This window comes from Xyrauchen texanus, chromosome 19 (assembly GCF_025860055.1).
Source record: "Xyrauchen texanus isolate HMW12.3.18 chromosome 19, RBS_HiC_50CHRs, whole genome shotgun sequence".
Lineage (NCBI taxonomy): Eukaryota > Metazoa > Chordata > Actinopteri > Cypriniformes > Catostomidae > Xyrauchen > Xyrauchen texanus.
The window spans coordinates 24,633,523-24,694,470 of NC_068294.1; the positions used below are offsets into that span (position 1 = coordinate 24,633,523).

Sequence of the window (60,948 nt, forward strand, 5' to 3'; positions counted from 1 at the left end):
ACACACAGATTAATTTGTTTATATTAATGATCTCTCAATGACTTCCATTGACTTCATATCAGGCTAAGGGTATTTTCAATTTCCAAACTCTACCCCTAAACTTTACCATCACACAAACAAGTGCACATCACTAGATTTGAAGATCATCTGACCCATTTAAGAGTTGTTGTTTTTTTGTGTTTTTTTTTAACTGATGTGGACAGTTGGCCCTCACAAGTGTAGACAAACCTATTAATATATACCGAACATACCACACATGTCGAAGTCTGAGTCTGACCCCTGAGTGACAAAGTTTATGGTGGAATTTTGATGTCCAAATAAATTACAGGTAACACAATAATTCGTCTTTTCTATGTAGCCCATTCAGATTTGAATGTGGCAGCATGGTCAGATTTGACAGCATATTGGAGCATCATTGCAAAATCTGACACTTCAACACAAGTGGATTCGAAAAATGTTTATATATATATATATATATATATATATATATACAGGTGAAACTCGAAAAATTAGAATATCGTGCAAAAGTTCATTAATTTCAGTAATTCAACTTAAAAGGTGAAACTAATATATTATATAGACTCATTACAAGCAAAGTAAGATATTTCAAGTCTTTATTTGATATAATTTTGATGATTATGGCTTACAGCTTATGAAAACCCCAAATTCAGAATCTCAGAAAATTAGAATATTACATGAAATCAATAAAAAAAGGATTTTAAATACAGAAATGTTGGCCCTCTGAAAAGTATAATCATGCATATGTACTCAGTACTTGGTTTGGGCCCCTTTTGCATTAATTACTGCCTCAATGTGGCGTGGCATGGATGCTATCAGCCTGTGGCACTGCTGAGGTGTTATGGAAGACCAAGATGATTCAATAGCGGCCTTCAGCTCTTCTGCATTGTTTGGTCTCATGTCTCTCATCTTTCTCTTAGCAATGCCCCATAGATTCTCTATGGGGTTCAGGTCAGGCGAGTTTGCTGGCCAATCAAGCACAGTAATACCATGGTCATTGAACCATGTTTTGATACTTTGGCAGTGTGGGCAGGTGCCAAGTCCTGCTGGAAAATGAAGTCAGCATCTCCATAAAGCTTGTCTGCTGAAGGAAGCATGAAGTGCTCTAAAATGTCCCGGTAGATGGCTGCGTTGACTCTGGACTTAATAAAGCACAGTGGACCAACACCAGCCGATGACATGGCTCCCCAAACCAACACAGACTGTGGAAACTTCACACTGGACTTCAAGCATCTTGGATTGTGTGCCTCTCCATTCTTCCTCCAGACTCTGGGACCTTGGTTTCCAAATGAGATGCAAAATTTGCTCTCATCAGAAAAGAGGACTTTGGACCACTGAGTAACAGACCTTTCTTTTTTCTTTAGCCCAGGTAAGACGTTTGACATTTGAAGCCCATGTCCAGGACCCGTCTGTGTGTGGTGGCTCTTGATGCAGTAACTCCAGCCTCAGTCCACTCCTTGTGAAGCTCCCCACACATTTGAATGGCCTTTTCCTGACAATCCTCTCCAGGCTACGGTCATCCCTGCTGCTTGTGCACCTTTTTCTTCCACACTTTTCCCTTCCACTTAACTTTCTATTAATGTGCTTTGATACAGCACTTTGAGAACATCCAACTTCTTTTGCAATTACCTTTTGAGGATTTCCCTCCTTGTGGAGGGTGTCAATGATGGTTTTCTGCACAACTGTCAGGTCAGCAATCTTCCCCATGATTGTGAATTCAACTGAACCAGACTGAGAGACCATTTAAAGGCTCAGGAAACCTTTGCAGGTGTTTAGCTGATAAGAGTGTGACACTTTGAGCCAAAAATACTGAACCTTTTCACAATATTCTAATTTTCTGAGATTCTGAATTTGGGGTTTTCATAAGCTGTAAGCCATAATCATCAAAATTTTATCAAATAAAGGCTTGAAATATCTTACTTTGCTTGTAATGAGTCTATATAATATATTAGTTTCACCTTTTAAGTTGAATTACTGAAATTAATGAACTTTTGCACGATATTCTAATTTTTCAAGTTTCACCTGTATATCTGTGGCAGGGCGGAGGGCAGGGCCGGTTCGTGATTCTACACACTCGGTCCCTTATCAGGCTAATCAAGCCTGGAAGAGGACGACAGCCGCTGACCGCGAGGGGAGAAGGGGCTCACCTACACACTGCTGAAACACGGTGGGGTCAGAGACCGCCGACCGCAAGCGGGGAGGGGCTCGCTGCCGACCGCCTGGAGCGGGAGAACCGCTGCCAGGGGCGGGGGAGACCCATTCTGTTACCCGAGAACGCGGCAGGGCATTCTGTCAGCCAGGGGTTGGAGGACTGCCTCAGATCCGCCCGGAGAGGCGCGGCTGTCCTCCGTTAGAGGGTGGAGGAGTGGCCGAGGATCAAGCTTTGGCGTATCTGAGAACTGGCAAGTAAGTTTTTTTTTTAAATCTCTCTCTCCTCTCTCTCTCTCACTGACGATCCGCGTTGGCCTTTTCCCTCTCGTTTAAATTTTACAGTGTTTTTTGGGGGTACTACACTGTTACAGGAAGTATCCCCCCTATATAATTATTTCTGTTTCCCTCCCCTTGTCCCTTCCCTCGTCCAGGTAGACTGGGATGACCTGCTGGCAGATGGGGCAAAATGATACGCCCCTCCCCAGGGAAAGGGGGGTGGTTGTACGTCATGCCGGGGGCTCCACTGCCTGAAAGAACGAGGGAGGAATGTGGCAGGGCGGAGCCAGGTCGTGATTCTACACACCCGGTCCCTTATCAGGCTAATCAAACCTCCGAGTTGGAGGATTGTGCGGGAGAGAGAGATAGTTTACGGACATGTCCGTCATGTGTGTGTGTTTGTCTGTTAAGTTTATCATTAAAACTATTATTTATATTGTAAAGCTGGTTCTCGCCTCCTCCTTGCCCATCTTAACCCCCTTATATTGGTGCCGAATCCCTGGAAGGAGGAGGGATGCCCGTCGCAGAGTCCTCGTCAATGCCGTCCACCCAGGGGAGCACTGCTGCCATCTGCCGGGTGACGGGGTAGCCCTACCGCCCGGACGCGGGGAACGGCCGCCGTCCGTGGGCTGAGTGGGGACTGGATTCTCCGACCGCCTGGAGTAAGGGAGCCGCTGCCAGGGGCGGAGGAGTGCCCTGCCGTCCCCAGAGACGTGGAGGGGTTGAGGGAAGACCGCCGTCCACGAGGGGAGGAGGGAAGCAACTCCCCGACCGCATGGAGCGGTAGGGCCTGAGGTAACGCCAGGAGGAGTGTGGAGCTGAGGGGGGCAGGGCTGTCGCACGCCCATCCCCAATCGGCCTGATGGGGCCCGTGAGGGATATAGGCGGCCGGTGACGACGGTTCGAGAGAGAGAGAGTATTACGGGCATGTCCATCATGTGTGTGTTTATGTTTGTGCTTTTTGTTTATAGTTTTCATTAAATTATTATTTATATTGACAAGCCGGTTCTCGCCTCCTCCCTGCCCATCTTAACCCCATTACAATATACTATGTGTATTTCTAGATATTCCATAGAAATAAAGTTACAATGATGGCTTATAGAGATCAACCAATGCATGGAGCTGGAGCCATCTACTGAACATAGTTGTTATTTCATGTAATTATAGTTTTTTATCCCAGCATATGTCACTAGAGACCCCCAATGCATGACACATTGTGGTGTTCCCTGTCAAAAAGCTACACTTTGATGCTGCGCTGATTTAGTGCTTTGGGAACAACTTTAGGTGTGACCAGCTGTGAATATGTGTGCAACACGTCAATGAAATTGACTAGAATTTATAGCCTCTGCTGGTGACATCATTGGATATAAATAGATTCACAGTTGCATCGTCAGATCTTTTGTCTTCAGATCATTCTGTGTGTGTTGTGCTTCTTGACTGTCAGAACTTTCTACTTTCCTCTGTTAGGTGTTAGAATTGTTAGGCAGTGCTCAGAAACTTTTCTCTATCTCTTCTCTTAAAAAAAAGGGAAGAAAAATAATGACTGATAAACAAAGCAAGCAGTGTGTTTTCCCATGTTTACGCTCTATGGCTGAGAGGGACACACACCAGTTTTGTTTTGTTTGTTTGGGGGAAGAGCATCTTTTCTCAGTCAAAATGCTTCGCACTCGTCTTGCTTACTTCTGAGAGACAGCACCCACTCTTACACCGTGGGGCTCTTGTATGGATCTGGCTGAGGAGCGAGAGACGGGTCTGTCCCTATCGCTCGCTATCTCCCGTGATCCTGAAGCGTGCTCCGGCGCCTCTTCAGTTCATGAGGGGGACCGTGAATCTCTTGAGTCAGCGGACTTCGAGCTTCCCACCTCTGAGCATTCCTTGTATGATAATAAATCATCGGAGGAATTACTCGAGGTGATTACTCATGCGGTGGGCAGGCTTCAAATAGACTGGCCACGTGAACAAGAGACCCCCCCAAACGCTCCAGACTGGAGGACAGATTTCTTTCTGGTGGCCAAGGGAGGGGAATCAGCCTCATCAGTCCCTTCCCTTCTTTGATAAACTCCATGACGAGCTTTCTCGTTCATGGAGGAAAACACAGGGGTATTCTGTGATTGCGGCAGTAAAAGAGACACTTGCGGGTTATCTCTCACCTGGCTCGGCATCGTCCCTAAAGAGACCCACTCTCCCCACAAAGCTGTGGGGGGGACCATCTCCACACTTGTGGGGAAGGCTTATCAGGCAGCTGGTCAGGCTGGTGCTGCCTTGCAATATGGCAGTGTTACAGGCGTACCAGGCTGATCTGTTGAAGGACCTGAGTGCGGGCACCACGGTCAACGAAGAGGCTTTCTCTGAGCTTCGTTGAGCCACGGATCTGTCTCTCCGCAAGACCAAACCGATGGCTCGTGCTTTAGTCCCGCCCAAGTCCTTCTAGACGGGAGGCTCAAAAACAAAGCGTGGCGAATTGTGATCCCCCTCGTAAAGGCTGGGGACCGGTTCGTTGCCCTCAGCAGCCCCCAAAACAAGACCTCAGGGCACTTATTTCTAAAAAGAAAAAACCCTGACGGTTTTGTGCCCAGCCTTGTGGGGTAGCCCCCTTGTGACGGGTCACATGAAATATCCACCTGTACCCTCCCGATACCCACACAAAACCGCCTCTGGTGTTTGGGGAGTTAGCAGTTTCCAGCAAAATGTTGGGTGTTCTGTTGCTTCCTGCCTTAGTCCAGGACACGGTGAAACCAGAACAACCATGTCTACTGTGGAAAGAACTGCAAAATCTCTTGGTCAAAGGGGCCACAGAACATGTTCCACTTCCAGAGAGAGAGTCAGGTTACTACAGCAGATACTTCCTGGTTCCCAAGAAGGATGGAGGGTTGCGTCCGATTTTAGACCTTTGAGGCTTGAATCGCTCAGAGGGCGTTCAAGGTCAAAATGCTAACTGTCAAGACGGTCATGTCTTAAATCCAACATCAGGATTGGTTGGTCACGATCGATCTCATGGACGCGTACTTTCATATAGAAAGTCTGCCACAACACAGAAGTTCCTGAGGTTCGCTTTCGGGGCAAAGCTTTCCAATATCGGGTTCTTCCATTCGGTCTAGCCTTATCACCCCGCACATTCACGGAATGCATGGATGCAGCACTGGCTCCTTTGCGACTCTGGAGCATCCGCATTCTGAATTACATAGACAACTGGCTGATACTAGCTGTCACAAGAACTGGCATTACAGCACGGGGATAACGTCTTAGCTCATCTGGTTTCTCTGGGGTTGAGGCTCAACGCCAAGTAAAGCATCCTCTCTCCCACTCAGAAAACTACCTATCTGGGAATTGCATGGAATTCGATCACAATGTGGGCACAATTGTCTCCCGCTTGAATCAAGTCCATTCAGAACACCCTGAGCAAAGTCAGGCAAGGCCAAGTTTGCACTGCTCGTCAGTATCAACGACTACTTGGTCTCATGGCAACTGCGTCCTCGGTGATCCCTTTGGGCCTTTTTGCACATAAGACCATTTCAGTTGTGGCTCAAAGCCAGGGGATTTCATCCAAGGGCCAATCCCCTATGCGGATAAGGGTTACGTGCCGCATGCTACGTACCCTTTCTATGTGGTTCAGACCACGGTTCCTCACTTTGGCTCCCACTCTAGGAGCGTCTTGCCGTCACAGGTTGCTAACGACAGATGCCTCCCTGACGGGCTGGGTAGTGGTCTTAAGTGGTCATCCAGCTCAAGGGGAATGGGAGGGTCGTCAGCTCAATTCTCACATTAACTGTCTCGAGTTGATGGCTGTATTTCTGACCCTGAAATACTTCCTCCAGAGGCTGCCATGTCTTGGTGCGGGTGGAAAACACAGCGGTAGTCTCTTACATAAACCATCAAGGAGGTCTACTTTCATGCCAGCTGAACAGACTGGCATGGCAGATTCTCCTTTGGGCCCAGGGCAAGCTCCTGTTAATCAGAGCAGCTTATATCCCTGGATGCCTGAATGGGAGCAGATTTACTATCCAGACAGAAAATACCAACGGGGGAGTGGAAACTCCACCCCGAGGTAGTGGAACAAATCTGGTTGAGATTTTACAGAGCAGAAGTGGACCTCTTTGCCTCCCAACAGACAGCGCAATGTCTCCTCTACTTCTCTCTGAGTCAAGAATGCGCCTGTATGCGTTTCCTACGGTTTCTCTGCTCCCGGGAGTCCTGGCCAGAGTTTGCCAGCAAGGGTCCTGCCTCTTACTGGTTCTCGGAGATAATGTCTCTCCTCGACGGCTCGCCTCGGCCGATTCTGGAGAGGAAGGACATTATGTCTCAAGTGCAGGGGACGATACCTCATCCCCAGCCCGAACTGTGTAACCTCCATGTTTGGCCCCTTAACCTCTTAAGAACCTTGCCATTTTTGGGGATTTCCGCCTGGATTTGGCCTACCCAAATTAAAAAGCTTCCCATTCCCACATACTTTGGCCTAAATACACAGTTTTGGTGTCATTTTACAGGAAACCCTTTGAAGTTGCATAAAACACTGCTAAAAATTAAAAAAAATTAAATATATGTTGTCTGAACAGTAATAACCCTCCTAAAAAAAGAGGCGCTTTTTGATTTTTTTTATATAAATTCATTTTTGAAAGTGTATAACTCAAGCCCTGTAAACCCTAGCAGCAAGCAGACAGTTTTGGCTGTTTCCACTAGATGTCAGCAAATACCTGAAAAAGGAATTTTGTCTGTATCATGTTTTATTTAATATCTATTTCACTTTATTTGAAGGGAGGAATATTACCTTTTTTGGTGTACTTTCCGCCTACCCAAATCTAAAGTCTCCCCATACCCATATACAGTGCTATAAATGCAAAATCCCAGTGTAATTTTACAGAAAACCCTTTGTCATTACATAAAACACTGTTGAAAGTGGTAAATATGCGCTCTGGTGTCTGGTGAGACGCGTCTGTGTGTTTTGGGCACGTAACCTACCCAGTGATCACTTCACAGTCTGGATGCAATATCACAGCCCCTGATTGGTCTATTTGATCTTGAGAGACATTGCCGGAAAGCGGAGGGTCTAAGCTTTACGGCAATATATGCTTTATCCGGATCGGATGTTTACATATTTTCCTGGATTGTTGAATATCATATAACATTACTTTGTGGTGTTTCTGCACTCGTGTGACATATCGAGGGATTACTTGGGCACACAACCACAGAAAACACTGAAAAACGGCTCATTTTGCAGAGAATAACCTAAGGTAAAGGATTATGTAGCATTTGTGGCTAACTGTGCTGTCTAGTGCGAGTAGCACGGCAAATATTCAATAATTTCACTTGTATGATTGTATACTTCATGATTCATTCGAAGTGTATTAGATATGTGATTATACCTCAATAAAAAGACTTATTGGAACTTCTTACTGGCAATGAGAGCTTTCATTTGATACATGGTTTGTACATGTGCATCATATTTGAGCGATATGAGACATATGTATTCAAAAACGCACATAATTATGACACGACTTTTGATGGGTGGAACTATGTAATTTATTGTAAATAAGTTACTTAGTGTAAAACAAATGCCAAAGTGATGCATATCTCAAGAAAGCAGACATTCTAAGCTTTCAAATGGTACCAGATATGAGCTCATAACTCCTCCGCATACATTTAAAATTGGAAGTACATTATTACTGATGTAATTTTAAATCCCGGAACCGGGATCGTGGATTTTAAGATTAGGGTACCAACTGAGGGACACTGGGCTTTCACCTGAATTCATTGAGGCCATTCTGAGCGCTAAGGCTCCCTCTACTAGAAGTTATGCCAATAAATGGGGTGTCTTTGAAGGATGGTGCAGTGCACATAATGCAGATCCAGTTAACTGCCAGATTGCTTCAGTTCTGAATTTCTGCAGGAAAACTATCAGCAGGCACATGCCCAGCCACTCTCAGGGTTTATGTGGCCGCCTTGACTAACAGGATGCCGTTGGGGAGACATCCTCTGCTCGCTCGCTTCAGCTGTGGAGCCATGCGATTGAGACCTCCTGCTAGGACCAGGATCCCTTCATGGGACTTAGCAATAGTCTTTGAGGGTCTGGTTGAGACCCCCTCTGAACCTCTAGAGTCAGCGTCTGAGAAACGTATGACTCTCAAGGAGTTTTTCTTATGGCAATTACTTCTCTAAAAAAAATTGGGGATCTGCAGGCTCTGTCTGTCTTGCCAGTCTGCTTAGGTTTTGCCCAGTTGCTAAAAGCAATATTGCACCCTCATCCTGACTACCTGCCTAAGGTTCCTTCTCGACCTTACATCCGGTTTCTCTCGAAGCCTTCTGCTCCCCACCGTTTACAATGCCGGAGCAGGAAAGACTTCACGGACTGTATCCAGTCTGTGCCCTTCAGACTTATATCCAACGCACTAGCCAGTGGCATAAGTCAGGGTAACTATCTGTTTGCCATGGGGACTGCAACAAGGGGCGGCCGCCACCAAGCAGACAATGTCGCATTGGGTTAGTGATGCTATTGCCCTGGCCTACAAGGCACGAAGTCAAGCTTCGCCAGTAGGGATCACGGCTCACTCTATCAGAGGGGTCGCCTCCTCTAAAGCCTTGGCTAGAGGTGTCCCTCGGCAACATGTTTGTAACACGGCGGGCTGGTCCTCTCTGCATACATTCATAAGATTCTATAGTTTGGATGTTCATGGCACTCTGGGCTCTTATGTCCTTGAGTCTACATCACAAGCTCATGTCTGAGACCTCTGGCGCTCTTGTGGGCACAACTACACAACCGTAAGGGGTCCGGACATCCACAGTACAGCTGCGTGGGTATTCTCATTCCCAAAGCTCTAAATCATCGCAGCATCAAAGTGTAGCTTTTTGACAGTGAACATCTCGGGTTACTTAACTGTAACCCCTGTTCCCTGATAAAAGCGGAACGAGATGCTGCGCTTCATTGCTGCACTGGGATGCCCCAGGACTGCTCTTCAGACAAAATACCTGACGATGCACCTGTGACGCATCTATTTATAGCCCTGCAAGAGGTGCATCCAATAATGTCACCAGCAGAGGCTATAAATTCTAGTCAATTTCATTGTCGTTTTGCATACATATTCACAGCTGGTCACACCTAAAGTTGTTCCCAAAGTGCTAAATCAGCGCAGCATCTCATTCTGCTTTTATCAGGGAACAGGAGTTACAGTTAAGTAACCCGAGACGTTTTGACACTTGAATTTACTTTCAAGGTTTTTATTCAAGTGAAGATTTTATAAAATATGCTTATTTTATTTGAAAATGAATGGTGTAATTTAATAATTTAGATCTATATAAGGTCTTACTACCGAAAAATCCCCCAAAAAATCTTTTCAAAAACATTCACAAAAAAGTTACACATGTATATTTGGGTTATTTTTGACCTATGAACACCAGTGTGACTCACACAAACACCGCACTAGTGTTAAGGGACCTGAAAAATGGAGGAAGAAAGAGATCTGAAGGCACAAGTTCATGAGGTCTGCTAAGACATTTGGCCATTTATTGGTGGATGTTTTCACAAGCACAGGAGATATTGTTTTCTCTGCTTTATGCACTTGCTTGTAATTGGAATGCTTGTAATAGGAACATCATTAATAGACTTATGGCAGTGTTTGTCAGTACAAATGTATCACCATCTTTACAGCTGATCAGTAAGTCAAAAATAATATTATATATATTTTAAATACAATATATTAATATGGATATATTCCATTTCCACATGCAAGATAATAATTTCTTTTAATAATCTTTTAATTTTGAGAATAAATTAAATATCAAAGCTGAAAACAAGTAAATCTTGTTGAGCGATGTTTCAAGCAATGCCTTCGCCCTTCCCATTTACAAAAAAGTTGCTTTTGTTCACCATTACAAAAGCTCCCAATAGCTTCTCTCTTTAGTCTTTAAATCAGTGGTTATGGAACTGTAATGTGTGATGCCTGAGGTACGGTACAAATTGTAGAGACAGAGACAAGATAAAGGTAGGAAAGGTTAGTTGAAGATCAGCAGGCTACATTTTACACAATCACAAATACACAGACCAGTAAATGACATTAAAGAAAAGGAAGGAGAAAGGGAAGAGTGCACGGGCATACAGATCAACGCGTTTGGCTGCTGAGGGGATGACAGGTTTAGGAGGTGGTGGTTTCTTGTTGTTCTTGGCTTGCAATTTGCCGAAAGCAGAGCCGACTTCAATGGGTTTCCCGTAGCAGTCAAAGTTTGAGAGTTCAAAGTCCCGTGGGAGAGAGCCTACAATGCTGAAGTCATTGGAGCGCAAATCCGACTTGGAGGTGCATACCTTTTTGCACCTTGTCTCTGTCACCTGAGAGATAAAGAGAAAGAGAGATGGCAAGACAGACTCATAAGCAGACTGAGCAATGTATCTCCTGATACTGCACATTCATTTCACACTTAGATACTTTTATTTCTAAAATCAGCAAATTAACAAACAATGGTTGGCAGCTGGAGTCTTAATTAGAACTAGAATTAGAGCTAGTTATCTACCAACTTCTGTGGAGAAGACCTCTTCCCAAATCTAATTTAATTTTCCCCTTATACAAAGGCACATATTCTCTATGTCTCTCTTTTTTCCCCTCTTTTTTTTAGCATTCCCCTTCCTCTCCAACTCTCTTGTGCTGCTGGGAGAGAGAGTACAAAGATAGGCAATTATTCTGGCTTCCTCCTTAATCCCTAGCCGGACAGTGCCAATGTTGAATGGCCTTTCCACAGAGGAACACCACGAGAAAAAGAAGTGGTTTGAAGATATCAGTACTTATCTACCTTGCATCAAAATAGAACAGTATCAACCCATTAATGCCCATGTTTTTTTCTCCCAGAGAGGTTTGCTCAATATTTCTTATAACATTATATACAGGTGAAACTCGAAAAATTAGAATATCGTGCAAAAGTTCATTAATTTCAGTAATTCAACTTAAAAGGTGAAACTAATATATTATATAGACTCATTACAAGCAAAGTAAGATATTTCAAGCCTTTATTTGATATAATTTTGATGATTATGGCTTACAGCTTATGAAAACCCCAAATTCAGAATCTCAGAAAATTAGAATATTGTGAAAAGGTTCAGTATTGTAGGCTCAAAGTGTCACACTCTAATCAGCTAAACACCTGCAAAGGGTTCCTGAGCCTTTAAATGGTCTCTCAGTCTGGTTCAGTTGAATTCACAATCATGGGGAAGACTGCTGACCTGACAGTTGTGCAGAAAACCATCATTGACACCCTCCACAAGGAGGGAAAGCCTCAAAAGGTAATTGCAAAAGAAGTTGGATGTTCTCAAAGTGCTGTATCAAAGCACATTAATAGAAAGTTAAGTGGAAGGGAAAAGTGTGGAAGAAAAAGGTGCACAAGCAGCAGGGATGACCGTAGCCTGGAGAGGATTGTCAGGAAAAGGCCATTCAAATGTGTGGGGAGCTTCACAAGGAGTGGACTGAGGCTTCAAATGTCGTATTCCTCTTGTCAAGCCGCTCCTGAACAACAAACAACGCCAGAAGCGCCTTACCTGGGCTAAAGAAAAAAGAACTGGTCTGTTGCTCAGTGGTCCAAAGTCCTCTTTTCTGATGAGAGCAAATTTTGCATCTCATTTGGAAACCAAGGTCCCAGAGTCTGGAGGAAGAATGGAGAGGCACAGAATCCAAGATGCTTGAAGTCCAGTGTGAAGTTTCCACAGTCTGTGTTGGTTTGGGGAGCCATGTCATCGGCTGGTGTTGGTCCACTGTGCTTTATTAAGTCCAGAGTCAACGCAGTCGCTCTACCGGACATTTTAGAGCACTTCATGCTTCCTTCAGCAGACAAGCTTTATGGAGATGCTGACTTCATTTTCCAGCAGGACTTGGCACCTGCCCACACTGCCAAAAGTACCAAAACCTGGTTCAATGACCATGGTATTACTGTGCTTGATTGGCCAGCAAACTCGCTTGACCTGAACCCCATAGAGAATCTATGGGGCATTGCCAAGAGAAAGATGAGAGACATGAGACCAAACAATGCAGAAGAGCTGAAGGCCGCTATTGAAGCATCTTGGTCTTCCATAACACCTCAGCAGTGCCACAGGTTGATAGCATCCATGCCACGCCGCATTGAGGCAGTAATTAATGCAAAAGGGGCCCAAACCAAGTACTGAGTACATATGCATGATTATACTTTTCAGAGGGCCGACACTTCTGTATTTAAAATCCTTTTTTTATTGATTTCATGTAATATTCTAATTTTCTGAGATTCTGAATTTGGGGTTTTCATAAGCTGTAAGCCATAATCATAAAAATTATATCAAATAAAGGCTTGAAATATCTTACTTTGCTTGTAATGAGTCTATATAATATATTAGTTTCACCTTTTAAGTTGAATTACTGAAATTAATGAACTTTTGCACGATATTCTAATTTTTCGAGTTTCACCTGTATTGTTCTTTTACAATTTTAAGTGTGGTTTTATTTCCAAATAACTTTTTTTTATGATTTTAACACAGAAACTTTAGTTAAGTGTGGGAATATATCTCTATACAGAAACTCCCATAGAAACACATGCAAATATATGTATTTTCTCAGACACTTACAGAGTCCAAATATACATTCAACTTATAGAATTTCAGCCAAATGACAAAAGCCATATTATACTGCTCATGTGTTGTACTTGCTCTAGTAGTCTTGCTCTAATTCTACGTTGCTTCTTTGTCAAATACCAATTTTAAATGTAAATCAAGTCAATCACTGAAACAACAGTGCCACCTTGAGTAATAAATAACATATATGATATATATGTGTACACGCATATGGGATACTGATAATTCACCATTGTTATGCAGAAAATAGACATTATAAGCTGTAATTTTGAATATAGTTCTCATTTGTTTTGTTTAAAACATAGAAATAGATATCCTGTTGTAGAGCGGAGGAGGGCGGACCAGGCTGGGATGATGCATGCCCGGTCCCCAATCAGCCTTATAGGGCGTGCAATGGATAATGGTGGCCTGTGACTACAGTTCGATCGAGAGAGAGAGAGAGAGAATTACGGACAGCTGCCCTGTATGTGTATGTTGTGTGGTTTTGGTGAAGTTTATCATTAAACATTATTTATATTTTCAAGCCGGTTCTCGCCTCCTCCTTTCCCTTTAACCCCCTTTTACACCTGTGATAGCATAACTTATATAGATAAGAAATATTAATAAAATAAATGATTTATGGAAGCAAAAATATATATTGGGAAAATATCATAGATCTTGGGACAATAACGACTCTATACGCTTTTGGTAATTATTGTTACCTTACTATTCATAAGAGAAAGGTAGAGAAATACTTAACAGGTAGGGGCATAATTACAAAATTGGTGAAGTAAAGAGGGTGGAATTAGATTCTGGGTCACTAAAGACCCGAGGTATGCATTTAAGGGCATGGCACATGACACATTAACCAGAAAGTTGTCAAAACCTCTTCCTTATGTTGTCTACTTGTATTCCAGTTGTTTAAGTCACTCACACACACACACACACACACACACACACACACACACACACACACACACACATACACAAACACACAAAATCTACAGATAGAAAAGGAGCGGTAGAGCATTCTGAAGCTTTTGTTGCCCACGGCTTTAAAAAGGTTAACAACTGATGTGACACTGCACTGTCTGTTTGCTCCTCTCTCTTTCACTCTGACTAACAGAGCAGAGTGATGTCTAATAGTGTAACTCCAATCTGTCTGATGCATTAGTTCCAGATGTGTGGATGGGTCAGTAGCCATGCAGGGTTGGGCTATGTTACTCCCCCTGGGCACACAACACTTCAATCCTCAAACAGCTTGATATCATTGCTAATATTTCGAGTGCACATGCACACATGTACAAAACTAACTGACACAAATTACAGGAATTGTATTTGAGATAAGATATAACCTTGGAGCTTCCATTTGTATCCCTCTGATATGATCTTAACCCCAAGAAATAAAAACTGGTGTTTTGTAGGTTTCAGTCCATTTATATTAGCTTTGAAACCATCTTTACGCTAGTGAACTTCTAAAGTTGGAAGAAAAAATACTTTTAACAGATATTAATAAATCATGTTTAGTAAAATTAATAAATAAATGTACTATTCTATTCCAGGAAACCTGACAAAAATGATTTATGTCTCATCTTGCACTATACAAGTTTTTGTAGAATCAAATGCTCTCTAGAATGAGAATGATCCTCCCCCATAATGTCCAGTAACTGGATAGTTTAGATATTTCTAATTATTATATAAATGCAGCTTTTATGACCTACATGGAATGTTTACACTTTTAAAATGAATGCATTTGTCATAAAGCAGGACCATTTCAATTCAACTAGTGTGAGCAAAAACAAAAAACAAACAAAACAAATAAGATTAAAATGAGTTTTAATCAAAAATCTCTATGTTGACTAAAAAAACAAAAGAAGTCAAGTCAATGGGCATGTTAGATGTCAACTTCCCTACCAACCAACTAACTAGGTAGCAAATCATGGTTCATGGCTGTGATATAACTCATGCCTATTGGGTATTTAAAAAAAGGATGAGCCATTAAATAGCTTCATTTTTTAATAGGAAATGCATATAAACAGGAAAGAAAAATAAGCGACCTTGGGTTTTAGAATGGCACTAAATAAATAACAAATATTATTATTATTATTATTAAAACTGCATCTTGGAACTCTTCCAAACGGCTTAAAATCAAAGCGATGAATGAGATTTTCATGGATTTCAGGAACTGTCAAATGTTGCCCAAAGAACATGTGGGTTAATTTAGGTTCAGATGTTCTAAAATTCTGTCAATGGTCCAGTCTGAGAGCAACTGTGTGAGAGCGCTTGAAAACACTCTGCATCCTTAATCCTCTTCAGTAGAACACATTATTCAGCCTATTTCTCTGGTCTGTCAGACTATCCCTGCCGCCAAGCTCCACTTCCACTTGTTGCTATAAAGCTGTCTGTTTTCTAAACAATATGAAGTGCTATGATTATCACACCTACACTTTTGCAGTGTATTATGTTAGATTATATAACTACAAGGAAGACAATACAGCTGCACAATGCAATACAACTGAATAAAAACCATGATCTATTGTGGAAGGATAATATCTCCCAAAGGTTAAATATAACATGTATATATGCTTATCTGATGTATATGATGTGTTTTTACATTGTATCATATCTTTGATTCACTTCATTCTCAGGAATCATGCTGGATTCAAAGTTATTGTGCTGTGTCTGACCTGAAGTGTACTGACATGTATCGGGGTGCTTCCCATGCCATTGATGGTGTTCTTGGCAGGGGTCTTTCCCTCCGCCTTCTCCTTGCTGGCAATCTTTGCCCTCTCCGCCTCCAGGCGTTTAGGACTGTTAAGCATCACCTGAACCACAGCATATTCAACCAGAGAGGCAAAGCCAAAGAGCAGGCAGGCAATCAGCCAGATGTCAATGGCCTTTACATATGAGACTTTAGGCAGTTCAGAGGCCAGAGATGTGCACTCAGAAGAGAGAGAGAGCACTGACAGGATCCCTGTAGAGAGAGTGAGAGAGAGTGCTCATTAGATCAAATGAGCTGAGAGGAGATTAGCTTAAACATTGATCTGAAACACTGTTTCCAAAGATGATAAATGAGTTTAACAGTATTTGATCATGAATAAATAAAATGCCATCCGCATTTTTTGTAATTAAAGGAATATTTCACCCAAGAATACAAATTCTGTCATCAAGCCTCATGTCTTTCAAAACCTGTATGACTTTCTTTCCTTTTTGGAAGACATAAGGAGTTGTTACTAGCAGCATGTGCAAGCTGCTCTAAATTCTATGATCCATACAATGAAAGTGAATGGTGACTAGTCATGTGACGGTATTCTGTCATATTGTATTTCAAGGTAATTTGTTATCGTGGGCACTTCAAAACAATTCAAGATAACCTTTTTTTTTAATTTTTTTTTTTATTCTGATCGGAAAGTAGTTTATTTTCAATCAACGAATCAAGACTCAAAACACTGTGTGTATGTGGCATAAATGATGTTAACAAAACAACATGGATGGGAAGCATGGCTGTAGGAGGAACACAGCTGACCCTTTATCCAACATATAAAAGGGTTAAGTTGGAAATGTGGAAGTATTTTTTGTTCCATAAAATGCAGAGAGATTGTTGGACGAAGATGGTTTTCCTTTGTGTACAACATGTGGCAGAAAAGTTGCAGCGAAACAGAGGAACATCTCAAACATGAACATCACTTCAAAACATCACTGCAGGGGCAATCATCTCGAGCAATTCAGTGAGATAAAGGTAAGTTGTGACTGTTTTTGAAAACTGAGAGACAACTGTCACGGAATTCTTAGCAGGAATAAGGACCCAAGCACAGGAATGAGTGAAAAATAAAATAACTTTCATTTAAACAGCAGAAAACAAACAGGCAACAGAAAAATCTCACAGGGGAGAGAAAACAAACCAAAGTGTAAACTAGAATAAAACAAATGACTTGGAAATTATTGTGATGTGAAAATGTGTCACATGTCTAATTGTGACCATGGCTTTTCCTCACACTATGCTATCATATACATTTAGAAGACTTACAATATAGCACACAAGTCAAATGGACTACTCTAATTGTGTTAATGGTGTTGATGTGTTTGATGATTTTTTTTCAGGCTTTATGCTAAAAGTTTCCTTTAGTGTTCCACAGAAGAAAAAAGTCATACAGGTTTTAACGACATGTGGGTCTGTAAGTTATGACAGAATTTCCTTTTTTTGATGAACTATCTATTTAATCTATGTTTATATTTAGTCTTTAAAGACACAGCGAAACATTATTTGATATTTCATGGTTATTATAAGCAATCAATTTAATGCAAATACACACACACACATACATAAAGCAAACTAATAACTCACAAACTGCATTAAAGACTGACCTGAAATGGTGTGAATCTGAGACCATGGCATGTGATGACACCTGATGTAATCACAGGCAGTGTGACACTTTATACTGTAACAATGTCAGGGAAAAGACAACAATGTGGACAGAATAATGGTGGTGTTGGTGCTAGAGGTAAACCGATATATCGGTTTTATAGATTAATCGGTGCCGATAGTTGCTTTTTGGAACTATCGTTATCAGCAAATATCTATGCCTATTTCTATACATAAAAAAAAATAATTATAGTTTGATTATAGTTAAAAGTCCCACATTATGCACCAAATCTTTTTCTGGTTATTATTGGGATTTTGGTACCACAATAAAATGCTTTTGGGATTCGTTTTGGCCTCTACAACTATTAGCCAGTTACCTGCCTTTTCCAACACCGTAGTTATCGTATCGGCAAAATCTTCTATCGGTTGACCTCTAGTTGGTGTCACAATGGAATTGCAGAAAAATCCCATTGTAATGAAATAACTGCCGTGGCTTTGCAGATATTTTGCAATGTACAGTAGTGTCCAAACCATGAGACGGCACTCAGCGCACCAGGAATCATTGCGTTGCATAAACTAGCAGTGACAGAAAGCATGCCTATCTCAACAACATCAGGGTATAATTGGGAAGCATGTGAAACACAATTGTCACATTTCACGGCATCTCAGGATCTTATCTCAAATAACCGTCTCTCACTGACCTCTGCAGTTTCCAAACTGAAAGAATACCTTTGGGCTACAGCTGAGGCTGATGAAAAAAGTATGATCGCAATTTCCTGGACATGCATTACAATTGATGAAAAGAAGCAATAGATTCCATCATGTGCTTTAGGGGATAAAATTATCATCCATAACCTCCTGGACTTCTGTGAAGTCAGTGGCATTGAAAAGACTCACTGGTGGATGTTACAGTACATTGGTGAAAAGGGGGGATGAAAAACGTAAAGAATGGGCGTCGGTTATGTGCTGATACTTGTGGAAGGACTGATGATTGGAAAAAGTACCCAGAGGCACACGAGCAGCGCTGGCGTCAGGGTTGATCCAAAAGGAGAGCCAGGAGAGAACAACGATAAGCAGGGTGGGAGCATACACACCCATCATGTAGAAGCCAACCTGCCTCCTCAGAGTAAAGATCACCTCCACACACGTGTAGTAACCTGACATACAACAATTTAATTAAATTTTTTTTTTAAATGGACAAGTACTGTAGGGTTCAAAAGAGTCCCCATTGAAAATCTGGTTTTCCGGTTGTTAAACCGGTATATAAGCAGAAAGTAAAAAAAAAAGAAAATTTAATAAATAAATGTTCCGATGTAAAACTAATAGAATTATTTTAATTCTCTGTACAATTTCTAGGCCACTAATCAAACTTTTACATTGACCAGGTGTAAAGATATTAATGGAAAGGAGGAGGCCAGAACCGGCTTAACAATTCAAATCATATTTTAATGAAGAACTTAAAAGAAAAGACAGCTGCCTGTAAATATTTATCTCTCTCTGTCCCAATGCAGTCTCCAGTTGGCCTTTATCCCTCTCTGAGGCTTTATTAGCCTGATTAGGAGCCGGGTGTGTAGCATCACGACCCGGCCCCGCCCTCCGCTCTGTCACATTCCTCCCTCGTTCTCTCAGGCCGGGGAGCCCCCGACATGACGTAATTCATGTTTATTTATCAGTTCAACTTTTCACTCAAATTGATATACTGAGAATACAATTTGTACTGAAAATAAATGTATTAAAGTAGAAAAATGCTACATTTATTTTTTCACAAGTGGACTGTATATATCCCAACTGAATGTACGCATTAGAAAGCCTTTGATAACCAAGACAAAACAGAGAGCTTATGCACATTTCCACTTAGTGCCATTCATGGAAAATGAAGATCTTTTACCTGTCCCTGCATAGAACTTGGTGCAGTTGCCATATTCAATGTCCTCTTGCTTAATATCAAACTGGGGCAGAGCGATTTCTTCCATCTGTACGGGGTCCCCAGACTGCCACATGAACTGAAGGTCATCTGTGGTGTAGCCAACTACAGACACACAATCCAAAAACATACATGTTGGTACTGTATTCCTTTCATTATGAGTATTTTCCATTGACTTTCTATTGTTTTGATATTAATCTAGCAATCCTATCTATAACCTAACCTAACCTTAGTCCTAAACCTAAACCTCATAGAAACCTTTGTGCATTTTTCTTTTTTTTTTTTTATAACATCATTTAGTGCCTTGGGAGATCCTCAGTGTAGGAGATTTCAAGTGTGTTTCACACACACTCATGCTGAATAACAAAGATTTGACACCAAATAACACTACAAATAAAAAAAGTAGGAGTTATTATATATGTTAATTTCATACTTAAAGGAATATTCCAGTTTCAATACAAGTTGAGCTCAATCAACAGCATTTGTGACATTATATTGATTACCACAAACATTTATTTTTGACTTGTTCCAAAATTCTGGGTAACAGTGAGACACTTACAATAGCGATGTTTCCACTATCGGGCAAAATGTGGGGGTGCAAGTGCGTGCCAGGGCCAGGGCCAGTTGCGTTCCAACAGTCACTTCCGGAACTTCATCGTGCCTCCTCGGGGCTTTTACGTGGGCAAAGGCCAATGGCCTTTGAACTGCCGATTACCCTTTGGCCAAACAAGGCCCCATTGAGGTGGGTACAATGTCAAAGGCAGAGTTTCGCCGAAATTCCCATGTTGTGTATCCAGCGAACAATTGTGCAGGAAAACATTATTTGTATTTATTTGGGCACAGTACTAATCCATTAAAACACCCAATGGACAAAGTGGTGCCCAAAGAAATTACTTTCCATGGTTTGGTGAACTTTTATAGACGGTGTTCTGGGATATCGTCCTGCTGTTAGTGGAGAGACCACTCAGGACACAATGGCAGTTACAGTCGATGAGTTGTCAACGCTAACTAATCTTTTTTTTATTATAAGCTTCACATTCCTGCCTTTAAACCCTCCAAATATTGTCCGTATTCACTTTCATTTTAAGTGCCTCAATGTAACTTCATCTTTTGCTTTTTTTAAAGAAAAGGATGGATGAGTTGAAATAATCTTTTTTGGTAATCACCATGCCACAAATGCTGTTGATTGAGCTAAACTTGTACTGAACCCGGAATATTAATTTAAGGTTGAGGTGAAACTAAAGCTAATAACGGAGAAACTAGGTAGAAACTGACTATTCCTATGATTTCCCCCCTCTGTCTTTTTTAAGCATTTATCCTTGTTTTATTTTTTTCACATCCATGTACAGTACTTTGTCATAGTTGTATTCATATTCACGTACAGCTCTCAAGCTGCATTTTGCATCTCTGGGTGTCCATAGGGAAGAGGGTCAGGTCCAGTGGACAAGACAAGGTCACTGACAACCTGAAAATATATGTAACAAAGACATTTGAGTACCATACAATGAATCAGTTTGGTGAGTTGGTGGCAAGTCAATAAATATGAGAGATTTTACGTTGCATTTTAATGACCGGCACACTCTATTATGCGTTAATAAGATATGCATGACTGAATGATTGTCTGAAAAGAAAAGATTAAACTGGCTGCATCATAAGTTGCACAATGAGACATTAATTTTTGACTTGTGAATCAAATATACTTCTCAACACTGCAAGGATTTTTGCTAAGATTATTTTATCACCTTACAGGTTGCATTACTTTAAAGCCAATCCAAATTTAACTGATTTCAGAACTGTCACAGACATAAAAGGTCTCTGCCAACAGTGGGATAAAATTTTGTACACAGCGTGCACAACACGGCATATTTATTTAAAAACCCCATTAACACATGAAAGCTTTTTGGGCATCTCCTATAATTTGACAATCACCATCTCAGATGCAGCAAAGAGCTACTTTTGACACAAGCGAGGCCACACAGCACTTGAGAGTGTGAGAGTGCAATAGAGGGCAACTGATGAACTGTGGCAAAATATTTTAGTAAAAGGCCTGGGAGAGGTTAGAGGAAATGGCTGTTTCACTCTAAGATCTGTTTTTGTTTAGAATGTATCTTTATTTTGAGAGAGAGAGAGAGAGAGAGAGAGAGAGAGAGAGAGAGAGAGAGAGAGCGAGAGTGAGAGCGAGAGACTGTGGTTAGGATATAAGATTATGTCAGGTAGGAAAATACAGAGGGGCAGAGTTTTGCATTTTTTTCTAGAGTTTTGCATTTTTTTTTAGTGTGTCCTTACTATTCAGAATTTTAAACATCTTAATAAATTCAGCAACAAAAGTCATGCATCTCAATGGTGCTTTCTGTTTGTTTAGTCAAAGGTTAAATCAACAGGCATAGCAGGTAAACTGGATTAATTGTTTTCAAATAGGCCACTATAACTGAAAAAAAAAATTATGGTTCAGTTCCATTCGCACTCTTCCCAACATGCACTGGTTGAATAATTATGGTTGCATTGTTTTATCATAGTTTGACAGTTTTTGTTGAATTTTTTATTTTATTGATAATTTTATTGTCTTGTGTAATAACTTGCAGTCTTGTGATGTCAGTACAAGCTATTTCCTTTACTTAAAATGATCAGTCAGTTGATAGGTGTGATGTCAGTACAAGCTATTTCCTTTACTTAAAATGATCAGTCAGTTGATAGGTGTAATGTCTGAATTTGACGATTTAAGGCATCTGATATGTGTTATTTGTCTCATGAGTGTTACTACATGAGTAAATTATGTTTTCAACAGTTTAAGACAAGCCAAATAGAGCCCCAATGCCGAATGGACTCGATTAGAGCGGGAGACAATTGTGCCCGCATTGTGATCGAATTCCATATGATCCCCAGATAGGTAGTTTTCTGAGTGGGAGAGAGGACGCTTTTCGTGGCGTTGTGCCTCAACCCCAGATAAACCAGATGAGCTAAGACGATATCCCTGTGCTGTAATGCCAATTCTTGTGACTGTGTTAGTATCAGCCAGTCGTCTATGTAATTCAGAATGTGGATGCCCCGGAGTCGCAAAGGAGCCAATGCTGCATCCATGCATTCTGTGAATGTGCGGGGTGATAAGGCTAGACCGAATGGAAGAACCCGATATTGGAAAGCTTCGCCCCCGAAAGCGAACCTCAGGAACTTCCTGTGTTGTGGCAGACTTTCTATATGAATGTACGCGTACATGAGATCGATCGTGACCAACCAATAGCGATGTTGGATTTGAGACAGGACCGTCTTGACAGTTAGCATCTTGAACTTGAACGCCCTCGGAGCGATTCAAGCCTCGAAGGTCAAAGATCGGACGCAACCCCCATCCTACTTGGGAACTAGGAAGTATCTGCTGTAGTAACCTGACTCTCTCGCTGGAAGAGGATCATGATATATGGCCCCTTTAACCAAGACATGTTGCAGTTCTTTCCACAGTAAACACGCTTGCTCCAGTTTCACGGTAGTGGGAACCACGCCGTTGAAATGCGAATGATGGCGAAGAAATTAAATTCTGTAGCCTTTTTCTACTGTTCTTAGGACCCACATAGAACCACCTGGCAGTAGTTTCCATGCTGCCAGGTTCTCTGAGATGGGTATCGATTCTGACACTTCCTGTTGAGGGGATGTCAAGTGTCCCATGTCCTGGACTAAGGGAGGAAGCAACAGAACACCCAACATTTAGCTGGAAACCGCTAACTCCCGAAACAACAGAGGCGGTGGGAATGGAGCGGTTTCGTGGCGGTATCGGGAGGGTACAGGTGGATGTTTCACGTGACCTGTCCCAATGGGGGGCTACCCCCACAAAGCTGGGTGCAAAACCGTCTTTTTTTTTCTTTTTAGAAATAACTGCCCAGAGGTCTTGCTTTGGGGGCTGCTGAGGGCGACGAACCAGCCCCCAGTTTTTACGAGGGGGAGCACAATTCACCACGCTTTGTTTTTGAGCCTCCCGTCTAGAAGGACCGGGGCGGGGCTGGGTGGCCGACGGCCCCTCCCCCTGAGTGTGGTGAGGAAGGAATTGCCCGAAGGCTTCCTCATGACTTTTTGCCTCCTGGAACCTGGTGATAACTATATTTATAGCGTAAATATAAATAAGCCAGAAGGCGAAACCGGGGCTGTTTTGTCCTTGTCTCTGATGCCCGATAGGTTAAGCCATAAGTGTCACTCCATGCCGACTAAAGCAGAAAAAGACCGGCCAATGGCATGGGCCGTCTGCTTGGTCATGCAGGGAGACAGATCCGTGGCTCGACGAAGCTCAGAGAAAGCCTCTTCGTCGACCATGGTGCCCGCACTAAGGTCCTTCAACAGATTAGCCTAGTACGCCTGTAACACTGCCATAGTGTGCAGGGCAGCACCAGCCTGACCTGCTGCCTGATAAGCCTTCCCCACAAGCATGGAGGTGGTCCTGCACAGCTTTGTGGGAAGAGTGGGTCTCTTTAGTGATGATGCCGAGCCAAGCGAGAGATAACCCGCAAGTGTCTCCTCTACCGGCGGCATCACCAAATACTTCAACAGATTAGCCTAGTACGCCTGTAACACTGCCATAGTGTGCAGGGCAGCACCAGCCTGACCTGCTGACTGATAAGCCTTCCCCACAAGAATGGAGGTGGTCTTGCACAGCTTTGTGGGAAGAGTGGGTCTCTTTAGTGATGATGCCGAGCCAGGCGAGAGATAACCCGCAAGTGTATCTTCTACCGGCGGCATCACAGAGTACCCCCGAGCCTCAGCACCCACGATAGTCGAATATGTTGATGTCGAGGGCACGAAGACACAGTAAGTATAAGGATTCCTCCATGAATGAGAACGCTCGTTATGGAGGTCATAGAAGAAAGGAAGGGACTGATATATCGTTCCCTTCCCTTTTTTTTTTATTATTTATTTATTTTATTTATTTATAATTTTTTTATTCATTATTGGCCACAAGAACTTCTAGTTTAGAGCGTTTGGGGGGGGGGGGGGGGTCTTGTTCACTTGGCCAGTCTAACTATAGTCTGGCCACAGCCCGAGTAACCACCTCGAGTAATTCCTCAGCCACTTTATTATTGTGTGTGGAATGTACAGAGGTTCAGCGTCCCCCTCGTGAACCGAAGAGGCACCGAGGTGCGCTTCAGGCTCACGAGAAGGAACAACTGGATCTGGGGAGAGAGCGAGTGATAGGGACAGACCCATCTCTTGCTCCTTAGCCTGATCTATAACTCCTAACAGAGGAAAGTATAAAGTTTCTGACAGCCTCATGAAGCACACACTCAAAGAGTGATCTGAAGACAAAAGATCTGAAGATGCACCTGTGAAGCATCTATTTATAGCCCTGCTATAGGTGCATCCAATGATATCACCGGCAGAGGCTATAAATTCCGGTAAATTTTCATTGACGTGTTGCACACATATTCACAGCTGGTCACACCTAAAGTTGTTCCCAAAGCACTAATTCAGCGCAGCATCATAAGTGTAACTATTTGAAAGGGAACCATACACATAGAGCTCTTTTTAGTTAACAAAATTTTGTCTTCCTAGAGTTTACTTAAAGGAAAATTCTCAGTTCGATACAATTTAAGCACAAGCGACTGTGGCATAATGTTGATTACCAAAAAAATAAAATGTTCACTTGTTGTAAAAACAAAAAAAAACAAAAGCTAGATACAGTGAGGCTCTTACAACGGAAGTGAATGGGATCAATCCTTAAATCTAAAAATACTCACTGTTTCAAAAGTACAGCCACAAGATATAAATAATATGCGTGATACCATGAATTAAGTATGATAGCATAAGTTGCCATGGCAACATAATGCTGTAAACCCTAAAATGAATTATTATTTAAACAACTTTGCAGCTCAAATAATACACATATTTTAACATAAGAATTAACATAAGTGCTTTTGTAAAATTATAAGCTTTTTTGACTTTAAACCATGCAATTGTCCCCATTCACTTCCATTGTAAATACCTCAATGTAACCTCTATGTTTTTTAAGAAAAGGAGAGACGAGGGGCCTGGGTAGCTCAGTGAGTATTGGCGCTGACTACCACCCCTGGAGTCGCGAGTTCGAATCCCAGGGTGTGCTGATTGACTCCAGCTAGGTCTCCTAAGAAAACAAATTGGCCCGGTTGCTAGGGAGGGTACAGCCACATGGAGTAACCTCCTCGTGATCGCTATAATGTGTGGTTCTCGCTCTTGGTGGGGTGTGAGGTGAGTTGTGCGTGGATGCCACGGAGAATGAAGTGAAGCCTCCACACACGCTAAGATGATAAGATGAACGGATTGAAGGTGGAGGCAACTGAGACTCGTTCTCCACCACCCGGATTGAGGAGAGTCACTACGCCACGAGAACTTATAGCACATTGGGAATTGGGCATGCCAAATTGGGAAGAAAAGGGGAGAAAATCACCAAAACAAATTTAAAGAAAAAAGAAATGAAAACGAGAAACAAGTCTAAATATTTTTTTTTTTGGTAATCAACACTAAGCCACAAATGCTGTTGTATTTGAATCTTGAAACTTGTATTGAATCTGGAATATTCCTTTAATATTTGTAGTTAATTGTTAAAAATGAGGGCAAATATTAATACAAAGCAACTTTGTAACATTTTAAGTAAATTAATTGAACTTTTAAAAAGCCATGCAAACTGCTGTCTTAATTGATTTTTCAAGTTCCAAGAACACCTCACTTTTTATATTGTGTCCATTTCTTGAAGAAAAAAGGTAAAGAAGACAGAAAATGTAAAGTGTATGTATTGTAAGTAGGTTATATGAACAGTATATGGAAGAGTAAAGGTTACATTTGTTCCAGCGAGGTATAATATGAAAAAAACAATCTATTTTTTGGGACAGTAATCCCCTGCCACACACATACCCTGAGACCGAGCTAGACATCATGGGACAATGCCAAAAGTGAGAGAGGGCTCACGAAATACCACCCAGCTCATGCTGTGATCCAGATGGCATGGAAAGAACACTATGGAAATACATTTGCCCCAGACATAACAGAATACAGCATGATGCTCTTAAAGTCACTTCCCATCCAGACTGAAAGGGCTCAGAGCCCATGTTTAGATTTTATCTTTGGCCTTAACTGGACCAGGTCCAACCGGCTGGCACAGTGACCATGGAAACAATTCACACGAAACATGAAGAGCTATGGAACAGTTTAATTTCATAAATAACTGTTTATTTAAATTCAGTACATCTGTCTCCATTGATAACGTTTGCTAAATAAGAAAAGGAGCAGATCAAAACAAGATTTCCACAGCACATGTTTTATATAACATGGCATGGCATCAATTTATGCCATGGACAAATCTACAGCAGGTGTGGTCATTGACAACTAGAAGACCCTGAGAGCCTTTTTCACTCTGCATGGTTTGCAGATAAAGCAGCGGAAATAAAATGAGAGAGGTGTCCACCACTTCTAAGGGACTGAACTTTCACATGGGATCAAATGGCAGAAGCTGTAATTTAGGTATCAGTGGTGAGGTAAAATCTTAGGGTCACTTTAAGTCCCCTGAGGTTTATTAAAAGCATTAAGAAGAGCACTGCAGATGGGCCAGTGAATGTGTCGGCTCTCATTCAAACATGAAGCCAAAGCTTAGAGTGTATTTATTTTTATTTTGAAAATACAGACTTCAAGAGACTTATTTTAATATTAATGGATGTATGGATGTAATGGATGTAATGAAGCACAAGGCCTTTTCATTTGATAAATGCCCTGGTTACTTTCGTAACCTCCGTTCCCTGCTGGAGGGAACGAGAAGTTGTGTCGATGTAGTGACACTGGGGTCGCTCTTGAGAGCCCCAAACACCTCTGATCTTCAGTTTTGTGGCAGGAGGGACACAAAGTCTCATTCCCTCCATCACAGAACAGAGGTTATGAAAGTAACCAGGACATTCCCTATCTGTCACTCACTTGACGTTGTGTTGATGTAGTGACACTAGGGTTCCCTATACGAAATGCCACAACTAGCTGAACTGTGTTACGTCAACTGGCTGTGTTACGTGTGAGACGGGCAAGTTGTTGCGGGCCTCGTAGCCAGCGCACCAGGCCATCACGTAACCTCCCCCAATGCAACTACGTTGTACGGCCCCCCGTACCATGGGGACAAGTCGACTGCCCAAAAAATGGGGACAGGCCAAACATTTATGGAAATCGTTCAGCTGGGGGCCATAAGTGTCCGTGTCGGGGAGGTGTCCCTTCCCAAGGGGAAGACACCGCAGAGACCACACCCTACCCAAAGGGGAGTTAATTGTGTGGAAATAAGTTACCTGGTCTTACCGAGCTTTGTCAAGGCGACCGGTGGTAGAGGGAACTTTGCGAAAAGAAGACGCGGATTTGCCGCAACCAGGAAATACACATAAATGGAAAGGCATCTTTAAACAGACACTTCATCAGTGCCACTCTTATTCTTTTAGTAGGAAATACATTCTTTTAGTAGGAAAAATATACTCTTTTAGCTGCTGAAGCGCCCAGGTGCATTCTCTGCACTCCACCAGTGCACGCAGGGGAGAAACCGTTTTAATGTGCCATAAATCCAACAGCTTGTAGAGAGGTGAATGGTTCGGCAGAGGAATTCAGCTCATTGAACACAACCGCTCGGCTCCAAAGAAAAAATCTGAATGAGTGACTACAAAAGATTTAGGTTATACTGTAAATTACTTTCATGAATCAGCCCCCAAATATACTCATCATACTTCATGGTGTCCAGCAAAGTCTTTGAGGTGCACTGAGTGAGCCATGAGAAGAGATGGGTACTTGTTATGGAGCAGCACGGCTTTGAGGCTCCTGGATGAGCTGTCAATGAAGAGGCACCACTCATTCTGGTTACAAGCGATTCCAATTGCCTTGAACAGACTGGTCACATTGTGGCAGAAGCAGAGCCCATCTTGACTGGTGAAGAAGCTGGAAAAAGGTTGGTGACGCTTCCTCTGATCTGCAACTTGCACACTTTAATCCAACAAGTTCCACTGCTTGAGCCTAGATATCAAAAGCTCTGCATTGGACTTGGACCAAGATATCTAATCAAGTCGTTGAGGTCTTTTTGGTTGGGGTAGTATGGTTTCTCTCCTCAGCCTCCACCTCTGAAATTGTCATCTGGATCTACAACATCTTCCTCACACGACTTGCTGCTCTATTCTAAAGACGGCTGCGCTCTCTTTGGCAAAGTGGGTAAGGGGAGCTCATGGCAGTGTGCACCAGGGCGATAGATGAAGGATGGTCCAGATACGTGATAGGAGGTGCATTCTTGCCAGTCAAACATTTGGAAGGGTCCACCATGCAGAAGTAGCAGTTGCTTGAGTGGTCAGTGGGTTCCTGCAAAATTCTTGTGACAGCGAACTTCATGGCTCTCTTTTCCCCTCTGTACCATCCAACAAAAATACAATTATTTCACCCATGACTAATGTGTAAGAAATAACATTTTTCATATATTATATATTTTTTAAATAGCATTGAAGATTCTAAAACATTTAAAAATTACAAATGTTTACAGTTTTAAAAATTAACAAATTTTATAACATAAAATTCCGAGCAACAATTGTCCCTCTTACCTTCCAGAGTTTTTTTTGCAGTGCTCGCAGGTGAAAATGAGGTGGCCAGGGTTTGTCTTGATCCCAGACAGCCATGCCGAAATATGCCTTGTAGGCCTCACACATCTTAGCAGATGCTTCCACGGAGTGCTTTTATGCTCTTGTCTTGATAAACTGGACGCAGACATATCTAAATGTGTCTGCCGGATGCTTGTAGCCTTATGATGCCATCTCAGAAAAATGCAGATATGTATCACTTAGGCAGCTGGAACTAAACTGAAGTGGTAGGCTTAAGGCCCCTGTATTTATACTACTATTTATATTACTGGAAAGTTCTAGAAAGTTCTAGAAGTTACTCCAAGTTATTCAGCACTGAATCCATCTGGAATGTTCTGTAAAATAGGTACATTTCAAAATATCACTGTCCTGGTCGCAAAAGCAAAGTTTGTGGGGAATATTTTGCATTTTCAAAACTTTTGAGGCATAATAAATTAGGAAATAACACTTACTACCCAGGAACACAAAAATAAATAAATAATTTGTTACACAGTGTAATCAGAGTAGGTGTTATCAACAACTAGACCCCATTTGTCACCATCTACAAAGATAGAGGTTAGGAGCTTTGCTGGAAAAGAGCATTAAAGATCACCTCATGCTGATGAGGACGTCTCCATTTCTGAAGATAAAGAGCAGGATGTTCTCCTGTGTAACATCGTGAAAGTTTGCACTTTTTTCGTTGGCAAAGAAAAGGTCTGGTTTCCACAGGCATTTGAACATCTTTGGGTCCACGGTCAGTGAGTCAGACTTGAAGTCTTGAGGAAGTCGGAGTCTGGGGTCGTTCCAGCGCTGTCTCAAGAAGATGTTTACACGATAGTCCTGTGTGATAAAATGCACACCAAAATATCTGTTTAAGTAAATGTAAACATCTAACAGTTGTGTCACTTTGCATGTTGTATTTCAATCCAAAAATCGGCATCTTGTCCAGTTTAACCAGGTGCTAAACGTGCTAAATTGTGCTAAACTATGAGTATTTAAATGTAATAATTGTCATTATTTTGAGGGCAAACACAGTTTCTTTTTATGCTAATTATTTGTAACTTAACTCCTTATTCATAAAGTGAAAGCTATTTGCTTGGTTCAATTAATGTTGCATTAATTCTGAAAGCAGCACATGGAATTTTATTAAAAAATAAATTATTGTGTAATCTAAAATTTATAGCAATTATGGCAGTAGTAATTCCTCAAATGATAATGAAATCATGGAGGAGAGCATTTTATCTAGTCATATCTGGCATAAAGAGTCGATTCAGGTTATAGGTCTGCTACCCGGCCATGACAAACCACTGGATTTTAAAGGGATAGTTCACCCAAAAATAAAATAAAATGTCTCATAATTTACTCACCCTCATGCTAACCCAGGTGTTTATGACTTTCTTTCTTCTGCAGAAAACAAACTAATATTTTTAGAAGAGTATCTCAGCTCTGTCGGTCCATAAAATGCAAGTGAATGGTGACCAGAATTCCAAAAGCTCCAAAAAGGAGATAAAGTCAGCATAAATGTAATCCATAAGACTCCAGTGGTTAAATCCATGTCTTCAGAAGTAATATGAGAAGTGTGGGTGAGAAACAGAGTTATATTTAAGTCCTTTTTTACTATAAATCTCCACTTTCACTTTTACATTATTCTTCTTTTATTTTTGGCGATTAACATTATTTGTGCATATTGCCACCTACTTAGCAAGAAGGAGAATTTATGGTAAAAAAATGATTTAATATTGATCTATTTCTCAACCACACCTATTAAATCGCTTCTGAAGATATGGATTTATCCACTGGAGTCTTATGGATTACATTTATGATGCCTTCATGTGCTTTTTGGAGCTTTAAAATTTTGGAACCAATTTACTAGCTGAAATATTCTTCTAAAAATCTTAATTTGTGTTTAGAAAAAGAAAGAAAGTCATAGACATCTTAGCTGTCATGAAGGAGAGTAAATAATAAGAGTAAAAACACATCTCGAGACATCTGAATTTTTTATTAATTCCCCCATTAAACTTGTGCCATCTATTGAATTAAATCATACTAAGTGTACAGTAAGACAACCTCTGCTTGAGACGTTCCTTGAAAATAAACCTTTTTTGTGACACATAAAAGCCGAAAGCCTGCTGTGGGTGGGTGAGAGGTTGAGGGCTGACACCTGTTTTTGTGTTAGGTGAAAGGAACTGTGAAAAGCCCTGACTTGGACATAAAAACAGAACATTAGTCCTTTAAGGTGACAGAGGAGCCCAGGTGTCTTAGGCATTGCCATGGCAACCAGCAAATCTAACCACCTCTCAATGATGTTTTAAAAAACGTTCGTCTCTGAAGTATCAAGGCTCCAGTAATGGCAGGCATTGAAGTCATGCAGCTGTGGAGCACAGTGAGGCTCCTATTTACATTTTCAACTAACGCAAACATCAAGAGGCATGTGATGGGTGTCAGTGAGGGCCTGAAATGAGGGCTCATGCTGTAACTGAGCACCTACACCGGGGAAAACACAGCCTTCGTTAAGTTAGATTGGTACCGGATTCCCTGCTGGCTTGCGTGAGCATGAGGCTTTGAAGTGGCATTTTCTAGTGAAGCTTGTTTTGCTAGCAATGATATTGTGAAGACAGATGACATGCCAAATAAAATGCCCACACTCCAGCTGCGCTACAGAGCCAAATGATTCACATCTTGGTATGTCCTGTTTTTTAGTCAAGCCTTAAACCTGGAAATTCAGAATGTATTACACACACTATAAAGCACCATTTGTGGCATTTTGTTATGTTTTCATGTTTACAAGTGTTCTCCTAGCCAAATATTAAATATTAAATATTCTGTCATCATGTACAGTATTCACACTAATGTTCCTTTCTTCCATGGAACACAGGAGGAATGTTCGCCACATTCACATTAACTTTCTTTGCAAGAGTGAATCATATATTTATTTATTTTTTTATTTTTTAATGAACTATCCATTTAATAAAGTGCAGATAGCGCTCCAAATAAGCTCTCCAAAATCAAAGAGCCCTAGTTCTTAGTCAGCTCTCTGGTGAGGTTGTGAATAGTCTTTTTGTATTTCTGTATTTTGCCACCAGTGCAGGTAAACATAGTTTGGCTAAACACAGCAGGATAGGTATACTGGCTCTTTAGGTGATGCAACAGAAATAAATGCAATTTAAAAATGTATGAAAGCTCTTTATCATGCAATTTTCTGAGCAGAGCTACATGCAAGCTGTTTTCAACCCATTGCCCATGCAATGCTGGGCAGAAAACATGGCCCTGTGATCTTCTTCCAGGGGAAATGTTTTCAGTAGAGGTGATCTGAGACACTTTGGCATGATGTTTTGTTTATGGGTGTCACTACTCATAAAGTGTTAGACACAGGACAGCGGGTTCTAGGGTTGATTCTTCTACCCGGTGGAGCGTTAATAAACATGTTAAGCCCCAAATAAAGCACGTAGTCATGAATTCGATTGTCTGTCTGTTGTGAGCCATCTGACATTTTCAAAAGTCCTCTAAAACTAAAATTGTTCTTTGAAATGTGTTGCTATTAAAGCAATCATGCTACAAAATGTGAGACTGAGCTGCAATTACTCTTTTGATTTAATCAATAACTCCAATATCAATGGCATTTTATGTTTCAACAAAAAAAGAAAGTAAAAAAAAAAAGGAAAACTTTTGGAAAAAGGTTCTGGAGAACTCAAACACCTCCATCAAAAAGCAAAAAGTTGTTTGATCAAAAAAAGGGGAGTAAAAGGCACATGTCACTTTATGATCGATTTATGTACAGCTTCCTTTGATGAACAAATTAACATTCTGAAAGTGGACACATTTTGATGTCCAGTGACGTTAAAAGGGAATTGGTTGATTGATTGAAGAGGACTTGCTAAGACCTTGATCTTGATTGAATCATTGACATTTACAGTGTCATAACAATTGCAGTTATGAAAGCAGGAAAATGTAGAGGAAAAATGTCATGTCATTTAGTGATTATGTATAGGAACATAGGGTGCTATTTTAACACAAAACATAACAAATACATATGCAACCTTTAAGTGCCTGATTGTTTTCTCCACTGAATTCAAACATTGTGAACATGTATGAAAAGGTACAAGTAATGTGGAATACCATAGTGGTCTCTTGGATGGACCCAAAGCTGTTGATGAATATGTTTACACGGTCTTCAACAGGAATCCCTAAAAAATAACAAACAAAAAAAGCAGGATTCAGCCAATCACATCTATCAAACAAGATGTACCAAAAGAATGTGATGTAACCATGCAACTGCTAACATTTTTAATAGTGTACTTTCTCACAGACAATTACGCCTACCTTCAACTATTTGGTTTATACCATGAAACATATGTTTTCATTTTATGTACACTACGTGGAAAGCCTGGCATTATAGGAAAAGAATGCTCCAACTACTCCACGGCTATTCCTATTCCCAAGATTATAATGTTGACTTTAATGACTGCCAGGAGCTTTCATCTTGGCCATATATGAAGAGCAGCTTGCTGGCTATAGGGAGCAATAACACTGAATTATACAGTGAGCTCTTAACACTCAGACCACATCAAGGCCCCACCAATCCACATTTACATTGAATGCCAGGAATCAGGGAGGCGATAGAGGTTTTCACGTTTAACAACTTACTTCATTATATCTGGAAATGATGCCAACGGTAGCATAAACTGGAATTACTTATCTACCACATTGTGTGTACATACAATAAAACATGCTTTGTAATTCTTTATAACTGTATAAATAAATACAGAAATTGACGAGTGAGTGTGCAAAAACACAATTAAAAAAATTGTAAGAAGTGAACAGCAATAGTGAGTGACAATACCAGTAAACGGTACCAAACGAAGAGCACATTTATATTGGAAAAGGAAAGTTTATCAAGACAAACTTTAAATACTGGCTCAACAAAGGCAAAAAAACAAAAAAAAAAACAAACTTCAAGTCTTTTAGTTGGAATAATAAAGAGATTTTAAGTTTGAAGGTTATACGCCTTGTGTAGTTTAAATTCATGGGTAGTTTATTGATCTTGGAAATTTTAAAATGGGTTTATGCCACAATGTAGTCATGGTAACAAAGTTGTAAGATTGCATATAAATTTACAGAAAAAGGTTAGTAAGCAATTTTATCACACATAAATCCTGTTAACACACATATTGTTTTCATCTTTTGGCAATCATTTTGAAATAGTGAATATTTTAACGTACAGATTGGCCCCATTCACTTCCACTGTAAGTCCTTCACTGTAACCCAGATATTTGCTTTTTTTAAAGAAAAGAGGCAGTACAAGTCAAAATAATTATTTGTGGAAATCAACACTCGACTTTAGCTTTTTTAGCTTCACTGTAACCCAGATATTTGCTTTTTTTAAAGAAATGGAGGGACGAGTCAAAATAATTTTTTGTGGTAATCAACATTTTGCCACAAATGCCTAAAAACTTAACTGTACCCAGAATATTCCTTTAAGGTGATCTGAGTGGTTGTAAAATAACAGTACAATAACGGTTTGTACATAACAGAATGTTGGCTTTTATAATACAACATAATGAGTATTTTCATAATTATCCATATAAATATAGCATGACACTACAAGAGTATGCAAAGACCATTAAATGATGGCACATAACTGTCAATAAGTACTGACCTTTGAAGTTGGGCCGAATTCTAGGGTCATAGGTGATCAAAAGCCTGTTAAGGATGTTACTGGTAGAATTTGCCGGAACCCGTGCCAGGTCCTCTGATGACAGTTGCCTGAAAGGATCAAAGAGGAGGGCAAGTATGCAGGGTGCAACAGTCATCAACAACAATTAAACTATATTTATGGTGCACTCAGTGTTTTTTTTTTTTCTGACACCTTGCAGATATGTTACATGCAGACAGTATACTGTGATGTTAGTTACTTCATTTGCCTTAGTTTGAAGTACAAACAACATTAAAGCTGATTAAATCTGGGAAAGAAGCTGGATGCAGTAGCATGATTAAAGTGAACTCGCCAAGTGTTTTCCACTCTAAACCCTCCATGGATGGGATGTGCACTGCTGGAGATGAACATCAGCTAGACAGAATGAGTACAACTTGGACAGTAAAAGATGAACCCAGAAAACAGCCCAAGGATCTATTATAATACTAACTCTACAGTATACATTAAACTAAGTAATTTTTTCAAGATTTACAATATTTATTTATTTAAGTTTAAATATTCTAGCATACTAGACACAACTAAACTACTTGTGAGCACTTAGTTACACAGTCATGCTTGTGCCACAAGATCACCTATTGAAAGGGAACTTGAATTGACTAACCCTTGATCAACTTATCAGCACAAGTAAAAACAGTAAATGTTTTAATACTCCAAAGTCTGTATGCTCTACACCTGGAAAACATTCCTTTTTATTTTAAATTATTTTGTCTACAAGCAAATGCTCAGTGTCAAAACATCCAGGATATCCAGGCACCCCAGAAAAGAGTTGGAAACTTATTGTAAAGTTTTACCCAAATATCATTAATTATGTGATGAAATGTGTACTTATGTAGTCTACTGGGTATTTTATTTGTATTACTTTTATTTATTTATGTATTTATTTTACTTTTATATGCCACATTTCTCAGGATTCAGAAGTGTTGCATTATATTGTGTATTCAATTACTTGTTTCACATGATAAAAAAATAAATAATTATATTCTTCCAAAAAACGTAGTTTGTAGCCTGCATAATATATAATACTTAACAGATAATAAGAACTGTAATACTGCTCAATGTCCTTATTAAAAGTGACTGCATGATTTGTGAAGTCCTGATAATTTATTGCAATCAATGTCACAATGTCAACATGAGATGTGTTTAGAGCCATTAAGAAACAATGTTGAATGACAATAAAAACCACAACATGTGGAATACAAATTCACTTACGAAGGACAGTAAACCTGTTTTCCTTTCTTCTTTCCCTTCTTTGTCGACTTTTCTTTGGTGAATCCTCCGTCCATCCATAGACAGATGATGAGCAATATGAAAAGCACCTTCAAATTGCAGCAAGCCTGGAAGAGATAGGAAAAGAGAAACAACTAAGTAAAGATTAAATCATTCAGAAACCAAAGCACAGGTACATCTAAGTTTAGAGCACGCTTTGTTTATAAGAAGGTGTGTGTCTCTTCAGACTGTAGAGATGTTTGAACAGTAAAGAACAGCTGGTGGGCTTTTCTACTCTGTGGTTTGTACCTGGAATTTTGCTACCTGTGCACCGCAGAGACCAATGCATGAGTCTCATTTTGCTCTTTCACTTTTACTTTTAAACAGCATATCTCAATACTTTTCCCCAAGTTGTACAGTAGAGGATTGTAGCATGGGGGCGCGTGGTCATGTGTCACTGAGATATGATTCAGGGGAAAAAGGCGTAGAGTTGAGGCCATGGTTAATTCCCGCCTCACGGTGCCAAGGCCGTCGCCATCTCCACCATGTCATGATGATGCTGACGAGGGAATTCCCATACTCAGGGGCTTCCCTGAGGGGGATTTCCCTCTGGGGCAGTCCTGTGACGAGTCCCTCAAGCACGCCTTTGACCAAGTGAAAGTAACTGATGGTCAACAGTTCCAAAATAATGTTGTGCTCACATATCGATACCTTTCTATTATTAAAGAGCGGTTGTATCAAGTGACGCAAGGCACTCAGACCAAAGAGAATACAACTCAGCTATTGGTACCAAAAAGCCATCAGGAAACACAATTCAAGGCGGCTCACTACAACATAATGGCTGGTCACTTATGTAACGAAAAGGCTTTGAACCGTATAATGGCCTGTTTCTTTTGGCCGGGCATTCACGGCGATGTATGCAAATAGTGTGTGACATGCCGTGAATGTCAGTTGGTGAATTCTCCGGCCACCCCAAAAGTGCCATTGCACCCTCTGCTGTTGATCGAGCTCGCCTTCGAAAGAATTAGCATAGACCTCGTCTGGCCATTTGCAGATTTGTTTTCACCCGTTCCCGTTCACATAAACATTATAGAGCACCATATTGAGACCACCCCAGGAGTGGTGGTTTGTAGCCACCCCAATCGTCTTCCTGAACACAAGAAAAAGATAGTTCAGGAAGAACAATGCTTGAAATGGCTGTAATACAAGAGTCACACAGAAACTGTGCCAGCCCGGTAGTTCTGGTACTGAAGAGCGATGACTCAGTCCTGTTCTGTGTTGACTACCAGAAAGTGAACAGGGCGTCCAAATTTGATGCTTATCCAATGTCGCAAATTGATGAGTTACTCGATCGGTTGGGCACGGCTCTATTTTACTCGATGCTGGACTTAACAAAGGGTTATTGGCAGATCCTTTTAACTCCAATATCCTGAAAAAAAAATGCTTTTTCCACACCGTTCAGATTCCACCAATTCATGGCGCCTCAGTTCGGTTTGTTCGTAGCCCCAGCCACAGTTCAGGGCCTCATGTACAAGATCCTCAGACTGCATACGACATATACTGCTGCATATGTAGATGATATCATCATTTATAGTAATGACTGCCGGTGGCATATACAACATCTGAGGGCTGCCCTGAAAGCGTTGCAACAGGCAAGACTCACGGCCATCCCAAAGAAATGTGTATATGGGCGGGTGGAAGTTAGATAACTGGGGTTCTACTTGGGTCACAGGCAGGTGTGTCCACAGGTTAGCAAAACCACAGCGATCGCGGCCTGCCCGAAGCCCAAGACCAAATAAGAGGTAAGGCAGTTTTTGAGGTTGGCTGGCTACAACCAGAGCGTGGCAGCGGGGCGTGGTCAAGCGCCCGTCCGGGAGAGAAAAGTGGTAAGGGCACTTACACCTGAGCTAAATTATGTCTAACACCTGTGTCTAATTTCAGTAAGCATGGGGAGAGCGGCATATAAAGCAGCAGCGACAGAGCCTCGGGGAGAGAGAGAATGACAAGGGAACCCAGTGTTCCCACGAAAGACATTATTGTGTACCCTGTAAAAAAAATAAAAATCCTGTTACCTGAAGAAGTTTTCCTGTGTTTTCCCTCTCTCAGAGCGAGAGCGTTCCACACTGGTACCAAAACTGGTATGGGGGCAGTGGTGGCTCAGTGGTTGAGGCTCAGGGTTACTGACCAGAAGGTCGGGGGTTCAAGCCCCAGCACCACCAAGATGCCACTGTTGGGCCCTTGAGCAAGGCACTTAACTCCAGGTTGCTCCGGGGGGATTGTCCCTGTAATAAGTGCACTGTAAGTCGCTTTGGATAAAAGCGTCTGCCAAATGCATAAATGTAAATGTAAAACCCGGGAGTCTATATATATATATATATTTTATTTTTTTGTTTTTGTTGTTGTTGTTTTTCCGCTCTGTTCGTTCCCAAGACGATGGAAGGTGATCGCCCCGTAGAGTCCTCCCAGTTGGCAGGGGTCCTCCAGTCCCTCGAAGTATTACACCAGAGCCACCAACAATCCCTGCTTGAGCTCCGGCAGGACCAGGATCGCCGATTCTTTGAGATCATGCGGGCTCAAGCAGAGGACCGACATGCGATCCGGAGTCTTCTGAGCCAGGAGGCCGCCCCGGCTGCAGCCACGATCCCGGACCTCCGTGCCTTGTTGCCCCCGCCCGTGTTACAAAAGATGGGGGAGGCAGACGATCCGGAAGCGTTCCTGGATCTCTTCGAGCGGACCGCCGAGATCTGGGGCTTGCCGCACGATCAATGGGCAGCTCGCCTCATTCCTCTTCTGTCCGGGGAAGCCCAGCACGTGGCGCAACAACTGCCGGCGGCGAACCTCCTGGCCTATGCAGATCTGAAGAGAGCCATCCTGCAACGGGTTGGTCGGAGCCCGGAGGAGAATCACCAGCTCTTCCGAAGCATGAGGCTAGAGACTTCCGACCGCCCGTTTGCCTTCGCTCAATGGCTCCAGGACGCCTGCCGCAGGTGGCTGCTAGTGGGGGACCGCAACGTCGAGGGAATCATCGACCAGGTGGTGCTGGAGCAGTTCGGCCAACGCTTGCCTAGGAGAATGGCAGAGTGGGTCCAGTGCCACCGCCCGGCGTCGCTGGAGGCAGCCGTCCGGCTTGCGGAGGACCACATGGCGGCGATCCCAAGGGCGGAGGAGCTCTCTCTCTCTCCCTCTCTTCCCCCTTCCCCTGTATGTTCCCCTGTTCCCTCCCCTTCCTTTCTGCCTCACCGTTCTGTTTTCTCTCCAGGTCCCGTTCCTGCCCTACGTAGGCAGGGAGGCCCCCCGAGACCAGCTTCCCGGCCGTGGAAAGCAACACACTCCCCTTCCCCAACCTTCAGCCACTCTCCCCCACAGGTGGGGGCGCCCGCCGCCGCAGGTACAGACGTAGCGCCTGGGCCGGCCTGCTGGAGATGCGGAGACCCGGGCCACTTCCAGGATCAGTGTCCGCTGATGGAGGTGGGGACGGTGGTGCGGGTCCCCGATATCCAGCAGACTGCCCCGATCGGGCTGGAGCGTACCGTTTTCCGGTAAGGATCAAGGGGGGTACTTACCAAGCATTGCTGGATACAGGGTGTAATCAGACCCCCATCCACCAACGCTTGGTTCAACCCGAGGCTTTGGGCACAGCTAAGCTGGTGAGGGTGAGGTGTGTGCATGGGGATGTTCACAAGTATCCTATGGTGACCTTGCTGATAAAATTCCGGGGGGAAAAACATAGCTTGGAGGCTGCGGTTAGTTCCCGCCTCACTCATCCGCTGATTTTGAGGACTGATTGGCCAGGCTTTAAGAAAATATTACGGGGAATTTGTGTGGATGGGTCCTGCACTAAAATAGGGAGGTGTGCAATGTGCGATGCGTTGGCAGGGGAGGCGGAGCCGGGGCCGTCCTCGACGGCTTCCAGTCAGAATGACGAGGGAAGGGGCGAGGTAATCGCCCCTCCTCTCAGGGAATTCCCGGAGGGGGACTTCTCTTTGGAGCAGTCGAGGGACGAAACCCTCAAGCACGCCTTTGACCAAGTGAGAGTAATTGATGGTCAAAAACTCCGGCCAGGCATCGCCATTTCATACCCTTATTTTTCCATTATAAATGACCGGTTATATAGAGTGACGTAGGACACTCAAACAAAAGAGAATGTGTCACAATTGTTGATTACACGGAGCCGCCGGGAAATGGTTTTCCAGGCGGCTCATTATAATCCCATGGCAGGTCACCTAGGGGAAAGGAAAACACTGCTCCGTCTAATAGCCCGTTTCTATTGGCCGGGCATTGGCGGTGACGTCCGCAGGTGGTGTGCGGCGTGCCGCCAATGTCAGCTGGTAAATCCGCCGGCCACCCCAAAAGCGCCATTGCGCCCCCTTCCACTGATCGAGGTCCCCTTTGAGAGAATTGGAATGGACCTCACCGGCCCATTAGAACGGACAGCACGCGGACATCGCTTTGTATTAGTCCTGGTGGATTATGCAACGCGATATCCGGAAGCAGTGCCTCTGAGCAACATCTCAGCACGTAGTGTTGCAGGGGCACTCTTCAAAATAATCTCCCGGGTGGGGATTCCGAAAGAAATCCTCACCGATCAGGGCACGACGTTTATGTCACGCATACACTTCAGCGAGCTTTACGGACTGTTGGGCATTAAATCGATTCGCACTAGCGTTTACCATCCGCAGACGGATGGCCTAGTGGAACGATTTAATAAAACACTCAAAAATATGATTCGTAAGTTCGTGCACGAAGACGCTAGGAATTGGGATAGATGGCTCGACCCCGTTATTTGCAGTACGCGAGGTCCCGCAAGCCTCTACGGGATTTTCCCCGTTTGAGCTGCTGTATGTGCGGCGCCCGCGCGGGGTGCTTGACGTCATCCGCGCAGCATGGAAGGAAGGACCTTCTAATAGTAAAAATGAAATTCAATACGTTCTTGATCTTCGAGCAAAACTCCACACACTGGGGCAATTAACACAGGAGAATCTGCTCCAAGCTCAAGAACGCCAACGCCAGCTGTATGACAGGGGTACTCAGCTAAGGGAGTTTGCACCGGGAGATAAGGTACTTGTATTGCTCCCAACATCGAGCTCTAAATTACTCGCCAAGTGGCAAGGACCCTTTGAGGTCACACGACGAGGTGAACTCGATTATGAGGTTAAACGTACCGATAGAGGGGGCACAAGTCAAATTTACCACCTTAACCTCCTGAAATTGTGGAGGGAAGGAGCGGCCTCTGTGACGTTGGCCACGGTAGTTCCGGAGAGGGCGGAGCTCGGGCCGGAGGTAAACAAAAACCCCAATCTTAACATCCCGGTTACTTGTGGTGATCACCTCTCACCGCGCCAACTCGCGGAGGGTTCAGAATTACAAAAAGAATTTGCAAATGTGTTTTCCCCTCTGCCGGGCCGTACAGATCTCATACAGCACCACATCGAGACCGAGCCGGGGGTGGTGGTTTGTAGCCGCCACTATCACTTACCGGAACATAAAAAAAAATAGTTCGGGAAGAATTGGATGCAATGCTTGAATTGGGAGTAATAGAAGAGTCCCACAGTGATTGGTCCAGCCCGGTGGTTCTTGTTCCCAAGAGCGATGGGTCTGTTCGATTCTGTGTGGATTACAGAAAAGTCAACGCAGTGTCTAAATTTGACGCGTGCCCAATGCCCCGTGTTGATGAACTGCTCGATCGGTTAGGTACTGCTCGGTTTTATTCGACCTTGGATTTAACGAAGGGTTATTGGCAGATCCCCTTGACACCAATGTCCCGTGAGAAAACCGCCTTCACCACGCCGTTTGGATTACACCAATTTGTGACGCTTCCTTTCGGTTTGTTTGGAGCCCATCCATCCATCCATCTTCAACCGCTTATCCAAAGTCGGGTCGCGGGGGCAGCTGCTCCAGCAGGGGGCCCCAAACTTCCCTATCCAGAGCCACATTAACCAACTCTGACTGGGGGACCCCGAGGCGTTCCCAGGCCAGTGTGGAGATGTAATCTCTCCACCTAGTCCTGGGTCTTCCCCGAGGCCTCCTCCCAGCTGGACGTGCCTGAAACACCTCCCTAAGGAGGCGGCCAGGGGCATCCTTACCAGATGCCCAAACCACCTCAACTGACTCCTTTCAACGCAAAGGAGCAGCTGCTCTACTCCGAGCTCCTCACGGATGACTGAGCTCCTCACCCTATCTCTAAGGGAGAAGCCCGCCACCCTTCTGAGGAAGCCCATTTCGGCCGCTTGTACTGCGAACCTAGTTCTTTCGGTCATGACCCAACCTTCATGACCATAGGTGAGGGTAGGAACAAAAACTGACCGGTAGATCGAGAGCTTTGCCTTTCGGCTCAGATCTCTTTTCGTGACAACGGTGCGATAGAGCGAGTGCAATACCGCCCCCGCTGCCCCGATTCTCCGGCCAACCTCCCGCTCCATTGTCCCCTCACTCGTGAACAAGACCCCGAGGTACTTGAACTCCTTCACTTGGGGCAAAACCTCATTCCCTACCTGGAGTTGTTTGGAGCACCGGCCATATTTCAGCGTCTCATGGATAGGATCCTCAGACCTCACACCGCGTATGCCGCTGCCTATTTAGATGATATCATCATTTATAGCAATGACTGGCAGCGGCACATGCAACATCTGAGGGCCGTCCTGAGATCGCTGCGGCGGGCGGGGCTCACAGAAAATCCTAAGAAGTGCTGACATGCGTGTGGAGGTACGGTATCTGGGGTTCCACTTGGGTCATGGCCAGGTGCGTCCCCAAATTGACAAAACCGCGGCGATTGCGACTTGCCCTAGACCCAAGACCAAAAAGGGGGTGAGGCCTGGAGCTGGCTGGCTATTATAGGAGGTTTGTGCCTTATTATTCGGATGTCACCAGCCCGCTGACTGACCTCACTAAAAAGGGGGCTCCAGATCCGGTCCAATGGTCAGAGCAGTGCCAACAGGCGTTTATACAGATTAAAGCTGCACTTTGTGGGGGGCCGCTTCTGCATGCACCTGACTTCTCTCTCCCTTTTGTATTGCAGACGGACGCTTCAGACAGAGGGCTGGGGGCCGTACTCTCGCAGGTGGTGGAGGGGGAGGAGCGCCCGGTGCTGTACATCAGCCGGAAGCTCTCCTTGAGGGAGACCAAGTACAGCACCGTAGAGAAGGAATGTCTGGCCATCAAGTGGGCGGTCCTCATGCTCCGATACTACCTGCTGGGGCGGGCCTTCACCCTCTGCTCGGATCACGCCCCACTCCAGTGGCTTCACCGCATGAAGGATACTAACACCCAGATCACCCGTTGGTATCTGGCCCTCCAGCCTTTTAAGTTCAAGGTGGTCCACAGACCGGGGGTGCAGATGGCTGCCGCTGACTTCCTCTCCAGAAATGTGGCAGCGGGGGCGTGGTCAAGCGCCCATCCGGGAGAGAAAAGCGGTAAGGGCGCTTACACCTGAGCTAAATTATGTCTAACACCTGTGTCTAATTTAAGTAAGCATGGGGAGAGCGGCATATCAATCAGCAGCGACAGAGCCTCGGGGAGAGAGAGAATGACAAGGGAACCCAGTGTTCCCACGAAAGACATTATTGTGTACCCTGTAAAAAGAATAAAAACCCTGTTACCTCAAGAAGTTTTCCTGTGTTTTCCCTCTCTCAGAGCAAGAGCGTCCCACACAGAGGTTTGTGCTTAGTGCTTGTCACCAGCCCGCTGACTGACCTTACTAAAAAGGGGGCCCCCAATCCGGTACAGTGGACAGAGTCGTGCAAACAGGCAGGTAAAGTCTGTACTTTGTGGGGGGCTGCTTTTACATGCTCTCCCCTTTATTTTGCAGACTGATGCATCTGACAGGGGGCTGGGGTTGGTGCTCTCACAGGAGGTGGGAGGGGAGGAATGGCCAGTTCTGTTTATTAATCGCAAGCTCTCCTTCAGGGAGACAAAGTACAGTACCATCGAGAGTGGTACCATTTAGTGGCCTGTTCTTACCCTCCGCTACTACCTGCTGTGGTGGGCTTTCACCCTCTGCTCCGATCACGCTCCTGTGCAATGGCTCTACTGCATGAAGGATACTAATGCATAAATCACCCGTTGGTATCTGGCTCTTCATCCCATTAAATTCGAGATGGTCCATAGACCAGGGGCGCAGATGGGTTTTGGCTGACTTTCTTTCCATAAATGGGGGAGAGTGGGCAGGAGTCGGTGGTGGGGTATGTGGCATGGGGGTGTGTGGTCATGTGTCGGTCTGCGGGAGAGGGAGAGCGGTAAGGCTCGTCACCTGGGTTGTGAGTACTCTACCACCTGTCTCTAATTATAGTGATGGCAGAGGAGACCTGAAAAGGCATGCCAGAGTGTGAACCTGTTTCGTTGTCACATGACTCCTCCACTACCCACAATCTCAACATTATTACAAGGATTTAGTTATGTTGTTCATCTACATTTTTAAATAATAAAATGTATTTAATATAATTCTAAATACAAAATAATTAACTTTCCTTACAACAGCTACAACAGTAAGTAAAATTGTGGCTTATGAACACAGCTAGAAAGCATTATTTAGGTCTAATGTTCTTTGTTCATTCCAAGCCTCTAAATTGATAACAATGTCCTCTCTCAGAGGACAAACAGTTAGGCAGGTTGGGTTGGGCCGTCTTGGAGACTGATGACTTGTTGGCTCAGGAGATGTAGCTCTGTTATGTCCATGGACACTTTAAAATGGCTAGGGGTGTCATTGTGGGGGGTCTACAAATGTGTTACTCCGGAACAATACCTCATTGTTTCCTTAAAACTTCCACAACTAAAAAAAAAGTGTACCTGCATAAATACTCACTGATCACAACTGGGTCACTTTAAGTTGACGTAATAGCACTCTATGGCACAGGACCCATAATATGATGAAGACTAGCACCAGATTAGCAGGACATTGATTATTAGCCAAAGTGAAAGGAGTTCAAAATGAGTCAATTCTACCTTTGGTACATTGACGATAACCAATAATTCTGATTCATCTCAATAATTTTTATCCATCACAGGACCTGAAATTCATTTCTGAAAATAGGTGGGAATTCCCCCATTACATAGCTCATATGTGGGGATATTAAAATATATCACCTAAATCTCAATTCTTACCTTGTTTTATTCCGTTGGAATGATTTTTAAAGTATAGCCTACATTTTGGCCTTCAGTCAAATCCTGTATATACAGTATACAGTGCATCCGGAAACTATTCACAGTGCTTCACTTTTTCCACATGTTACAGCCTTATTCCAAAATGGATTAAATTCATTATTTTCCCAGAATTCTACAAACAATATCCCATAATGACAATGTGAATGAAGTTTGTTTGAAATCTTTGCAAATTTATTAAAAATAAAAAACGAAAATCACATGTACATAAGCAAACACAGCCTTTGCCATGACACTCAAAATTTAGCTCAGGTGCAGAAAAATGTATGCAGCATTGAAGGTCCCAATGAGCACAGTGGCCTCCATCATCCATAAATAGAAGAAGATTGGAACCATCAGGACTCAACCTAGAGCTGGCCGCCCGGCCAAACTTAGCGATTGGGGGAGAAGGGCCTTAGTCAGGGAGGTGACCAAGAACCCGACGGTCACTCTGACAGAACTCCAGCGTTTCTCTGTGGAGAAAGAAGGAGAACCTTCCAGAAGAACAACCATCTCTGCATGGATCCCTGGATGAAGGAACACCACCTGCAACTCAACCCAGCCAAGACCGAACTCCTTGTCTTTCCAGCCAACCCTGCTGTTTAACACAACATCACCATGCAGCTGGGTTCAACTAAAGCATCGCCTTCCAAAACGGTCTGATGCTAGTGAAACTTTGTAGTATGACACTTTTTATACAAATGTCTCCTTAAGATGATTCGCGTCTGCCAAATTAATAAATGTAAATGTCTGCAGCACTCCACCAATCAGGCCTGTTTGGTAGAGTGACCAGACGGAAGCCACTGTTCAGTAAAAGGCACATGACAGCCCGTCTGGTGTTTGCCAAAAGGCACCTGATGGACTCTCAGACCATGAGAAACAAAATTCTCTGGTCTGATGAAACAAAGATTGAACTTTTTGGCCTGAATGGCAAGCGTCATGTCTGGAGGAAACCAGGCACCGCTCATCACCTAGTCAATACCATCCCTACAGTGAAGCACGGTGGTGGCAGCATCATGCTGTGGGGATGTTTTCCAGCCGCAGGAACTGGAAGACTAGTCAGGATCGAGGGAAAGATGAATGCAGCAATCTACAGAAGTTCATCTTCCAACAGGACAATGACCCTATGCACACAGCCAAGATAACAAAGGATTGAATATGGGACAACTCTGTGAATGTCCTTGAGTGGCCCACCCAAAGCCCAGACTTGAACCTGATTGAACATCTCTGGAGAGATCTGAAAATGGCTGTGCACCGACGCTCCCATCCAACCTGATGGAGCTTGAGAGGTCCTGCAAAGAAGAATGGGAGAAACTGCCCAAAAATAGGCATGCCAGGCTTGTAGCATCATACACAAAAAGAATTGAGGCTGTAATTGGTGCCAAAGGTGCTTCAACACAGTATTGAGCAAAGGCTGTGAATACTTATGTACATGTAATGTTTTAGATTTTTAATAAATTTGCAAAGATTTCAAACAAATTACTTTCACATTGTCATTATGCGGTATTGTTTGTAGAATTTTGAGGAAAATAATTAATTGAATCAATTTTGGAATAAGGCTGTAAAATAACAAAATGTGGAAAAAGTGAAGCGCTGTGAATACTTTCCGGATGCACTGAATATTCATTTATATTCATATTATGTATTTTATTCATATTATAGCATTAATATTCTTATATTATTATTGTGTGCTTAAATTTGGCACAATATGTATGCTTTTTTTCCATCTCAGGAAAGAAAACTAAACAACATATAAAATTTTTCAAACAAATCCCACCATAGTACAACGATAGAAAAGAACTAAAACAGCACCAATTCAAGTAACAAAAGTTTAACTGGGAGGTTGACTAATTGTAAGAAGTTGTCCCCACATAGGTTGCATTTTCATTGCAATGTGTATTAAATCTCTTAAACTAAAATCCTCCACAATCTACCGGTATACTGTGGCTATCAGTTTTCCTACAGCAAAGCCGAGTAAAGACACATTCATGATTCACGTCAAGGCGTCAACACCTGCGGCTCTTTGAAATCCACACGAAGAGCACTTGCAGACAAAAACATCTCATTCTGCATTTTGGTGCTAGTTAAGACTGCTTCTATGTTAATTTAAATGCACCTTAGGTGGGTTCCTTTCTTTCACAAGTCCCATCTGAGCTTGTTTTGTACATCAAATAGTATTAAGATGTCCTTTCTCCATAATTTTATCAGGGAGGCACTGTTTTGTGAGTGAGTGAGTGAGTGAGTGAGTGAGTGAGTGTATGTGTGTGTGTGTGTGTGTGTGTGTGTGTGTGTGTGTGAGAGAGAGAGTGTAACGTCCCATATGTTTAGCTTGCAGGATTTTTTTTCTCTTCTTGGTCAAAGTCAAGCATCACAGTTTTAATAAAAGTATATTTAAACAATACCTCACAAGCAAGAGTTTTATCACTAATGTAATAATTTGATTATTATTATTAATATTATTACATTTTACTACACGGAAGTAATACATTTCTGCCACATTTTTTTTATTTCACACATCTATTTAAATTTAGTCATTTTTGTGGTTGTTTTTTACCACTATAGGCTATGATTTAATTATAGAAATATATCCTCTTCATGTGCTGAATAAAGTGCTCTAATCTTTGTCATTAATACACACACACACACACACACACACACACACACACACACACACACAGAATGCACGTGATGTTAATAAACTGACTGGACTGAGAAAGCGTTTACAATTTTGTGTGCTATAAATCAGTGTAATGACTACAGGCAGACACATCGCAAAGGTGTATGTTGTATTAGCAATAAATGCGTTAATAGCTATTAAAGAAAAATGTACCTGTTAAACTTTTTTAATTAATCGCATGCATTAACACGTTAATTCTGACAGTTCTAATATTTTTTATATACTTATATATATGTATTTATATGTCGCTATTTCTACCATTCTTGTCAAAGGTGCTTTAATATGAAGGAGCGCCACAATGTCACAAATGGCACGATGCAAAACTGGTTTGCGCCAACATTGCACCTGCGATATAGTTGATTATAAACGGGAGAGATAGTTTTATTGCATAGCTTTCTTACAAAGACACAGTATAATGCCATTTGGATGTTGAATTAACAGGCTTATGAAGGTTTATACATCTGTAACATCTTATGTTCTGTAAATATGTGCTTCCTCACTGCGCACTTACACTGAACAAGTATTTAATGAACAGTTGCACAAGAGAGGGAGAAAGAGGGATGCAGCAGAGCCAATTTACTTGCGTAGATTCTGGAATTACAGTTTGATTAAAAGACAAGATTACTGATTTGATTGGCTCACTAATTGTCGGCTACATGTTAAAGTGAATAAAAGTGTGCAGGAATTCCCAGCATTATGAACGTGGAACATGCTAGAATGATTAAAACTGCACAATACCCGCGTGAAATTTAAATCCCTGCCTCAGTTTGTAAAACAACAAAACATGCATTTCCAGTACTGTACAGTGGAAGTCTATGGGGCAAGGCATTCCGGAGTGTTATAAAGCAGAAATGTGCTTGAAAAAAAGCTTATATTAATTCTATCCTGTATAAAGTGTGAGTTATATAGCTGTAAAGCAGTCTGAATCATCCTATTAGTGGTGAAACCACTGTTCTAGGTGGAGACATTTCTATAGAACATTCTATTGACCCTTCTTGGCATTCTTGTGTGGATATCATGCAAAAGTTAGTGGTATTACTGAATTTACAATATACATTGAAATATTGGATATAACTTTGCACTAAGGATGTCCTAAAATACTGACATATCAATTACTGATCGGCACGTAATTTTATCAATATATTTTTGAAGTATCAATATATATAAAAATTTGCCGACAAGCCCAATTTGCATGCTTCCCATTCACTCAGTTGACCATCTGTTTAATAGTCTGGCGTAATAGTCTTGGAGTCCAAAAGAGAAGCCGGTCGTGGTCACAATCACACACACAGGACGAGTGGAAGCGGCACAGAAGATGGGAGTCCAAAGCAACTAAAGTTTTGGTGATTCTTCAAGAATAACCAAAGTGACATTGATGAATTTGCATGATGAGGATAGTGAACTAAAGATAAAGATAAAGATAAAATATACTTTAATGTCCCCTGGGGGGGAAATTTGTCTTGGGCTCCAGTCACTGCGACACACACTTACAACAAACCACATAAAATATACACTGAGTATAGACAATACAAACATGCCTTATTACACTGTACCGTGAAAACACACAGTGGGAATAAAAAGTGTACAAGTAGGTAGCAGTCATTTGTTACTGTTGGCATGAATGAGTTTTTATACCTCTTTAACCTGCATTTCGGCATTCTAAATCGTTTACCTGAGGGTAACAACAACTATCATGTAGTGGTTTAACTGCACAAACTGAATAATTAGAAATGGCGATGTTTATATGCAATTTCTCTGTATGTAGATGTAGGTCTTTCATTCAACCTGTCAAACCACAAAACGACATACTTGTCATGCCACCTGCATCTGTACGGCCATACGCACTGTGCGTACCATGAGCGCTCCATCTGACCTGAGACACATTTACTTTCAGGATATTTTACCAATCATGAGGTGTATCCAGTATGTATCCTAGACTGTTTAAAAGAACTAGCCATGCCCAATTTTCGAATGAATAATTATTTTGAGTTGGTTCATTTTAGTGAATTGGCCAAATGGGCTTGCAAAACTGTCTGAAGCGATTCGTGATTCAGTAAAATTAATTCAGAGCGCTCTCTCACAGAATCATTTGGAGCGGTTTCTCACACAGTAAAAAAGTACTGGGATATTTATGAACAGAGAGAACAAACAGTGCTGGAGACTGTGGAAATTTCACTGCATTCTGCTCTATTCATTGTGGTGGATTTAGCTTTTTTAGCGAGAGAACTTGTTTGTTCTGAACGTATACTGGAAGAAATGCTTAGCCAATAGAGAGAAAACAAAATGCTTCTCTCAAAGTCACCAGAATTGAATGCTTTGGTGTTATTTTTGCAACAACAACAAAAAAATATCCCAGGTGAGCATTGTGCCCCTACATTTAAGTTTGTATTAGGCAGATTTCTGCACGTACACCCACATGAAATCCTGCAGGCGCCCATGATACTTGTAACTGAAAATATATTGTGTAGGCTATATGAAAGAAAAATATAAGCAATATATCATCCAGTGATGGCAAGAGTAAATAATCTTTGTCCATAGATAATGATTAGTGTAAAATTGAATGGAAAACTATGCAAGATGAGCTCCGTGGCTCTTCAGAATTTTGACTGAGCATTGGCGGTATATGCGTACCTTTTTTAGAAAATAAATTATTGTTTTTAATTTTAGAACGTGCCAACGTGTAACCCCCTTTAATTTACCCTGCTGCTCACACTTTATTAAAGTTGTGTTGAGAAATATGTCTGAAGAGACAAAGATTATTGTAGCGAAGGCTACCTTATAAGATGATATGGGCTGGTTTCAGGTGTGTTAGCAGTGTACCAGGTGTGTCGGTCAGAACACGACAGAGATGCAAGTAATCAACTTGAACTAGTTTATTATTGCAAGTATGTAAAGATGAACATCAGAGGGGGGAGCCAACCACTAACATACACTTTAATCAATAACTTCCAGGGACCGAGGCAGCGGCATATGGACTGCAATGGGCTTTAGGGCGTTATGGGTGACAGTGAGTCATTCGGGCCTCCTTTAGCGAAATCCAGGGTGTTTAAAGAGCTCAGAGGAAATTATAGTTGGCGTGAGTCCTTGGAATAGTGTCAAACCAACAAGCAATCATGGAGATGTGAGCACAAGAGGCACATGTGGTCGAAGAAATGGAGTAATGTCACTGCTTATATAAGTGGGTGCCAAGCCTTGATCTGATGGGAGTGTAACATACGAATTGTGCTGGTATATTGATGTGTGGTTTCCCTGTAACAGACCAAGAGCAGCACTATAATAACAGTTACACTTTACTAAGTTAAAACTCTTACATATACCACATTACCATAGCATTAATATACAAACTATTGACTCCTCCCCTCATACATGAACATAATAATGAATGAACACAAGATATAATGTCATATTTACAAGCATTATTTACTTATGTGACTCACAATTATATCTTAAATCGTTTTACTGTTATTATTTATCAACATGAATTATCTAAGAACACTGTAGAAACAGCAAACAGTACTCACTCTTATAAGACGCACAGAAGCACAATATACACTTGATCCGAGGCTGATAACCAATTTTATTCGTCTTTTCCAGCGCCTTTAGATGGGATAACTGCCATCTGAGGTGATATGCTTTGCTCTGTGAGGAATTGTTTTATTCTGAGCTCGTGAGCGCGTCGCCATTTCATAATAAAAGCCCCCAATAATGTTTAGCGCTACAACGCTCTTAATCTTCTCAAATAGCCTTTTGCACAATTATTTTGCAATGAGCAGCCCTATTTATATCTGAAACAAAATCCTGATATATCGATAATAATTGGGAAAATCTTCTGATTATCGATGCATGAAAAAGGCATCAATTCCAAGCCTACTTTGCACAGGTTGGTAAGCAATTCTTTTTTAATTGCTTAATTTTCTTTTTCATTTGTACAAGAAAAAATCTAAATAAGGAAGGCAATACCACAAGATTGAAACATGCCAAACTTCAGCGTACTCAACAATGTACACATGTACATTCTGTTCAACACAGGCATCGATGAGTGTCCAAGATGTAGAGGAGAGGAAGCACTTGGAAAGATCAGCATGAGGAATTCCCCTTGAGGAACGCTGCCAGAGAACTCCCCTGTCTAGACTCTTCCACCCTCCACCTCTGGAGGCCTGATTCTTGGCCAGTGCACTGATCATCATCTTAACTGAAACAGGCCAGCATTCATGCACTCCTGCAATCTCTCACTTTTTCCATCATTATTATTATCACCAGATGCTAGTGCTTCTCTTTACCATCCCTCTTTATCTCTAAAGCTCTTTCTCTCTCTCGTTCCCTCTCTTTTTCCCTGATTCAGTGGTCATGGCAATTTAATGTTTAATGTTCTTCTTTGAAAACACACACATACACTGACCCCAGGACTAAATATAAAGTACAACCATTTAGAAAATGGATTATGTTTTTGTAGTGAAATAGAAGATGATTTTCGGAAAAAATAAGATGGTTGTACTTAATTTCCAGAACAGACTGAATGTACTGTAAATAAACTTGACCCTTATTCAATTTAAACACTCCTCCTGTTCTTGTCTTTAGTTAGTCTGACTGCTTTATTCATGCAGGGCTACACATGCTCACTCTGTTCCACTTACAGTGCACACAAGTGATGCCCATTTATCATATAATGATCTCTGACCTATAACAGATAGATGTAAATTGACAAGTGATGCCCATTTATCATATAATGATCTCTGACCTATAACAGATAGATGTAAATTAACCTAAGGATAAACCTCCAGAAGAGAAGAATTAGAGGTTACTGGGATGGAAAATATGTTCAAGGCAATAATTTAGGCTGCTTCACACAATATGCAAGGACATAGTCAAAATAAATATGTAAACAAACAACAAAAGTGATAGTCAGTCAAGGCTAAATTACACTTCAAATGTGCAATGCGAGTCTATGCATCTGTATATGCGGCCAGGCAATGTATTAATATTTTAGTTGCATGTTCCTGCTTGCATATTATGCATAAAACAGATGGATAACAAACAACTTGCAAGTGCTGGATTCAATAATAAAATATTAACAATATTAAGGCACATAGCCTATTATATCATTTTAACCTGAGAGATCATTCCCATAATAGCTATATATGATATAATTTTATCCTGAGAGATCACACCCATATTTGCTAACCTTATCACTCTAATCTCATATACACGTGCATGCTTATATTTGGATGTGTTAATGCAAATACATAACGGCATAACAACGACCTGTGGATGTTTTGAGCATCAAGTTGAAGAAGTTGCAGTCAGGCAAGACAGAAAAAAAAAATAAACCAGGGCAATATAGCAGATGGAGGAGAGGGCGAACATACATCAACAGCATCCTCCATGACGACGAGGGGGGTTGGGATGACAATCGGGGGAAATACTATACAGAATAACAACATACGTGTGCTTTGCATCTCCCCCGTTCATCATACACATTTAAATAATTTCTGTTCGATTAAAATATTTCTTACCATTTCAATATGGTAGCTGTTGTTTTTCCACAGATCCGATCCAGTAGCGCTGATAGTGCAAGAGGTCGTTAAACAGTCTTCATGACCAGTCGGTGTCTGTAACGCATTCTGGTCGTCGTTCTCTCAGTGCGCGTGAATAACGCCTGCCGGATTACTGTACATTACAACAGAGAGTCTTTTGTATCCTATCTTTTTTTATTGTTATTATTTATCTGAACAGAATATATACTGACGCTGTTCTATTGCAATGGTAAAGAGCTGCCAAGATGGAGCCTTGTGTGTGCACCTGTCATGTAACATGCGCAGTAGCAAGCTGCACAGGGACAGAATTCATCATTCAGTTTCCCAAGCATCCTCACTGGAACATAATGCAAGGCCATTAGACCTGCTCTGCCATTTCAGCACAAGCAATGCACTCTTGAAATTATCACATGCAATATTCAGTATTGTACCCATATGATGTTGGATACAGTATAGGAGAGAGAGAGAGAGAGAGAGAGAGAGAGAGAGAGAGAGAGGGCAACGCAAAATTACACAACAAATCTTAGTCATTAAGCCTTAATGTATTTTAGGTGTACATTTTTAAATATTAAAACATATTACATTTTGTGAGTTATTGTAATATGATATTATATTATGTTATAGTGACATTTATCAGTATAGTTGCATACCTTAAAATCGTATTGAACATTTTCATCATTATTGCCCAAGAGGGAAAAAATACAGAACACATGTTGACCCAATAGTGGGGCATGTTGTCACTGTTTATGGGACTAGTTGTACCAATGTAACCTCATTAAACCAGTGGTGTAGGTTTCAGGTGAACATGGCGGGACATGTTCCCAAGTCACCCTGCATTAAACAGTCAGTTTTAGGGTTTAGAGCCATTTTAAAAAGTAAAACCCTCACAAAATGGCATAAAATGAGGGCATTTAAAACCACCTGCCCTGATAAAAATGTGACAACAATCTCTCTCCCTCAACGTGTTCCTAGCTGAATGAATAGTGCAATTTTGTTATAGCTGAAACCAAGCTGTGGACTAAATAACTAGTGTAATGGTGGTCAGCTGATAAATAGCTGTGCAATGTGTATAATCCTCACTCTCCTTACCTCAAGAGGTGCACTAGCGACTGATGCTAGAAGCTGTAGCCTTTAGCCTCCTTGTTAGCGCACCTGCCTCCCATGCAGAAGATGCCAGTTCGAGTCCCGTATGGAGCGGGTAGAACAGGAGCGTATCAATGGTTCCGTGACCCGGATGGGAGTGAAGTTTTGCTTGGGGTTGAATGTAACGGTGGCCAGCTGATAGATCGCTGTGCAATGTGTATAAACCTCACTCTCCTGACCAGGGCTGGACTGGTAATCTGGCATACCGGGCATTTTCCCGGTGGAGCGGGCCGGTGGGTTTGGCTGCAGAATGGGCCGCGATCAGCTAAAATGAGCCGCCACGTTATGCAGAACGGACCACAAAACAGCGTGCTCAATATGCAGAAAAGGACAGCGAACACTCCCTCGGAGCGTGTAGAACAGGAGCATAACACTAACAAAGGGAAAAAAGTGTCCAAGCCAACAGAGACAAAGTGAGAATACATGCCATTGCTTTAATGTGAATGACTATTTGTGTTTAAAAAATGTGTGAGTACGGATGTGTGAATATTTTTAGGTCCATTGGGAAATATTGTAGAAGGAGAAGGATCTTAACTGCCCTTTGTGGAATGTAGCGGTGGGTTAGGCACAGCCCCAAACCAAGACAAAATACACTTTTATTCTCTGTAAGTGAAGTCAGTCACCACATTACATCTTCAAAAGATAACACAAACACTGAGCTGTGAACAAAAAGCAAAGCTCAGACACATTTCTCTCTCATGCAGATACTCTTCAAGGATCCTTGGTGAATGGTGTTTTGATTAAGCGAGAATGAAAACACAGACATTCACAAATTTCCATAGGGCACTCTGGCATTTCGTAGAGGTCCAAAGACCTCAGTCATTGTTCATGTGAATTATAAGCAATTCTATACCTCCTTCATCAGCTTTGTCAGGACAATAGCTGCCTTGGTTTCTGCTTTTCATTGTAGTGAAGCATAACGTATTAATAATCCGTTCACATAAACTAAATCACTGATTAATACCGGTTGAAGTAAACCCTGACAATAAATGGCTAAGAACAAAGGGGGTCTTGTTTTCAGAAAACGTTCAGTGTTTGGCTAAGAGCCACCTAGCTGATGGACAACACAGCACTGGTCCAAAAATATGTCAGTACGTTCTAGCAAATCGAATGTGGTATTATGGCTGGCATGCAGACACAACTTTGCAATCAGTCTCCACACACCCCTGCGCTGACACATTCCTCATTTAAAATAAAAAAAGAAGTCACAGGTTAAACCACTTTGCTTTCTCAAAGATGCTGGATGATTGACATTCTTTCCACAGGTCCGGTGGATTATCATGAGACATGGATGCAGAACAACTGTAATCAGGGATTATTTATCAAATATAGCCAATAGATATTACCAAGGCAATGAGAAATGACATCTAAGAAAGTGAATGACATAAGATTGTCACAGAAGTATTTCCAGGCAGAAAGAATTTTGCATTTAAAAAAATCAACAAAAAGAAAAAATCAAATAAATCTCATCTCTCTAGAGAAGTATGGAGTGAAAATAAACCCTTGGGTTGTAATTGCAGCTTCCCAAGAAATACTTTTAGCTATAATTTTCTTTTTATATGTCTATTGGAATGGACCAAAATGAATAAACATGACTTCAGCTGTCATTAAAAGGTTTCACATAGGAAAATTACTAAAACTAAAAGCAAATGACCAGAAAATGATTCACTCATCTGACAAATTATGTGGAAATTGAACAGTATGACATTTTAAGTAAGGTGTAAATAGTTACTGTACATAACAGGCCAAGATAAAATCTGTAGGGTCTTTTCATGGAAACCATTAGTAACCTGTCATTATGACATAGTTGCAATTCAAAATCACAAGTGCAAGCTAAAAAAACGAAAATATTGAAAAAGTGACAAACATCACACGGAAGTGGCAGAAAATCATTGCTATGTCAATGAGGAATTTCCTCTCTTGGGCAACATGCATATCCTGTATAATGGATGTTTCACAGGATAGAAGGTGACACAAAGTTTCACTTTTAGTTTCCTCTATGACCTCATTGCAAACAAACAAAGACTATGTTCTTGTGTACGTTCCTCTCGAATGCCAACTCAGTGTTTGCTGGCTCGACAGTCAATGACCACAATGAACTCTCTTCCTCCAGTCCAAAAATATCTGCCTTGTTTGTAAGTTCACTGTTTATACAAATTATATCAAAGTGACTTTACAGGACCACCATGAAAGCATAAAACACAGTACTGTCTCACACAAGACAAAATCCCAATCTACTGAAACCCCTCCCCATAATACACAGAGAGAGAGAGAGAGAGAGAGAGAGAGAGAGAGAGAGAGAGAGATTCTTCCTGGCAGAGGTGCTGACATCTGCTGCTGTAGGGTTTGGGATGGAATCTGATACTCTCCCATAGTCTGGATGTGACCTCCACTCCAGCAGCATTGCATATTATACCTTTCTACTCTGCTAGTTAGGAATCCATAAGCAATATTTCTTACATACCTCTAGAATTGCTCTACAAACAAATAAACCGGTAACAATGCATTAATGGGTTTGGTCCATTGTATACCATGCAATGCAGAAGTTGTTACTTTTGTGCCTTATTTGTGCAAAATACAATTTTTAAACAAACCAATAATCAAATAAAATATATTGAGAAATCTGATAATGTCGGCTAGATTCAGATCTTCATATTCCACATGCTCCTGGCCCTTCCTCAGATATTTTTCCTCTTCTGTAGTAAGGCTGAAAGTTAATCACTTTGCCATTGCATCATTTGTCTGGTCAAATTACTTCAATGTGTGCCCTTCTCTGATTGTTTAGTCTGCTATATAGGAATCTACAGTGGTAACAGGCACGTAAGGAACACATTGACAACAGGGAGATGAGATTAACCACATGAAAAGGCCTTTATGGGTTGATGCATTGAACAGGGTGAAGGAAATTATTTGCACAGGGGAGTGAGTGCACTGTCTGCAGCTTTGATATGACAAATTGAGAAGCTCCTTAATATTTCCCTTAAGATGCATTAGGCATTTTTCAGACATTACAATGATGAAATACCCAACAAACTGATGAAAATATTAACACGAAAGGCCCGGCACAGTCAAAAACTTTAGAAAACAATGGGGTCAAGCCATGTTCAAAATGTTCGCATTTATTCAGGAAGCCTTTCCATAAACATGTAAAGCAGTCATGAACTATTGATTAAAGTTTTCTCATGGTCCCTTCCCAGGCAGCCGGGGGCAACATTGACAAAAGCTGACAAGATGACACCATGATAGCCTCTTATTCTTTTAAAACTTTGTAACGGGGGTTAAGATGGGCAAGGAGGAGGTGAGAACTGGCTTGTTAATATAAATAATAATTTAATGAAAACTTAAACCAAAACATAAACACACACATGACGGACATGCCCGTAATTCTCTCTCTCTCGAACCGTCTTCACCGGACGCCTTTATCCCTCGCGCGCCCCATCAGGCCGATTGGGGACCGGGCGTGTGACATTCTAGCCCGGCCCCGCACCCCTCCGTTCCACAAACATTAAACACTTAAATCAGGACACTAGTTTCTGCAAAAAATTATAATAATTATAATAATAAACTAATTATAATAAATAATAATAATCTTACAAAATGATAAAAGTTTAAGTTTAAACAATCTTACTATGCAAAAAGTGAAAACTTGACACAAAAAACTTGGCACCACTTTCATTAATTGTTTTTTTTTATTAATAAATAAACAAAATGTCTCTTACAAAAAATATATATATATAATTTGGGTCTGTTCACACCGAACTAATTTTTGTGTATGTCTGCTGTGTTTTTTCAATTTTTTTCTACGTATAAATGCTAGACGGATTGCCACATCTCCTTGTTTTTCTGCGTCTCGCTAAGGAGCGCCACATTTTTTAGATGCCATGTCAGGAACTGTGTTGGGAGTAATGTAATTACAGAGAAATTAGTTACTGTAATATAATAACTTTTTAATAGGGCTGTCGATTTAACGTGTTAATTCAGTGTGATTAATTTTACAAAACATAACCTGTTAAAAAAATTTACACAATTAATCGCACTTCCCCCAGACCATAATAAGAATGAGTCCTGAGAAATGCAAGCTCGTAGTACCACCTGTTTAATCCAGAGGGCAGTAAGTGAAATTTCAGCTCTATGAGCAACGCTTTATTCAGTGAAGAAAAAAACCTTCAGCAGCAACAACACAAACATACGTTACGTACTTGCGTTCAAAACACTTGCAGGAGCACAAATGCGAACTAAGGGATCTCAAGATGTGTTTAAAGATTGAGTATTAAACTATATTTAACTTGACGCAGTGACCTAAACATTTTATGTTTATGATGCAACACACCCGAGATGCTACACATGCATGTCTGATGCATTATTCCCAGCTTTCAACTTTGTTTTGAAAATGTTTTTGTGGCAGCGGGGGCGTGGTCAAGCGCCCGTCCAGGAGAGAAAAGCGGTAAGGGCGCTCACACCTGAGCTAAATTATGTCTAACACCTGTCTCTAATTGCAGTAGCTTGAGGAGAGCGGCATAAAAAGCAGCAGCAACAGAGCCCAGGGGAGAGCCCGACATGAAGGCCAAGAAGCTATTGTGTTATATTAGTGTGTGAATTAGTGTGTGAGAATTAAAAACAACCTTACCTGAACCCTGTTGCTGTTTCCGTCCCTTCCTCACTGGAAACTTGTTACACTGGTGCCGAAACCCGGGAATTTGCAGGAACAGTGGTCCAAAGCTATGGAACAGAGTCGCCCCATAGAGTCCTCCCAGCTGGCGGAAGTCCTCCAGTCCCTCGCTACGCTCCATCAGGGCCACCAACAGTCTCTGCTTGAGCTCCGACAGGACAAGGATCGTCAGTTCTTTGAGATCATGCGGGCTCAAGCAGAGGACTGGCTTGCCATCCGGAGCCTCCTCAGCCAGGAGGCTGCCCCAGACACGGCCGCGACCACGGACACCCACGCCACACTGCCCCCACCCGCGCTACAGAAGATGGGGCCGGCAGATGATCCAGAGGCGTTCCTGGACCTCTTTGAGCGCACGGCGGAAATTTGGGGTTGGCCACGCGACCAGTGGGCAGCCCGCCTCGTCCCTCTCTTGTCCGGGGAAGCACAACTCGCGGCACAACAACTTCCGGCAACAAGCCTCCTGGCTTATACCGACTTGAGGAGAGCCATCCTGCAACGGGTTGTTCGGACCCTGGAAGAAAGTTGCCAGCTCTTCCGGGCCATGAAACTGGATAAATCCGACCGCCCGTTTGCATTCGCCCAGCGGCTCCGTGATGCCTGCCGGAGGTGGCTGCTTGCGGGGGACCGCGACGTCGAGGAGCTCGTCGATCAAGTGGTACTGGAGCAGTTTGTCCAGCGCTTGCCCCGGAAAACGGCGGAGTGGGTCCAGTGCCACCGCCCGGCGTCGCTGGAGGAAGCTGTACGACTCGCGGAGGACCACATGGCGGCGATTCCAAGGGCGGATGAGCCCTCTCTCTCTCTCTCCCTTCCCCTGTGTCTTCCCCTGTTTTTCTCCCCTCCCCTCTGCCCTCTCGCTCTGCTCTCTCCCCAGGGTCCGTTCCTGCCCCCCGCAGGCGCGGAGGATTCACGAGACCAACTTCCCGGCCGTGGGAGAACCCGCCTACCCCTTCCCCGTCCTTCAGCCGCTCTCCTCCTCAGGTGGGGGCGCCCGCCAGCACGGGTGCGGCCGTGGCGCCTGGGCTGGTCTGCTGGAGGTGCGGAGACCCGGACCACTTCCGGGATCAGTGTCCGCTGATGGAAATAGGGACGGTGGTGCGGGTCTCCGACTTCCCGCAGGCTGCCCCCGATCGGGCTGGAGCATACCGTATTCCGGTAAGGATCCAGGGGGTACATACCAAGCATTGTTGGATACCGGCTGTAACCAGACCACCATCCACCAACGCTTGGTTCAACCCGGGGCTTTGGGATTAGCTAAACTGGTGAGGGTGAGGTGTGTGCATGGGGATGTTCACAAGTATCCCATGGTGACTTTGGCGATTAAATTCAGGGGAAAAAACCATAGTGTGGAGGCAGCGGTTAGTTCCCGCCTCACCCATCCGCTAATCTTGGGTACTGATTGGCCGAATTTCAAAGATATTTTAGAGGGTATTTGTGCGGATGGGTCCTGCATAAAGAGGTGTGCGATGCTTTGGCAGGGGAGGCAGAGCCGGGGCTGTCCTCGGCTGCTCGGAATGACAAGGGAAGGGCCGAGGTGGCCGCCCCTCCTCTCAGGGAATTCCCTGAGGGGGACTTCCCTCTAGAGCAGTCGCGGGACGAAACCCTTAAACATGCTCTTGGCCAAGTGAGAGTAACTGATGGTCAACAGCTCCGGCCGGGCATCGCCATTGCATACCCATATTTTTCGCTTATTAAAGATCGGTTGTACAGAGTGACGCAGGACGCTAAAACAAAGGAGGAAGTGACACAATTATTGATTCCACGGAGCCGCCGGGAAATGGTTTTCCAGGCGGCTCACTATAATCCTATGGCCGGTCACCTCGGGGAAAGAAAGACACTTCTCCGTCTAATAGCCCGTTTCTATTGGCCGGGCATTGGCGGTGACGTCCGCAGGTGGTGTGCGGCGTGCCGTGAATGTCAGTTGGTAAACCCACCGGCCACCCCAAAAGCGCCTTTGCGCCCCCTTCCTTTGATCGAGGTCCCCTTCGAAAGAATTGGAATGGACCTCGTCGGGCCATTAGAACGGACAG

At 42.5% G+C, this 60,948-nt stretch overlaps 1 protein-coding gene across 2 annotated transcripts; it reads right to left on the bottom strand.

Moving 5' to 3' along the window:
- Positions 1–9,923: 9,923 nt before the first annotated feature.
- LOC127659556 (glycine receptor subunit beta-like) lies at positions 9,924–53,371 on the bottom strand. Of its 2 annotated transcripts, none has more exons than XM_052149424.1 (10): positions 53,089–53,371; positions 35,770–35,894; positions 34,504–34,610; positions 32,964–33,031; positions 29,461–29,687; positions 20,664–20,746; positions 19,246–19,386; positions 18,362–18,514; positions 15,697–15,968; positions 9,924–10,759 (listed from the first exon to the last, which is right to left on the bottom strand). In XM_052149424.1, the coding sequence occupies exons 1-10, from the start codon at positions 53,089–53,091 to the stop codon at positions 10,463–10,465; spliced, it is 1,476 nt and encodes a 491-aa protein (XP_052005384.1). In that variant the 5' UTR covers positions 53,092–53,371; the 3' UTR covers positions 9,924–10,462. The 2 variants fall into 2 exon arrangements, with proteins under 2 accessions (XP_052005384.1, XP_052005383.1); XM_052149423.1 differs by having other exon boundaries at positions 15,682–15,968.
- Between the last annotated feature and the right edge of the window lie 7,577 nt (positions 53,372–60,948).

Excerpts from the sequence above, each read along its gene's own strand:
- LOC127659556 (XM_052149423.1), bottom strand. Across the intron at positions 20,747-29,460 it reads GACGTCCTCATCAGCATGAG|GTTGTCAGTGACCTTGTCTT; the intron begins GTGATCTTTAAT and ends ATATATTTTCAG. Across the intron at positions 10,760-15,681 it reads TACATGTCAGTACACTTCAG|GTGACAGAGACAAGGTGCAA; the intron begins GTCAGACACAGC and ends TTTATCTCTCAG.